A 72,089-nucleotide genomic window follows, 5' to 3' on the forward strand; every position below is an offset into this window, starting at 1 on the left:
TTTGAATAAACTTTAGTGTCATAAGAATCTATGTTTTGTTAAGTTCATTTTGGTGTATAAATGGTCACATAATGAATAAACTTGTTTCAATTATTTTATATTAAACATGTGACAGAATTTATTACCTGACTAAGTATTACTAAAAAATCTGTTTACCTAATCTTAGTCACATAAACAAAAATTACGCATTGTTTTTTATATTTATTACATTTATTAATTATAATATAATTGGGAATATATAAATTGGTATATATTAAATTACATCGTAAGTATTCATTTTCGGGACAAAACAAATAACTGGTAACCCCAATCCTTTTACTTATATATAGGTATAATCTATAGTACTCTCTATTTGTCCCTTACGGGTGAACGCGCATGTCATATCTATATAATTCTTCATCTGAGAGGGCGAGCGACCACTTCGATCATCGTTCGTAAGGTAATTTGTTACTCTGTGGCAGTTTTATGGAGTGAAGCGATTTTGATTTGTACCAACACTATTTTTGGATATCCGCACGAGCTGAGTGAGTTCAGCTGGACGGAGAGTTTGTCAAATGTTTGTGGCTAACAATGGAATTTGTGCGATTTTGATTTTTTTTTTGAGAATATACTTTTTAACACTGAACTCTTTGACATGACTTAGAATCGTATTTATTTTTATTAGCACCGTTAGAACTTACGAGAAATAAATTAATCCTAATACCCTTGGAGCTTTGGCCTGTTCCATATTAAAAAAAAATGTCATGACTACAAGAGTAAACGGGCCCGTACTCGAAAGCGTACCATAAGCGATGGATGTTGAAGCAACAGGCAATGTTTGCGCACGCATTAGCCGACTGCGATTGTCAACAGCGTAATGGCGGCAAACACCCGCCTCCCCCGAACCTCGCGTACCGCCTAGCGGCGCCCAATGGACGCTACCGTCTTGACAGATATTAACGCACCTTACCACCAAAAATGTAGCTTCATTGAGAAACTCATCTTTAATTAATAAATGTCTAGTCTGAATAAACGAATGAATTTACTACTCAGAGTTTTGAAGTTCAGAAACGATATTTACTAGGAGATAAACAAAATGACAAAACGAAAAAAAGAAAAAAAATACAGTCGAATTGATAACCTCCTTCTTTTTAAAGTCGGCTAAAAAAGCTAATGCCGACGAAGTCAATACCTTATTTGAAAACAGAAAGAAATAACGTGCATTAGAAAATGAGAAAATTATTATTAAAATCTTGGCTGTAAGGAATGAATAGTTTACGTTATCAGTTGAAAAAAAACAAGATGTCATTTGTTTTGTTTTTTTTTCTTGTGTGAGCGCCGCTGACATGGCACGTCACTTTCGGGCGACGTGTTTGGTTTGCTTTTCAAACGGCCGTGCTCAACAAACGCTACCGAAACCGAATTTATCGACAAATACGAGCTCGACGGTCGTTCGCCGCACTGTTTGGTTTGAGCGAAAACCGTGAAGATGATCATTATCTCTTGGTCCACCACCTTTAAAAATATTTTAAAGACGTTCTGTCAATTGCCTTTAGCTTTTTAGCTAGAAACTATTTTTTCGTGTCTTTTAAAATTTCCATTTTGCTCAAGATGTGTTTTTTATTCTGTAATTTTATTCTTAACTGCCAGTTACATTACTTACATATTAGCGAGGGAGAACTTAATGTATTTGACAGACGCAATTCTTTCCATATTATTACTAATGTTTTACTAATATTTTGCCGCCATGCTACGTGTACAAATGCTACTTATTGGTTAATCCGAGACACTGCAGTCTGTCGGTAGCCAAATATTGCAAAAACCATAACTTCGAGGATTTGGACAAACACGCAAATGCCATGTTTGTCAAACAAGCCAAACAAATTTCAATCTCTCCGACCCTTCGGGAAGCATAAAACCTTTATTGAATACCTTTTACTGCCCATAAGGTTCAATTTCCTTTCGCGTGATGGGATTATAAAACCCAGAGCAGTTATATAAACAGAGACTTCACAAATAACTCTAATTGAAAGGAAATAGTAACATAATTCATTGTTTGTAGATGTACTTAGTCCTCTGACATAGGAGTCTGGTTACACTGTGGTAAGTACAAATCGGCGTGAGTAGGTACAAATTTTTATTAACTAAGTGAACGATATAGAATGCGAGGCCTGAAAAGTAATAAAATACTTTAGTCGTTACTAGTGCAAACTAATTCATAGTTTTATCACAGGAAAGATTTGTTTAGAGAAACATTTACGAAAACGGGACCTAGTCTTTTCACTTTAAAAATTAATAAAAACTATGAATTTTTATTCGCTTATTTATTTCCAAATAAGATAAATGTAACCACTTATTTTCTACTTACAGAATTGAAGATGCGTTGTACAAACATGAGTCACGTTGATTTATAGTGAAAATTATAAACAAATGAGAGCTGACTTCAGTTAGAGATCAACTACGGGCAACTAGAGAGACTAGTCTCCTTATGGTCCCCGATCCTAACGATTATATGTAATAAATATACTAAAGTATGGAATGTCATACGGAGCCGGTCTGAGGTAATAGGTACCTACTATCATTAGCAGCGAACAACCAAATAGACCTTTAACAATGCCACTTTAGACAGTGTAATCAAAAGGATTAAGAAGATTGTTCGCGTATAATGAACGCAATATGTATTAAACGATTACTTTAAGTTTTGTCTAAAAGATAAGAAAATAGTAAAATATTTAATAATGGGTCTGGATTAAAATATTTATAAGACTAGGTAATAGGATCTTTCTAGAAATCGTTTTTTCTTCGCACACAAATTCGTGTAAAATAATTGTTCGTTGGACGAAAATTGTATTTAAAATTTATTTTAATTTAACAAGCTATCGATATAGTCTACCCTTTGAACTCTGATATAATTTCTATTAAATAACAAACCGTCCAAACAAAACTTCAACTTCGCATAGACGTTTGACCCAAATGCTTTTGCCTATTGAAAAAAAAACAGACCAATGGCGCCAACGAGACCGGAAGAGGAAAATCCTAGTTCAATTTATAAATCGATACCGCAATGATTGTTTATTATTAACTCGGTAATTTTACGGATATTAAGGTATATTTGTTAACCTTCGCAATTCAACCTTTAGCCGTTATATATTTTGAACAGTGGTAGAGCCCGCAGCAGAATTAGCTGCTATACGAATGCCCTGCTCACCCGATACAACGACGACATACAGAACACAGGCGTAAAGTGGGGGTAATTCCACATTTCTCTCCTTTCCTGTCCCCTTTCTCTTCGAGCCTTTTTAAAGGGATGGGAAAGTGACACACGGATCCATTATTTGCCGGGACAAATTATAAACGGACGATACGTACGATTTGCATATAATATGTACTTCGAGTGACACCGGGGCGGTTTGCTAGTGTGAAATAAATAAGCTGCGATCATTAACTCGTGCCGGTGGCTCGTGCGGTGACGTTCGAGTTTGGATAACCTCACTGATAAACCGCCAATTATCGACTCGGCGATACTATTTATTAGATGTCGCAGTTATACCTCAATATACACACATCAAAAAAGTCTAGACAACACATACTATTTCAAATTTTAAATCAATTATTATATCATTTCTTACCAAGTACTACGTGGTATTATCATACATATGTAAACTTTTTGATCTAGAAGACATACTGGCTGGTTGGAAAAAACAATCGAGTATCATTTGTTTTTTTCCACAAATTCAAAAGCGAATGCATTTGTTCGAATTTAACAGCGTTTTCTTTGCTTATTAAAATTTTGTATTTCTTAAGCGATTTAGCGCTGCAACGCGGTTGTCTCGTAACTTCTATCTATCATTTGGTTAACAGAACCAGTGAGTGTGAGAACCAGAAATTCATCTATACGTTTCTTCTGACGTAACAGCTCGAAGAACACTTTAACGTCGGCAATTAAACAATATTAGGCGACCACTATTTTTAAGACCTTTACCTATATATTTAAACATATGATGTTACGACACTTTCTCACTTTTGCTGATCCAATCAATTCTTCCGTAAAGTGATATCTCAAAGTAATTGCCTATCGACGTCATTAAAAACATCCTCATTTAACAATAACTGATATTAATAAATACCTGTTACATTATTGTGAACGTAATACCGCGTTAAACGTGAGCTGTGGTTATCGAAAGCTCAAAGGGCGTCAAGGGTTATCGATAACCGATAGCAGAACAACGCGCGTCACTATTATAATCATTAAAAAAATAAACAAACTTAAAATTAACTTAGACATTCATATTATGTGGTCGGTAATTTTTTTGTAGTACATCATGGCAAACGAGCAAGCGGCCATTTCTCGTATTTCTCGGCGTATTTCTCTATAATAGCGAAGCGGCCGCTATCCTTAGACATCTCCAACAAGTTGTCATTGCATTGGATACCTAATAGACCAAAACATGATATGCTTTTAACTGCTCCGTTGACAATTGGCATATTTTTTGACCTTAAGAATTAAAATAAAAAACGAAATACACACATAACTTTTATATGGCTGTTTTCGGAAGATCGCTTAATCTTACTAATAATATAAATACGAATGTTTAGATCTCAACGGATCTTGATGAAACTTGGCACAGATGTAGAACACAGTCTGGTAGAAAACATGGGCTACTTATTACGTTTTTTTTTTAAATTCCGCACGTATGGAGTCGCGGTCGACGCCTAGTGTTATCATAATAGACAAAAGGAATAACAAATAAATCAATTGATAAACCAAATAATTAAACGCATGACTTAGACATGAATGGATAGTGCGACGCCGCTTTTTAACCTTTTAAAGGTTATCGATTTTATCGACATTTATCTCTCTTATGGAATATTAGTGTCACCTCCCTAATACTGAAAAGAAATTTCTAATATCGATAAAAGTAAGCTTCTATTTCTATAACTTTAACTCGATTTAAATCAAATAAAGTCTTCAAATACATATTTGATTATTTGTTCTCCTTTACAGAAAACATACACATAGCAATCAAAATCTCGCACGTCGCGTCGTACGGTAAAGCATAAAGACTTTTCTTTCGGACTTAATGGAAAAACATTTAATTAAATACACATATACCGCTTTCTCTCAGTTCGCTCATAACAACAATGTACAAATCACGATTTGAAATTTGAAAGCATGAGCTTTCGTCGAAGTTAGTTAACAATACTCCGCATTTTTGTCAGTGGCATGCAAAAACCGCGTGATGCCAAATTAAAAAAAAAAAACAAAAAAATAAATACAGTCGAATTGATAACCTCCTTCTTTTTGAAGTCGGCTAAAAAACTATATTCCACAAACCTTTTACTTTGTCCGCATCAATTCGCGTTTTTTTGTATTTCGAACGTAAACATCGCCAGTCTCTCCTATAATGCAGCAAAAATAAACTCAATATCAAATTAAAGATAGGTAATTTATCATTTATTCTAACGTTAATAGCAAAAAGTGGTGCCGGAGGTCTAATTTTGTTCCTCTTTCCCGTCCCACCCTTTCCTTTTAAGGAAAAGATCGGAAGGGGCAGTGAATTTGACGGAGGATGGGTCGCATAGAAAATATTTTCTTCCTTATCGATTAAACGTAGGCAACGTAAAAGCAAGCATTCGCGATGTCTATGGACAGTGTTCGCTTCTCTATTTCGGTGAATCAGGCTGCCGCATGCTCGTTTGCCACTTTATAATATAAAATAAAAACTTGAGAGGTGTCAAGGGACACCCGGATGGAACGAAGTTCCTTTCAATTAATTAGTGAAGGAACCAATGTTTACTCTATGCATAAAAACCTAAGGCTTCACAAGAAGTACATTTTATTTCTATGAATTTTCGTTATATATTGTCACGTCGTTGCCAAGGTGAAGTAGCGCTCATTCGTCGTTAACATACTTACTATAGCAAAAAGTGTCGTGACAACTTTTCGTAAGAATTTTTTCCGTCTAGCTCCCTTTCACAACGCGCGATAAGGAACTTCGTTCCAAAAGCTGGTCCCGTTCAGCCACTCATGTCTAAATCTAATTCGGCGATTCATTCTTAGGTAGCAGATGATTGATGTACTAAGGACGATGTTTAATGTTGATGTTTTCCGTCGACCTACCTGGCAACTGTAATCCCATTAATCAAAGTATTATCAGCATCTTCTACATTAATTTATTACATGTTAATCGGCTTAATGCTCGTTGATTTTAGATTGAGTTAAAAACGTATATACCTACGCCAAGAAATAAAAGGACCGCGGTGAATGCAGAGAGAAATGTTTAATGATCTGTATGGTTTCTATTTAAAGCATATAAGTATTAATATTGGAAATCATCTGTTAAAAAAATCTTAAACCTTTCAGACTTACAGAACAGAGAAACAGATTTTACGCTGTTTCTGTTTTTAAAGGAAATTTGAGATCATATCATGATAGAGTTGTCTGGCCTCGGCGGTATTTCCAAACCAAAGTTCTTCTCAAGAAGCGAGAGTATCATATTCTCAAAGGCCGGCAAAGGTATTGCAGATGTCCATTGCTGTCGATAATCTTCTCGGTGGTTCCGCTACTCGTTTATCTTATCTATCACCTTATCTTATAAAAAAACCTGTGGGAGTCCGTCGTCAGTGAAAATCTAGCGATTGGGTAGTATGAAATGAGTGAAAGATTAGTGATTTAGTAGCAATGACCACAAAGAGAGTAGCGTGAACGTCACGTCATTATTTTTTGAAGATAACGGCACGACTGAAAGACAATTTCCCTTTATATTTCTTAAAGTCTAGGATGCGTGATACAATTGTGTGATGACTATAATTTTAAGTAAGAAAAGCGTCTGCAACTACCTTAGGTGAATTCACTAAACCATAAGCATGAATCTTCAGTTTGAGTCCCACTTTTTAATAAATTATCTCTAATAGGTTCTTTTACAAACTCATGCTTCTGAATTTGAAATCTATACAAAAACTAGCAATTTCCCGCAACTTTTCCTCGCTGTATTAAAAAAAAACTTGAGAGGTGTCAAGGGACACCCGGATGGAACGAAGTTCCTTTCAATTAATTAGTGAAGGAACCAATGTTTATTCTATGAATAAAAAACTTAAGTCTTCACAAGAAGTACATTTTATTTCTATGAATTTTCGTTATATATTGTCACGTCGTTGCCATGGTGAAGTAGCGCTCATTTGTCTGTAGCAAAAAGTGTCGTGACAACTTTTCGTAAGAATTTTTTCCGTCTAGTCCCCTTTCACAACGCGCGATAAGGAACTTCGTTCCAAAAAGTAGTAAAAATCTAGTTATAAATATAATCGGGGATAGTGCAGCTTCCCAATAGCAAAAGAATTTTTAAATATTTTAGGAACCTATTCAATGCAAACAAACCAACAGATAATCTTTCCTCTTTATAATATTAGTGTAGAAAAATGCCTCTATATTTTTAACACTACCGTATGACATGAAAATAAAACGCTGTCACAAAATATTTATCTAACTCACTAAATTCTAACAGGTTTTTTTTTTAATGAGAAGGGGGCAAACGAGCAGCGGGAACACCAAGACCATCTATGCCCATGAACATCTGAAATACCAGAGGAATCGCAGATGGGTTGCCGGCCTTTCAGATGGTGATACGCTCGCTTCTTGAAGGACCCTAAATCGTAGCGGTTTGGAAATACCACCGAGGACAGACCATTCCACAACGCAGCTGTTAAGGAACATTTATACAATTAGAATTTGATATGTTTATCAAAGAGATTGTTTCAGTACCTAACACAAATAATATAGACATGAAAAAATTACTCTCTTTTAAGCCTTTTCACCATGGTTTAGAGGTTGTTTATTAATGTAGGTAAATATGCATGCCGCAAATTTCAAATGATATTGAATGTTCCCGGGATAAAATGGGAAAAGTTAGAGTAAAATAAAAAGGAATAAAGCCTTCACCCTAAGGTCACACATACATAACTTAATAAGAGTAACTAATAATGTTTGCGCAATGGTTTCCAGCTAACGAGCCTCGGAATAATTAGGTTCATATCGAAATGTCACTTGCAAAATTGTTTGCTTCTTTTTACCGAAGTTGTTCAGAAGTTTTGTTACTGTTTGTTGTTAATGAATAAGCATCTGTAATGTCTAATTCATTAAGTTATGTTTAAGACTACGTACCGGCGTCCATAGTGTACCCAGCGGCGGCGGCGGCAGCATGCAGCGCGCCGTACTCTTTGCCGTCCATGGCGCCCAACATCGTATCACTCACAATCACAACACCATGCCTTGACGACGTGCCTAGAATCTCTCGCTCTTCGCGTCAGCGTCAGACGTGACACCAGCGTTAGCCCGCCACTTCAGCGTCAGCGCGTTACTTCCGGACGTCAGTCGCGTGTCGCGCGAGCGTGACATGTGGACGACCGACGTGCTCCGATGCGCGGGCGCAGCGTGTTCCGCCTCCATCCGCCATTGGTGCGCGTCGGCCAATAGCTGCGCTTCATTTCAAATGGGTACGCTTTTTATCACGCTTTCTATTTGAAGCGTGCTGATGAATCTTTGTACTTTGGTAAGGCAATTTTAACGTTCTCTCGTACTACTTAGAGTTGAAAATAGTTCGTTGTTTATGTTTTTGGTGTGTCTGTTTTCCCGTTCGGTCGGTTGCGCTCGGGCAGCGGCGGGACGAGCGCGGACGGCGATGTGTCGCACGCAACATGGTGCGTGGTGGGCCGGTGCGGTGCCTTGGCGCGGGGGTTACCTATAATTATTATATACTAGCTTTGTTACATTCGTGTATGCTAGTGTGAGTGAACCTTTAGAAATTTATGTATTCGATTTCGCCAACTGAAATGTAAATGATAAGTCAAAGTTAAGTTTGAGAGATTTTCCGATCCACAATATCTATTCCTACGGGTTTTACAATTTGAGATTTTTTAACAGTTTTAAGATTTTTATGTAAACTCTATTCATTTGGTACAAATTTATACGATTTCGGATTTTTTTAAAGGATTACACTCATGTACTAACGTAATATTTACGCATTCGTTATATACTTTACGTTAAAAACAATTAGGTACTTCAAAGAATTTCCTTAAAGACAGAAAGAATAGACATATTAGGATCCTAACAGGAGAAGGTTTATTGCACAAATTCATTCTTTTATCCTAAGATTCAATCCAAACCAGAAGAATTATTAACATAGTTATTAGTATAATTTTTGGAAAAACACTTTTCCTTGCATAACTAGTTAAAATATATCGTTTTAATAATTCTATCACTTCACTTTAGCACATTTTACACCAAATAAAAGAAAAATGAAACATCGTGCCTAATGGCCGCCATGAATAAAATTTGACGAACTTTTATAAATTAATCAATTCCGTCGTTAATCGAAACGCTTACATCGATAATTATTTATTCTATTTATAATTTCTCATTCATTTATTTATTAACTAGCTATCGCTCGTGACTCTATCCGCTTGGCATTAAAAAAAGTAATTAGTCTATGTGTTCTAAATCTAAGCTAAATTTCAGGGAAATTCATGTTGCCATTCTGGAGATACCTACTTAGTAACAAACATCCATCCATCTATTCTTTCGTATTTATATTGATAGATGTTTATTAGAAGATATCTCCGGGACGACTCAAAGGATCTTGATGTTTTTCACAGATGTAGAACATAGTCTGGCAGAACACATAGGCTACTTATAAAGTTTTTTTTTAATTCCGCGCAGACCGTGTCGAGGGCATCAGCTAGTATATATTAGTAAGCAGTTACTGTCTGAATATCTATAAAAAAATATATACCTACAGTTATTTACGGAAGCATGTATCTTTGTCGCGTCTCGCTTCATTTGTATCGACAAAATGTAACGATACAAGCGACAAAGCGTCCGCTCTACTTTTTGTTGAAACCACATATTTGTGGTAATTAACAGATATACGCCTTAAGCGGTGTCTTTTGAATTTTTTCTATATTAATGTGAAAGTTTTTTGAACAGCCGGAAATAATAAAATGTTAGCAGGCAAGTCTGAAACGCTGTATATTTGATTTTAGTTTGCCTACATTTTCTATATTACTCTGTGTATTATTAGTACCTACTTATGTACATTTTCTATGGCAGAATCAGAATTGTGATTTGGGATAGGTTCAAGGGTCTACCAAAGTGGTATCAAAATCTCATCAGTGGTTAAGGAACGAATAACGGACAAACAAAAAACAAACTTATTTATATACGAGGTAGGTATAAAATAAGTCCGTTGAAATTGCAAAAATCTACTTTGTCCCTCGTGCTTTTTCTTTGTTCTATGTTTCCTTTATAAACAAAGTAGAGAGTTTTAATTTGTTAAACAAATACCACAGTTCTACCACGTTGTCGAGAATTTGATCCTAGTTATAATGAACTAGCTATCGTCCGCAACTCTGTCCGCGCGGCATGAAAAAAAACTTTATAAGTATCCAATGTGTTATTTCAGATTATATTCTACAATATTGCCAAATATTGATCAAGATTTGTTTAGCCAATCCGTAGATACCTTCAAAGAAATATCCATCCATCCATCTATAGATTCGCTTTTTAGTAAGATATAAAAAAAACTAAAATTTTCCACCAGTTAAATACAATACGTATTGGAAGGTAAGTAAATAAAATATTAATAACAAGCTTGTTTGTAAAGAATCGTATCGCAGCGCATACGCGGCGGCGAGGCCCGGGTTCGATTCCTTAATAATTACCTATAAAACCCATTGTTCTATAGCAGAGCGCGTGGTTTATACCCAATTGTCCTACACTTGGATATTAATATTCATATAAAAACGTCACAAAAACCAAAACAATCAAATCAAAATTGTACTTAAACAAATTGTCTTATGGTCTATTTTCGTGTGAATTAAAGTTGGAGATATGTTAATATATCGTGGTTTCTAGATTGTTCGCCCCACGCAGTATTGTTTCGTATCAGATTATCTTTATAAACGCGCTTTATAGCTCTCGTTAATGCGCTATTTTTCAAGAAAACTCGAATATTTGCTCGCCATTGTGTCGGCCTTTATCGATCGCAAATCAATCGCACATAACCTAATGACTACTGACATTGAAATTTAACGTAATCAAACAAAAAAGTAACCACATGTTTTAAAGGTAGCGTTGCCAGGTGTCCGGATAAAGCCGGACATAGGTATGCTTTTTGATTGCGTGTCCGGCCAAAATAAACGGTTGTCCGACTTTTGTTAGGCTTTTTACATTTCACAAACGAGAGTGTACCTATTAATACTGAGACAAAATCCTAAATAATATAGGGTGTCCGAACTTTCTACCCAAATGTCCGGCAAACTGGCTGGTCTGTCCGGCTTATAGGTTTGGTGACCTGGCAACCCTATTTGAAGGTATACGTTACGATTATGTATACAGTAGCGGCGTTGGGGTAGACCGAGGGGGGGGGGGATCGTCAAGGGCGCGAGGCCACAGCTAATTTTTATAGTTTAATACAGTTTCTAATTTGATGATTTTGTAGCCGAAATCTAGATCGCATCTTGTATATTATTGGGTACCTTTTGCCACATTTTCGTTATATTCGTTCATTATTACAGAATAAGGATTCTACTACTTAAAGGTGGGTATAGACTAGAGCATTTACTTGTAACAAAACAACGAACCGCTATATGACATGTTGTGTATCACCCTTTCACGAACCAGACGTGCTTTGGAAACTATGCTTTTACTTGTATCATATCATTCGTTAAAACGTTACGTTACGTTAAAATGCTCTAGTGCATATTCACCTTTATGTTATTTTTTGTGAGACTGAGTATGAGACTTTCTTTCATAAAATTGTATACATTTTAAAAGTATGTACTAACGCAGCGATCGTTACGGGAAATAAACTCGTCCCAACCCTGTATACAACATTGTCAGATCAAAAGAAAGCTCACCCCTAACCCGCCCCTAAGAGTTTGCTAACTCGACACAAGCACGGCAATAAAAACCTCACGTACCGCCATTAATGCCTGTTTCACACGAGGGTAGATCAGAATCAGAGTTGAAGACAAGGGAGGTTTGCAGTGGGTTACTTATATAGGTATACAGTATACTACTTATACAGTATACTACTGTAGTTTGAACGCACCTGAAAAAAAAAACATTGAAGATATCGATAACTATGAAACTTGGTTATGTTACAAAGATAAAATGTAAAAAATAATATAGTAGATTGCTTAAGTGTGCTTACAAATAATAACAGTACAGACTCCGTAAACAAGTAATATTCCTTTCGCTAGTAACTAGTATCGAAAAACGTTTTAGAATAAATTCGTGATAAGCACGTCATATCAAAGTTTTTGTCAGTAGGTTTTTGACTTTTCAATCAGTAATATCTCTAATCGAATGTTCCATTTTCTGTCTATGTGTTGCACTGTCTAGTACCCTTCCTAAGTGTTCTGCTCCTGTGGGAAAGAGTAACTCTCAACATCTGATATTTAGGAGCCTCGTCCGCCCTCACTATAAATACTCTCCTCAAAACACGAGATCTTTCTGATCTCTGCGGCGGGCGACGCGCGCCATCGCCGACGATAATCGTACCGCCTACCACACTTGCAACCCACATCAATGCGAAGCAAAAATCAAGCTAAACACTTTACATTTAAGGTTTAAAATACTCTAACAAATCTAGTTTCCATCTCGTACATGTTAGTAATACAGACGAAGCTTTCTTAAAAGTTGTTGAAACTTCAACTTAAACGCCATGGAGTAAAGTTCAAATTATAATGATTACGATTAAGCTTTTCCCCTTTGGCTCTATTATTGCGTATTAGAAATTGAGTTCTATTTAATATGTATGAAGTTGGAGATTCTAATGAAGGTAAAGAAAGGGTAAATACTACAGAAGATGTGTAAAGTTGATGGTATCTTGTAATTTTAATTAGATGGTTTAATTAAGGAATAGCAGTTATCCGAAGCGATAATTAGATTTCGTCTTCCCGATCGCTCTTCACTGTTTTTAATTAAATGCAGTTCTAAATTAATTGATATATATTTCCATGAAATTAAATATGAATCATAAAATCCTTTTACACCAAGTAGGTAAAAATTGATTTTAATTTAGAAAATAAATATAAAACACCTACTATGCTGCTACCTTACTCTGCTACCTTTTTTTATAAAGGTTGGTAACAATAGAAGCAGCCGAATCAATGAGTGGAGAGGATGTTTAATTATTTTTTTCATTCTAAATATGAGCACGAAGTAGAGCAATAATAAAGATTCTGAAATATGTAAAATGATGAAAACAATTTATATAACCTAAAAAAAATAATCTTATGTATAATTTTATGTTATTTTCATACAAAAAATAATAAAATAGAAAACGTGCAACTAATATGATCCGTCACATCCTCCTACAAATAAGCGCCCTCACAGACAGGCCGACAAACGGCAGTGACAGCCCCCGGTGTCGGTATCAAAGGGACCGCCCCGAGCTTCCACCACTATAGTGATGTGAACTGAACTAAGTTATCATATCGATCAAACAATTTATCGATAATGTGGTCGATATGATATTTTTTTCAAGATCTAATGGATATAGTTGAGACATTGCGACTCCGATTCAGAGAAGTTTTTATTTTTTTTATTTTATTGTATTCGTTCGTGATTTCAATTGTCGTTGAAAAATTTCTTACGTCTTTTAACACATTTATTCACCCTTATTTCGCATTTACTTGTTACATTTTTAGTTTTTGCTGGTTCGATTTCGACTAACATGATGTATTCGTCATGCTTGTAACGAAAATCCAGTTTTAAAATGCCTTTCTGGCTATCTATCCTCAAATCCACGTTTGTTCCGGGTAATCTTCAAAACGGCTGGACCGATTTTGACGAGACTTAGAGGAAGATAGCTTAGATGTGCGGGAGTAACTTAGGCTAGTTCATTCTTTTTTGTTTTATTTATGATCGAATAAAGCTGAAAATTTTGACGTTAAGTGTTTACGCAAAAGCGTTTATTTTGTCGATAACATTTGAATTCAATTAGAGAACAGCACTATTAGTTTGACATACGTCAAGCTATAAAGGAACACATGGAACTTATTAGCTGACGAGGCGCCGGCTCACATTGTTGTCAGAAACGAAACACTCGCGAAACCCGATCCCACTGTCATATAATGTCAGTTTCGTTGGTAAATAATTTTCTTATTGGAAAAGCTACTTTGAGATAAACGTAATTATTTTTTTTTAATTTTTTAAACAAAACCGTAATCCAGACCTTGTTACTAGTATTAACTAAAGGTATCAAGTTTAATTTCACATTTTAGAGTATGAGCATTTGCTGAAAACGTTGGCAATTTCGACTGTTAAGTTTAAACTGCATATAAGTAGGGAAATTATATATTATCGAATCTATAATATATTTTATATTGATGTTAGATTAGGAAAATACACGAAACATAATTTATAACACTACTTGTTTCCTATTGGTTCATTTGCTGTGTCTATACCTCGTAAATCAGTCGGGTAGTGACACGCGCTTGGCAAAGCGATGACACCCATCTAATCTGAGTAACCAGGCCTTTAGTATTAAATTTATTTAAAACAGTGTCTCTAAATATCCTGATGGACGTTTTGGCAGTGCTATAGGTATAATGCCATCATTTGATAATTGACAGAATTCAACTGAATTATACTGCTTAATATATTAAAATAAAATGCAAATTAATAATCTGCAAATTGAAATCTACGTCGGTCAATTGCTGTTTCAACTACTTTAGAAAATCTGTCTTACAAAATATTATAAATGCTTGGATGTTTGGATATTTGTTACCCCTTATAACCCCACAATAGTTGATCGATGGAGGAAATTTGGGATACAGATTACAATCTGGAATATCACATAGGTTTTTGCTCAGCTCATTTATTTTAATAGCTAGATTTTGCTTGCGACTACGCATGCACAGAATTTAAAAAAAAACTTATTGAGTAGCCTATGTGTTTTTCCAGATTCCCTTCTACATCTGTGACAAATTTCATCAAGATCTGTTGAGTCGTCCCGGAGATACTTTCAAACAAACATCCATCCATCCATCTAAACTTTCGCATTTATAATATTAGTAAGAACACAGTAGTAGTATAAATGATAAACATAGATAATATAAAACGTCGGCTGGGTCAGATACCGCTGGAGAGACGCAGTTCAAGCAGTCGACTGGCAGGAGATGATGCAAGATAGGCGGCGCTGGCAATCTCTTGTGTACAACGGAGTAAGTAAAATAAAACGAAATATAACTATTCTCCAGAAGTAATATACCTAACCTAAGATTTTTTAACATTGTCGGATAATAAAATTCATCCGAGCAACGCGTAGTAAATACCAAATCTTACTAATATTATAAATGCGAATGTTTGGATGGATGGATGGATGGATGTTTGTTTGGAGATATATTAAAAACGCCTCAACGGATCTCGATGAAATTTGGCATAGATGTAGATCATAGAATGTAGAACACTTAGGTTATTTTCTAGGTTTTTTTGCGCGCGGATGGAGTCGCGGTCAACAGCTAGTCATTTATATCTGCAACGTTTCTAATAGATCAGTACAGAGTATAAATATTAACACCTCGTAAAATGTTAATCTTTGCGCGATTTAAATGAAATCGTCTGTCTCATACGAGCGTTGCGGTTTTGCGGCCAGTCTTCGTAAATTCTATTAGAGCGAAGCGATATTTATGTTTATGGTTTTACACTATATCAACAACTATTTGATATATTTTTAAGTGTTATAAAAATAATAAACTCAATGTCAACAAGCACATAAGGATAAAAATATCTAAAAATCCTATCCTAACCTTCGCAATAAAAAAAAAACAAAGGCTATCCTTTACGTGATTAGAAAGAAAAAATCCCAGATTAAAGTTGTCTAAATTACCTATTTAATTTGATCAATTCAAAATATACGGTATAAAAAGGTTGTTTCGAACGAAAGTGACAACCCAGATCGAAGTAGGTTCTTAAGCCAAACATTTTAATTTTTCGACCAAAAATTGCTAAATCAAAATTGCAATTTGTCCTTTAACCTAACATGAATCTTGTCAGATCTACAAATGTCTATCAAAATGACTACTCTGCTAGTACTAAAGCTACGAACACACTAGGGTGAACGCTCCAGCGACGCGTGGTCGTGCACAACGGCACCAACTCGAGCGATTCTTCGCAGAAACTATCCTTTCATCTGCACCAGAGTACTTGGAACTGGTGACCGATAATACCTTTGTTACTTTTATTTTGAAGATCAATGAACGAACGTTTGTTACGATGCAGTGCTTAACCACCTTTAATTTAACACATGATTTATGAAGCCTCAAAATACGTGTGTGGTAGTAAAGTATTTTCGAGCTTATACCTAAATTACTACCTAAATATATTTGGGTCCTATTAGGTCCTTCCTAATAGGACCTAAATGTATTTACCTAACCTAATAGTTGTATTAATAATACTTTTTCAATTCACGGCCACCTCTATTCTCAACTAAAGTTTTTCTGCCGTATTCACGAACTTATTTCGAAAACGACGAAATTTACAAAAATATTTCTTTAATTTCCGATCCAAAGTAAAGTGCTACAAACTAGATATATACCTTTCCAGATTTACCGTACACTCTAAACATGGTATATTTTAATCCAGATTACAGCTAAACCCCGAAAAAAGTCGAGAACGAAAAAGGTCTGTATCTAGATCTGAATTATAAAAAAAATAACAAAAGTTTGTAACTCAATTGATGTCTGTATAACTGGCGATAGCCATCTTGCTTTGATGTCACAAGATGGCGGCCTCGTTGGCGGGCAAATGGCGCAGGGCAGCGTCAGGTACGCTACATGTGGCGGTAACAAGGTGTATCTGCTCGCAATGGCCTGAGGCGATCCACGGCATGCGCTGCTATTTTGCACACTAATTGAACGCGTTGGTACTGGCGAGTAAGACGAATGTCGTGGTATCACGCTTCGTATACCTTTGATCACAGACATAAAATCTTATATTGTTGAGCTTAGAATGTCATTATACAAGTAATGATTGGACGAAATGGATTAACTATAAATAAACTGTGTGAGTTTAGCACGAATATTTGCGACAATCGCCTTCGTATCGTCATTGTTAACCTCAGTTATGTCAAAATGAGTCTGAGATTTTTGGTGTACTTTACTACCCGATAGGGGCATAAATTTTTAATACTTTTGACGATGACGATTGTCAAATGTTTTTGTTAGGCCCACTGGTTCGAAAATTTGATCTTCAGTAGTTTCTCTTTCCCCTTCTATCCTCTTCCCCTTCTCACGCTTTACATGTAAGGAAAGAGATGGATTTAGCAGGGGATAGGACGTATAGGGAGGGTAAATATCCTATTTTTGTACGTCCCAGAACAAGCCATACATTGAAGACGCATCCGCAACCTTCTAGCTTGTTGTTACATCTAATTTTCTTCCATCTAATCTACATCCAGCTTTTCAGCGCCATTTGCTTTTATCGTTTCATTTCAATCGCGTATTTTATCTGAAATTATTTCATTTTTCCTAAACATCGATTCGACAGGGTAGAGTTGAGAAACGCGTTCGGTTACGCTTAATAACGTCAACTTTTTTTTATGAGAATATAATTTTATAGCGTATTTATGTGACAGTTGTTTTATTTTTAAATTTCCACCATCTTAGTGTTAATGACACGAATACAATTAGGGCTGTGAATTATTTTGATCAAACATTTACAGTGAGATGTAAAATTCATTATTCAAAATTGCTTATTTGATTTAATTCTTCGTAATTTTAGCAATTCTTAAAAATGAATGTACAGTTCGTTGGCAAAACTATTTAAATAGACGCAGTGTTTGTAACAAAGCTCTTTAAAATGACAGAACCAAGGCTCGTTTTGGAGTTCAAAGATCATAACACTAATTTGGAAACCAAGGCTAGGTAATAACTTTGAGTCATCAAGGAGGGTCCCAAATTTTTCTTTGCCAGTGTCTTGACTTCATTGCTGGTGAAATTACATCTTAATTTTGGCTGTAGGTATATCATACCACTTACATCTGGTTGAATAGGTTAGCAACATAATTTTTAATAACTTTATGCCTATCAAGATGACTTGATAACCGGTAACCCTACTTAATACAGAAACGGTAACAGTTATTTGTAAAAGCATAAGCAATTAATCAGTATAAGAGTTTTATTAGAGGGGATCGCGCGTAAGCTCTGTTCCGCCAAATACGTCGCGCCGACTGAAATGCGCGCGCAGCAAACAAACAAAATGGCCGCTACATTTATCACTCGGTGTACGTTAAATAATTGTACCTTAATGTTTATTTTACTGAAGATTGTATACCTACAGAAATATAAAAAAAATAAAGGTAACTCATTAAAAAACGGAGCTAAAACTATGGTTAAATTACTGCTCTAGTCTGTAAAGTATGGATCTTCTTGTATAGAGCCTAAAACCTCAACTAGTCTAGTCTCTGTTTTTTAATGGTTTAAAGATTTTCCGATTTTACAATGCGTGATGCACATTAAAGCATACTTTCTTATAAAATTACATTAATAATTGTAGAATACAGAAATCTAACTTACATTCGACCCTCTACGCCGTAGACGTGACTATTTCAGAAATAAAAAAAATAGATGTAATAGGGCACGAAAATTATCAATTAGTACTATACTAATTAGGGTTAGTGCAGACAATAATTCCGCTTGTTGTGGTTTTTGTGACCTAAGATTAGAGAGAGTAAGCTATTTTCAAGGTATCTCCTGTAATCGAAAGTCCGCTTTAGTACAGTTTTCCTGCGGGAAGCTGTCTACATAGGGAGATCACGTGAAAACATCATAGTTGGTAAACAAGTTGGTAAAAGTTGTTCGCTTTCCTTTACGAATCTACAAAAAACTACGTAAGTAAGGTTAACAACAATTTATAATTAATACTAAACGAAAGGCAAGTATTTTAATTTATATCTAAATTTGTTCCCATTAGATTAATAGATGTAATTTGTGCTTTGGAGTTCCGGAGGAAACAATTGTGCAGCAAAGCCGATGCCGCGGACATCCATTACGGTAAGGAAGCGTGACCGCGCCACAGACAAAAATGTCTGACGGAATACAAACAGTGACGTGACAGCGGACAGTCGTCGATAAAACACATTTGTTACATAATTTTTTTTACATATCTGAGAATGTATTACATGTTTTTTTAACAAAATCCAAATTGCAATTAAAATAAGCAAATTTAATTTTAATAATTAACCCTTAATTTCCTATCATACATTTATTCGCATAACACAACCACTAAATTAGTGATTATATAAGTTAGGCAAGGGTTAAATTTGTAATGAATATTTATTCATTTGAAAAAGAGCTTAAATTATGTATCTAAGTTGTAATAGCACACGGATAAACGTTTTAAATTCATTTTATATTTTTAAATTAGTATGTTTTTTATATAAGTATTCACAAATACATCTGAGAACGCGAGCGAGTAGAAAATATTGGGACAAATATTATGGATTCCATTTTGTGATAATTATTGTAAGAATTTTCAATGCGTATATCCGAGCGCAGTACGTCAGCCATTTTTCATAGCACGCGTGAACGCTTGGCCGGCGGAACGGCGCGGGACGGATTTAGCCGCCAGCCGCCAGAGACCGCTACCGACAACCGACAAGGAGACACCGTGCATTTCAGCTAATTGCTTTTTTCATAGTCACCATACAGGCCCGCTATTATACACAGTTATTTTAATGGAACATACCGCCCGCTGAAATTATGATTTATTTTTATAACGAAAATTAATTACTTCACTTCATTTTGTTTATTATCTATTTTTGAGTTAAACTAATTAGTGATTATTTAGGGAGAATCAAATCAATATGCGCGATTTTATACTAATAAAATAAAAAATCTTTACCGAAAACTATAACAGGTTCAGGTTATCAGAGAGCTTTTTTGTAGGTCACGACTGCAATGGTTTTAATAATAAAATATGCTGACGAGAAAAATACACATTTCAGCGTGTATTCATTCATAATAAAATGCATTAATTTCAAGCACATAGTCACTTACAGAGCCTTTAAGTGAATATTGATGTTTAATGTCTGTGTAAGTGATAAATTAAACTTTAAAGCTTTAAACTAGTAAGATGGATTACAAATTAAACCAAAATTTTACTTTAAAATCCAAGACAAAAATTAAATGAACATCGCATTGTTGGACAGTATTTTCATAAAGAGAATAATAAAAAAACCGAGGCCCAGATAAGTATTAAATAATGTAGAAATAATATATTAAATAATGTACCTATGCAATTCATAATTTTATGTCATTGTTATGAATAGTTTTGCAACAACCAGAAAGTCTACCGATGAATATTACAGAATATGTGGTTTTTGCACTTTGTTTCAGGATTTAAGTCTTTTAGTGACATCTATTGGTGAATAGCGTTACTAGATTTGAAATTTAATTGTTACAAATATATTTTTTTAAAACATATTTAATAAAAAACAATCCTATATTTTTAATTAACCAAACAATAGTTACCTATTTTATATTATCTATATTTTTGGCAAGCATAGGCACAAAAAATCGAATCGGTACAAATACAATTTATTATCTATGCAATGTTGACTGACAGCTAACAAGCAAAGTACTTATAAAAAAAGTTGTAAATCTTAGCTGTGTTAATGCTCCGTGATATAAAATAAACTTAATTTAAGTATAATGGGGACAGAAATAGCAATATCATTTACGTCTTTACGTAATCAACTAGAAAATGAAAAGAGCAGTTTGTTTAAAATAGACGAAAACATTAAGAAAATTGTCCAAACCTCCGGACGGTTTCCCAACGATAGGTTAGTTTAACAACAAATTAATTTCGGTAACTATTGATTTAATTTGTTTCATATAACCATTTACTTGTAGGTTCAATCAATCTTCACATTATACAAGAGGTGGACAACAAACTGGGGGACGGAATTCTTACGTGGATTTCAAAAATCACAAGATAGACGATCAGTTAGGGAAACGTAAAACTGAAACTAAAACAGTTTTTAGCAGGTATGTTGGAAGTTAATAATCACCAATTACATTAGAATCTTTATTGACATATTTTGATATTCAGAAAGTTAGTTAATTTGAGGTTAGTTTTTTTTACCAATAAATCGATTCTTCGAAAGGTTTTAATCAGTGCATTTTTATTGCTTCTGACCGACCGAAAGTGAAATTGCTTGATATCTACAATAACATTGAATGGTTTTCATTAAAGATTGTCAGTAAGAGACCAAGATAGTGATGGTGATGATGACTTTCCGAGTGTCAAAAGAGCAAAAGTACCGTCAGCAGTATGTCGGGAGTTGCCAACCAGAGCAGCGGTACTACGAGCACAAGGTGATGATGAACAAGCAAGGACAAGGAATAGAAGAATATTTGGATCACTCCTTGGAACATTACAGAAGTTCAAACAAGAGGAAATTGTGTTACAAACTAAGGTATCCATTTGTAATAGCTATAAGTTTAAAAAGATACAAAAACACTTTAATAATTAAAAAAACAGAATCCCGACTATATGATGCTCTGGGGAATAATATGAATCAAATGAGTTGTCAAGTCATTTGTCAAAATTGGTTTTGTTTGGTTTTGTGTGACAGGTGGTCACAATGAAACTTACATACAAATACACATATGCACAAAAAATATAACTTACCTGAGATAATCAGGTCAAAATATTTATAATTCACTGAGAAAGGCCACTTATTGTAGCCAGAATGGGGGCTTTATTGATGTAACTTTAATCCATATAGTTGAAAACTTGCAGCAATATAAGATGTTTTGATATACTTACTTTCATTTCGTTAAAGTTATTCAAATACTATAGTCTTTTAATAAAATTTTCATCAACAGGAGGAAAAGAAAGCACAAGTTGAACGTAAAATAGAAGAACAGGCAAGATTACAAAAAGAAAAAGAACAGAAAGAAAGAAAAACATTATTTGCTGAAAGGGAAAACAAGAAAGCTACAATCAAAGCACTAGAGGTGAAGATGGCAAGAGTTGAAGAGTTTGAGAAATGGGAGAAGTCACAAAAGGATCTTGCAAATTTTATTCTAACAAAAACAAGACCACACATTTATTGGCTGCCCAAGAAGATGACAGAAAAGGCTATGGAAAAGTTGAATTCTAGTAGAAAATATCACGAAAGTAAGTTTATTCTAATATTTTTAATGTGAAATGAAGCAGTCTAGAGCAACATTTTCCACCATTCCACTTTTACCAGAGCTTATTTAGACTAAAAAGCACTATCTTTGATTTCCTTAGTCCTTAGTCTTTGATTTCATTAAATATACTAACACTAGCCCACAAAAAATTATATATACTTTATTCTAGATCTGCAATTAGGTAAGTATTTTTTATCTTACATTATCAGACTGTTACATCTTAAACAATATTGTAATATTCAAATGTAGTTTGTAGTAATAATTATTAAATTTACAGCAAAGTACGGTCCTATATACAGAAGTGAGTACTTTAAGCTTCTTACTCTATAAGTTGTTATGGCAGCTAAAAGTGGATCTAAATCTAATAGTCGAAATAAACTCTGGATAAAGACTAACTAACTAACTAATTTAACAATTGGTAGATGCTAGTAACAACCTTGGTTGCAAAAATGGGCCGGCTTGCCCCATGAAATACCATGACACACATAACAGACTTGAAGTTGATGCAATTCCGAGGTTCCTGGTATGATTGTTGTGCCAGGGTTCTAATTTTAGTCCTCTTTCCCTACCCACCTATTTAGTTTAAGGAATGGATGGAAAGGGGATGTGGATTTGACGGAGAATGGCATGCATAAGAAAAGGAAATATTCTCCTTCTGTGTGTCTCCTCCTCCGTTTAGTAAAGGTAGACAACGCATCTGCAGTTGCGAAAGTCGATGGGCAGCGGTCGCTTCGCTGTTTTGGCGACTCAGGAGACTGCTTTAAAAAATAGTTGTTAGGAATTTATGTATACATAGTGTGTATTCTAAAGTAAATTAGAAATAACCACTATAATTTTTCCAATAGAATGTATGATCAAGAAACGTCAAGAACTCCAAGAGGAATTGCAACGAATAGAGCAGAGATGTCTACGGCGTGGTCCAGCAACCAAAGAGAACAATCCATCAGTCCAAGGAACAGAAGACAGGAAGAAGGACAGAGAAAATAATGAAAAAATAGTGACTGTTAAGAATGAAGATGATACAGGCAGAAAGAGAAACAAATTCGCAATGGATGTAGATGAGAAAGACAGAGAAGATAGTGATGGTGAAGATAGAACTGAAGAGGTTAAAAAGGATAAAGCCGAGGAAGATATTGGTAAGCTTTTGTTTCTGCATAAAGTTGAATTAAATTGTTAATTATACCTCTTATTTATCTTATAAATGTAATGGTTTGGATGTATGGATGGATGAATGCATGTTTAGAAGATATCTGCTCAACGGATCTTGATGAAATTAGGCACAGATGTAGAATATAGTCTGAAAGAACACATATGCTATACTTATCAATTTTCTTTAATTCCTCGCGGATGAAGTCGCGGGCGACAGCTAGTATTGTTATAAATTAATTTCATGAATATCAATATATACTAAAAAAATAATTTAGTAGCCTCTATATTATTCTACAATGAAATTTCTGTTCCAAATTTCATCCAGATCTTACCATACATACAAACTTTTGCATTTAAATTAGTAAAATTATGTTTATGGTCTTAGTTTTATAAAAGTCCAATTTGAGATAAAACAATCTTAATTCTTAGCAAAAAAGTAAATTGTTAATACTTATCAATATTTACAGTAAAGGAAAACGATGATAACAAAATGGACACTACAGAACAGCAAGAAGTTATTACTGAAACGAAAGAAATTGAGACCGAAGTTAATGCACAGTTAGAAAGTACAAATGTAGAGACTCAAGAGACGGTAGTGCAAGTTACAGAACACAAAGAACCTATAGATACAGAACATTCCCAATAGTGCATGTAGTTAATTTGTTGACATACAAAAATGGTGAATCAAGTTGACAAGTATAATGTTTTCAAATAAAGATATAAGCAATATTTGAGTCCGTAAATGATTATTTTTATTTAAATTTTTTCTTTCAACACATTTATGGTGTCTTCTCATATGCCATAGACATTTTAATGTACTCTTTTGGACTTGACATTAATGGAATAGAATTCAAATGTACTCATCAGAAGAGCGTCGGCGGCTCAGGGGTTAAGCACTTGACTTGCAATCTCCAGGTCCTGGGTTCGAATCCCGCCATGTACCAATATTTTTCGATTCTCGATTTACATATGTACATTTATCTGACGTTCTTACGATGAAGGAAAACATCGTGATGCTGCACATATCTGAGAAGAAATTCAATGATATGTGTGAAGTCAACCCGCACTTGGCTGTGGTTGACTATGGCCTAGTCACCCCTAACTTAGGGTAAGCTCTGACCCCTTAGGGGAAGGTATAGTGAGCTGATGATGATGTATTCATCAGATGAGTCGGTGGCACAGAATGTGTTAATTCCTTTTTTTAAACATGGCAAATCATGTAATAGTATAATTAGTATACTGTTCTGCCACAATAAAAAAATGAAATACGACATATAAAAAAATTAAAAAAAATCAGTCGAATTGATATCCTCCTTCTTTTTGAAGTCTGCTAAAAATGAAAGATATTTTGTATTAAAAAGTTTATTAAAGCAGAAATAAATATACATTTACAAATCACAGATCCTCCATTTTGTAGTGTTGATATATTGCTGTAATTTATGATAAAGATGTACGAGTGAAAAAAAAAAAACATTTTTATTACCTCATTGTTTGCATTCCTATCCTTATAAAATAAACAATAAGAACCCTCAAATGCCTTCTCTGGAAGCTAATTATACAATTCTAAAAATTAAATTGATTAATTACTTGAAATAGATAAATTAAAGCAAAATCTGTGCATTAAGTTAGAAATGAGTACAAAGTTTCAAGCATATTTTGTCACAGATTACAATTAATGACCCTAAAAGCTCTACAGCTAAAGTAAAGTTAAATAGAAGCTGTATATTAAATTTAATATTATAAAAAGCTAAAAAACCCGACTGACAAACAAAACAATAAACTATGACACTCCGAGAAAGAATATAATGTCTCCTCATAACCATAAAGATTTTGTTTGATTCAGTTGTTTGGCCTCCAGGCAGAATGGATTTACATGCACAATGGAATTTACAAACTCTCCTATACATAAAAACATACATATACACCAAACACATTACCCTCCAGAGTCAGTCGGGTAAAAAGTGGACTAATTAGTCTAATGTAAAAATTCTGGAAGCAATATCATCAAGCATCCAATCCATTCCATCGAGAAGATTCTCTCCAGTGACAGCGGAGCAACGTACTATGCGCCAGTGATGCGTCTTGATGCTGTCCAAGTCTAATGCCTGTAAATACAATATATTTTTATATTATAAGGTGGCAAACGGCCACCTGGATTCGCCGCAATAGCGAGGCGACCGTTGCCCATAGACATCCGCAAATGCAGATGTGTTACATACCTTGAATCAACACACAGAAAAAGGATATTTCTCCTTCCTATGCGTTCTCTCTCCTGCCAAATCCTCTTCCCCTTCCCATCCTTTCCTAATAAGGTTGGGAAGGGAAAGAGGACTAAAATTAGGCCTCCAGTACCACACTCATTCGACGAAACGCGGATTTGCTTCCACTTCATGCCTGCCTTCAGGGAACAATAGAAGTAGAAACAATAGGAAAACAGTGACATGTTTTTTGTACACAAAAGTAATGTATCTGTAATCCTTGATCACATAACACAATCAATGACACAATGATTTTAACATACTAAAGTGACCTCGCAGAGTGAGTCAGCACTGGATGTGTTAGCTTTGAGTCTTACAAATAAATAATATTTTTTAATTTTCATAAAAAAATCTATTTTTGATAAAATATTGTTAGAACTGTTGAGGGTAGCCACACAAAAGGTTTTATAAGGAAGCATGCGCTGCTGCTCGAGGCAGTCTCTTTCCATCCGTCATTGCGAAACGTCTGACATTTTTGTTTACTTACGTTCGGTTTGAGTTTATACTACAGCGAGGATTATTATGAAGTAGAGTTAAATTCATTATTTCGCTGTTAGTTTAATTCTTTTAAAATACTTTTGCATCAAATATCTTACAATATAATGAATTATATTTTAGGCAAAGCAACGAAAAACTTTCCATAACTTTTTTTTTTTGTAAGTATATGCAATAAACTAAGGTATTAGGGATGATGCAGTAACCAACATACTTCTCGAATCTCCTGCAACGTCAATGCACCGGGTAGATCAGCTTTGTTAGCAAGTACCAGCAATGTGGCTCCTGCTAACCTCTCCTCTCTTAATAATGAATGCAGTTCTCTTGCGCAGTCTGCAAGTCTCCGTGCATCAGCACTGTCCACTACCCACGCAACACCATCTGTGCTCTCAAAGTAATTCTTCCAGTATGATCTGAAATATAGACATTTTAGTAAACAATTAGTCCAATATATTCTTTTTGGAACAAGATATTGCTTACAGTAATAAGCTAAGCTTTGAATTTCAATAATAAAGTAAGTTTTTGCAGCTGAAGAGCCATTTAAAACATATTGTAAACACTTGTTTTCCAAAGATAATATGAAAGACGACAATATTTTATTTAGTTTGTGGAAACATATAGAATTTTGCTATAATTAATCCAGTAAAGAACCTAAAAATCATTCATATACAAATTTACTATGAAGTTGTTATGTCGAAGAATATACTAGAAACTTCACTAAAAATCTTTACCTTAATGATTTCTGGCCACCAACATCCCAAATATTGAGTTTGTACCCTTTATGTTCTAGAGTTTTTATATTGAAGCCAAGAGTTGGTGATATTGTATCAATTGGTTCACCATTAAACCTCTTCAGAATTGTTGTTTTGCCAGCATTATCTAAACCTCTGTATTAATTGTTAAGAAATTTTCATAAAAACTTTTTATTTTCAAACCAACTTCGGTAACTTCATTTTCACTTATGGTAAAGAATATAACCTTAATGAAGTACGCTTCTGCATGAAATCTGAACTAAGTAATGAAATATACAACAAATTATTGCGATGGTACCTACCTATTAAGTTTTTTGAAATGCGGCACACACATGACAAACTATTAAGTTTTTTTTTAAAAGGATACAACATTAGGATCCTCATTTCTTTTTCCTTCTGTCGCAGTTTTTTCAAAATTGTCAAGAAACCCATTTTACGAATTTAATGTGATTGACAATAACAATAGATATGTTTTATTTCTTAACCATGTTTTGATGAATACTCAAAATTGTTATTTTTCTGACTTATGACACAATTGACACATTGAAAGACTGATTGACTTGTCAGTGTCAATTTGACTAAAAGGGCACAGATAGCGCACTCTAGTTACAGAGTATAAAATAAAATGAAAACTTGCAAAGTAGATAGTATTTTAGGATTACTCTTGATCGTATCTTTTATTGATTTAAGTTAAAGTCAGTTACTACTAAATTTTAATTCAAAAATTTAATTCAATTCTTAATGCTTATGCTATTAATGGGTAGAAAGAATAGTTACATTTCATGGTATTACGAATATTTTTAAACTTCGTATTAGTCTTTTATAGCTACAATATTAGTTAAAAATTGTATAATTTATAAATGTAATAAAAAAACAACTCAAAAAATTGTCACAGAACGTAACAAGATTAAAAAACCAAAAGCTACACTTTTCCCCGATCGAGTGGAATGGGAATCATTAAAAACCATAGAGAAGATATCCATCCATCCATGGCCGATCTCATCAGTGTCAACTTTATTTCTATTTCAATTCAATTATGAAGCACCTTCAATGATTTTAAGTGGGTTTATAGTGTGGAAGTGATCGTGTGGCGGCGCGGTCTTGGTGATACGGCTCTTTGGTCGGTAGCACCATGTTCAGCGGAACAGTGCGTGTAAAGGTGTGCGAGGCGACGGGCCTCCGACCGACCGACTTTCAGAAACGGCACAACATGACCTTCGGGAAACCTGGTTAGTCCATGCATAAATATAATGTACACCTAGAATACCAAATAACAACTATAACAATGAAAACAATTTTACTCCGTTATATGGCAAGCTTTTTGCGTAAGAATAAGGCGTAACATGTTTACCAAAATGGGTGTTGGTATTATTTGTAAATACACGATATCTTCGCAGACGATCAGCCGATAGACCCGTACGTCTCGATCGACGCCGACGAGCACCATCTAGACCGTTCAAGCACGAAACCCAAAACTTTTGACCCAGTTTGGAATGAAACATTTATACATGAAGTGCACAATGTAACTAGGTATGCTTAAAACTATATTTTAATAAAATTATGCTAAATTATTTTAGAGGATTAAAACTTTTGTTTACTGTTTTTAGTTTGGGTATCACAGTGTTTCATGATGCTGCAATACCTCCAGATGACTTTGTTGCAAATTGCACAATTCCTTTTGAAGATCTGATGCATAGAGACAAAGAGGCTACGGATTTTTGGGTAAGTCACATTTTATTTTCCTTTCATAAAGCAATCACTTATTATTTTCATGAAGTAAATTTATAAATTGCACTTTTTGACGTCTAAATCGGACTTTAAACTGTAAATAAATATTTTGTTTACATAATATCAGTTTTAAGATAAGATAAAATTACAACTACTGATAATTCAAAGAGTAATATTGTTAGTGATAGTAAATATTTATTTATCGACAAACAAAAAAACATTGTATGAAGTCAGTATTTAAAATACTTTGAAATTACCCATCATTTTGGTCTGGTTTTATAATACACTAGCTTTTACCCGCGACTCCGTCCGCGCGGAATAAAAAATAGAAAACGGGGTAAAAATTATCCTATGTCCGTTTCCTGGTTCTAAGCTACCTGCCCACCAATTTTCAGTCAAATCGATTCACCCGTTCTTGAGTTATAAATAGTGTAACTAACACGACTTTCTATTATATATATAGATTTAAAATAAGAATGTATTTTCAATACCTTGATTTGTTAATTATTCTAAGAAAAGTACAGAATAAAAACTTATTTGCATTGGTGTTATTTAAATTAAAAACAAATAATGTTTTAAAAACAGCCTCTGTGAATTAATGAATGAGTGTGGCAGTGACATTGTTACATTTTTAATTTAGGTCATTATGAAACATCTTAAAGATATGTGTTTTCTTTCTTTAAAAGATAACTTTGTCATTACACATTAGCCAGCGTGTTCCAACTGACATCCTGTTTATCGTGTAAAATTGTGACTCATATGAAATATTTGTTACATTTTCCTTTTATAATTTTAGACTCTTTTATATAGCTGTTAATTCTGTTAAGGTATGAATAGACTTTGACAAAATCCAATATTAATATCTGGACTATTTACAATTGTACAGATAAATTGAGAGATAAATTGAGACACTTGTGTTCATACAGTGACACTTCTTATACACTGAGTGTACCATGTTTAGTGTCTTAGTTGTAATTCTATCATTATAGGTCGTTCGGAAAGTTATTTCGTTTTTATTTCTATTTTCTATGTTTAATAATGCCTCTATCAGATTCCAACTGACCTTCCAGGACGTGGTGTATCTTCGTCGAAAATACACGAATCTTAAGTCGAGAAAAAACGAAATGACTATCCGATCTACCTAATACTTTTAATTGACTAATAATTTGTTTATTATTAAAAAATAAAGATTAGTACTATATATAACTTTTAGTGCTTTGAGATTTCACTAGATCACATTACAAAAATATTTACACTCTAACCTGGATAAGATAAATATAGTGGAGTATCGCTTTTCCAGGTTGGACTATATTAAAATTCTATTGTTATATCTAAATATCTATTTATTTTAACAAATATTTATTGAAACTATATTTTTCAGGTGGACTTAGAACCACAGGGCAAATTGCATCTGAAAATAGATCTGAAATGGAATTCTCAAGGTTAGTTATGATAGTTTTATTTTTAGATGTATAACATCTTGAACTTGGAGTGAGGTGACATATATTCCTATGTTCCATGTCACTAAACTCAGCAGGTGAATTGGTGATACTGAAAGTTTTATCTGTTAGTTTCTAAGTGTGGTAACTTATTGATATGTTTTCCCTATATTCTATTTATTTTTTAAAGTTAACTCCTGTTTGTTTTGCTACAGCAAGGATCATAACTAATTAATTGCTATGATGATTTCATAAGGTACATTGATTTGACATGAAGCGTAAATAGTATTGTTGATATGTATGTGTTATATTTATAGGGGGTGGTGGGTCAGAGGGTCGTTCGAATCGGGGGCGCGAGTTCAAAGAGGGTGCGGGGTTCGCGCGGCGACGGGGCGCTCTGCGTCGCCGCGTGCATCAAGTAAATGGACACAAGTTCATGGCGACATTCCTTCGTCAGCCGACTTTTTGTAGCCATTGTCGTGAGTTTATCTGGTAAGAGCAACTGTTAAGTAATTTTTTTTGTTATTTTGTAATTTTATTCACTAGTATTATTAATCCAGAACCCTATTTGACATGTTTCATCCTTACGTCTTCTTTTTCAATTTAATGGCTTTTCCTCCTTTTTTAGTTTATTAGTACTTTTATAACTTTAGTGTCATTGAATTAATCTTACTCTTACTAATATTAAAAATGCGAAAGTTTAAATGTCTCCAAAGTCCTTTTTATTCTGCCCAGACGACGTCGCGGGCAATATCTAGTTAATTATATATCTGGAAGTATGTAAAATGTTGCTTTAATAGTTATTCTTTTCCAGGGGTCTCGGCAAACAAGGTTATCAATGTCAAGGTGAGAAAATGCTTTATTATGTTTTGGAACAATAATAAAATTAGAGTAATTTGATTGTTTTTAATCTTCAAGTGTAAAATTTAGTAAAAATAATGTAAAATCAAAGAAGTAATCTTACTAATATTATAAATGCGAATGTTTAGATGGATGGATGTTTGGTAGAAGGTATCTCCAGAATGGCTCAACAGATCTTGATGAAATTTGGCATTGATGTAGAACATAGTCTGGAAGAAAACATAGACTAATTATTAAATTTATTTTTATTCCGCGACGACATAGTCGCGGTCGACAGCTTCTTTAAAATAAAACAACTTGTTTTTACATTTTTTCTTTCAGTGTGCACTTGCGTGGTACATAAACGATGTCACTCATCTGTAGTCACCAAGTGTCCCGGAATGAAGGAGGAGGTGAGTTGTTGAAACAATAAAATACAATTTAAACAAAGGTTTACTGTTGAATAGTACACTGCTGAAAAAATATTCACAAAAAAATATACTGTCAATACTTAAAATGTTATTAGTCATTAATTAAAAAAAAAAAAAACGATTTTTTTAATTTTTTTTATATTTTTTTAAAAATATGAATCCATAATCCTTAACCTTACATTCTGTATGTAATAACCCTTGTATCCATCAGCAACAAAGCGGAGTAACAGTCTCCAGTGGTCAGCGCTTCAATGTGAATGTACCACATCGGTTTGTGGTTCATTCATACAAACGGTTCACATTCTGTGACCATTGTGGATCTTTGCTGTACGGACTTATCAAGCAGGGATTGCAATGTGAAGGTAAGATTATAAAAAAATTATTAATAATAATAATTATTAGACATTAAAAATATTATCTATTTTAACAATAAGTTTTTTTTTTTTTGATAAATTTAGACAATGTTATTATTATTTTTTTTAAAAGAAAAAATGTTTTGAATTTTGCTTCAATGTTTCATATTTATTATATTATTCAAAAATCTAATTATAAATACATTAGTGTTTGAATTCATTTTTTTAAATCTAACAAAAGCCTATTGTTTTATTTAAATGAATTAATCTATCTATAATTATTTATTGTTTGATTTTGAATGTATGAGTCGGTTGATCGTTTTAGTTTTGTTAACATTAATAGTTTAAAAAAAAACAGTTTATGACCTTTCTTATTGATTATCTTTGAAATGTCACTCGGTATTTTTTTTAATCTAACCATATATTAACTATTTTCACAAAATAATTGACAATTAAAAAAGTAATAAATAGCTTTAGGGTCATCATTAGGTTACTATACGTCTCCATTGGAGGCTCAGAGCCTATACTAAGTTAAGGGTGTCTAGACCATAGTTAACTATGCTGACTCAGTGCGGGTTGACTTCACACATATCGTTGAATTTCTTCTCAGATATGTGCAGCATCACGATGTATTCCTTCATCGTAAGAACGTCAGATAAATGTACATATGGTAATCTTAAATGGAAAAACATATTGGTACATGGTAGGATTCAAACCCAGGACCTGCAGATTGCAAAATAATTGTTTAACCCCTGAGCCACCAATGAAATGTTAAGTTGATGTTTATTTACTTTAGCCATTGTATTAAAATGTAATTATATGTTAGTATGCTCGATGAATGTGCACAAACGCTGTCAGAAGAATGTTGCCAACAACTGCGGCATCAACACCAAGCAGATGGCAGAGATTCTTAACGAGATGGGCATCTCTCCGGACAAGAACCCACGTCCCAGACCATCCAAGGTATTGTATTTAATGTATAATATTTTTTTTTACTAACAGTCAACCTCTATATATAATCCAGAACCGTTTTTACTTACCCATTTTTTTATACCTCTTTGTATTCATGTATCTCTCTATGTATTTATTCTTTATCTCAATGTATTAACAATTGCTTTAAATAGTTAATTTAGCAAACACTTTGTGCTAGAAAAGGCGTGAATTTGAATAGAAATTTTACTAATATTATAAATGCGAATGTTTAGATGGATGGATGTTTGTTTGAAGGTATCTCTAGAACGGCACAATCTTGATGAAATTTGGCACATACATAGTCTGAAAGAACACAGGCTACTTATTTAGTTTTTTTTTTAATTACACGCGGACAGAGTCGCGGGCGACAGCTATTTTTTTGTATATATCAAAAGGCAAACATGCAAACGGCCCCCTGAAGTCGCTGAAATAGCGAAGCCATCGTTGCTCATCGACATTCGCAAATGCAGATGCGTTGCTTACCTTTAATCAACAGAGAAGGGGACGCACAGAGAGAGAATATTTCTCCTTTCTATGCATCACCTCTTCCATCAAATCCACTTCCCCCATCCTTATTAGGAGGAGAGGAAAGAGGACTAAATTTAGGCCTCCGGCACCACACTCATCAGATCAAACGCGGAATTACTTCCACTTCAAGCCTGTCTTCTGTGTGGTCGTGGTATTTCACTGAACGAGGCCCATTTGTGCACCCAACTAATATTATTGTTAAGGGATCTACCACTAGAGCTAGTTCTGGTATAAAAACAGATTATACTCCTTTTCTCAGTAGTAGAATATACAGATTTGTTATCGCCATATAGAAATAATGCAGTGGAATTAATTGTTTTATTATTTTATTTCAGTATTTGAACACAGCTTTGCTCGAAGGCCCACCGGAGTTGGCTTCTTCTGGTGATTCCGATAGCAAAGATCCAAATGACAAACATGATGAGAAAGGTTTGTTTATTTTTATGTTATGAAGTAATTAAAAAAAAAAATTTTTTGCATGTTTTGATTAATATATGTGTATTAATTATTTTTATTAATTATTTTCACATAAAATCACTAAAAATTTTAGTAATACATCCATATGTTTGATTTTTGTCAGTTGTAAATGGTTCATACACTCTTCAGTCGCAATAAAATATAATTATTGTGGGTTTTTACCGAAACAAGTATATTCCTTCGCCATATTGCGGAAAAATATGGAACTAATTTGTTTTGTGTACATTAGAAATTAATATAATAGAAAATCTGATTAAAGCACCCCCAAGCCAGGATTTTTATATTCTTGGTTGGGCTATTATCATCTATTTTTATTAAAATAATAAGGGCCTGTTTCATAATTTCTAAGTAAGTTCACAAGCTACTATGTACTTATATGTCGAATAAAGTTGTCATTGGTTTTTCTCCACTTCCAAATATGCTGTGAAACTCAAATTATTTGTTAGTTATTCAGCATTTTATTGTAGCCCGTGACAGCGTTCGCGTGGAATTGAAAAAAAAAATGGCCTATGTGTTCTTCCAGATTATATTCTACATTTGTGTAAAATTTCAGTGAGATTTGTTTAGCAGTTCTGGAGAGATACCTTATAAAAAACATCCATCCATCCATTTAAACATTGGCATTCATAATATAAGATTGTGAAACAGGTTCTAACTGTGGGTTTCTGAGACCAAAATCTCCGTCCGTTTTGTCAAAGATAATGACAGGGATGAAGATAAATATGTTTTATAAATTTTTTGTCAGAGATTTTGGTTTCAGAAACCAACGGTAAGAAAGATTTTTGTACGAGTGTAATAGCAATAGAACTATTTATGACGTCACTAATCAATCAAAAAAACTCTGTTTTTGTTTTTTTTTATCAATGGACGCTTTTTTTTTGTTATTTGATTAAGTTGCATGTGTATAGGTCACCAACACCCGGTGGCGTGGGGTCCTCACTGGGCTGAACTTCAAGATATATTCGGGATATACCAAGGTTTTTTTTTTGTTTGCTTACGTCTCATGAATGTTGCTTTGTCTGTTTTTTTTGTTCGCTTTGGGTTGACCGTCAAAAATTATGAATGTAATAATGTCTTTAAATTATGGGAATCTTAGAATAGTCAAACTCAAAATGTAATATGCAATCTAGAATAATTTTGTTTAATACTGTGATTGACTCACAGATTTATAAAAAAACTAAATAAGTAGCTTATGTTCTTCCAGACTATGTTCTACATCTGTAACAAATTTCATCTAGATCTGTTGAGCCGTTTCGGAGATACCTTCTAACAAACATCCATCCATCCATCAAAATTTTCAAATTTATGATATAGTAAAACTAGGTTTGTCCCGCGATTTCGTTCACACGGGATTAAAAAAAAACTAGTCTTACTAATATTATAAATGCGAATGTTTAGATGGATGGATGTTTGTTAGAAGGTATCTCCGGAACGGCTCAACGGATTTTGATGATATTTGACATAGATGTAGAACATAATTCTGGGAGAACACATAGGCTACTTATTAAGTTTTTTAATTCCGTGCGGACTGAGTCGCGGGCGACCGCTAGTAACAAATATATCCTATATCACTCTATGGTAATGTAGCTTTCTAATGGTGAAAGTATTTTTCAAATCGGTCCAGTAGTTTTTGAGTTTATCTGTTACATACAAAAATACAAATCTTCTTTACAATGTAGACTATTATTATTTGACGGTCAACCTTTTGTATGTACTTGTTTGTTTATTTATATGTTTGTGACGTACAGGCACAGATGACACAACAAATCTATTGGATAACTGTGTCATACAAGATAATGACACATCTTGGCGCTCGCATTGGGACGATCTTGAAGAAATATTCACTTTTTATGAAGGTTCCAAATTAGATTCGTTACATTTGGTGGTGGTGGGGCTTTTTGTTTATGGAACTTTGTCTAAGTAAATTATCTGTTGATTTTTTTGGGTTTTTAAGATTATACCTTAATCGGGTTATTAGGAAAAAAATCCCATTGGATCGATTGATCGGTAGATCAGCCCAACGGGAAACTTCCATTTTTTAATAGGTTAGATGTATTTAGACAATAAGAAAAAGAGTTTATAATAGTGTATTCAAGTAATGGGTTTTCTTTGAATATAGTGAGGTATGGGTTCAAATTAGCGTATCGATTTTAGTTACAAAACTCACTAAATTAAACTTAAAACCGTAATAAAAATTACGTTAAATAGCTGATATATATTAAAAACTGGCAATAATATAACTTATTGATATAATTTCATAAATGCATATCTAATAGATGTTATGTCCGACTCGAAGGACCAAGTTCCATATTAAAGTTATGGTGATGAGGTAGTAACTCGTGTGTGGTGATGAACTGTAGGTGGTGATGGTGAAGGTGCGGAGGGCTGCATGCACGGCAAGGTTTCCCTCGAGGACTTTCACTTCATTAAGGTGCTTGGCAAAGGATCCTTTGGCAAAGTTATGCTCGCTGAGAAGAAGGGCACAGATGAAGTGAGTCTTTTTTATCTTATTACTATGGAAAATCTATATATATAAAAGAAAGTCGTGTTAGTTACACTATTTATAACTCAAGAACGGCTGAATCGATTTGACTGAAAATTGGTGGGCAAGTAACTTAGAACCAGGAAACGGACATAGGATAATTTTTATCCCGTTTTCTATTTTTTATTCCGCGCGGACGGAGTCGCGGGTAAAAGCTAGTGTTTAATATTGATATTTTAGTTAAAAAAACATACTTTTTTTGGACAGCAAATTTATTTTTTACTAGCTTATACCCGCGACTCCGTCCGCGTGGAATAAAAAATAGAATACGGGGTAAAAATTATCCTATGTCCGTTTCCTGGTTCTAAGCTACCTGTCCACCAATTTTCAATCAAATCGATTCAGCCGTTTTTGAGTTATAAATAGTGTAACTAACACGACTTTCTTTTATATATATAGATTATTCAGAGACTGATATAGACGTAATTTTGATTAAGGTAATGTAATATCCGCCATATTTAGCTGTAAACCATAAAAATTACATCACAACAGACAAATTCTTGTACCTTTTTAATATTTTTCTCCAGGTATATGCTGTGAAGGTTCTAAAGAAAGATGCGATAATCCAAGATGACGACGTGGAGTGTACGCTGACGGAGCGGCGCGTGCTGGCGCTGGCGGCTCGTCATCCGTTCCTCACGGCGCTGCACTGCGCCTTTCAGACACGAGAGCGTCTGTTCTTCGTCATGGAGTACGTGGATGGAGGGGATCTCATGTTCCAGATACAACGGGCTAGGAAATTCGATGAGCCGAGGGCTAGGTGAGTTTCAAATTGAAAATGTGTGTTTTTGAAAAGTAAGGAGGTTCCCTTTTTAGTAAATACTAGCTGTCGCCCGCGGATCCGTCCGCGCGGAATTAAAAAAAAACATAATAAGAAGTCTATGTGTTCATCTAGATGGCTACATCTACATCGGGCTATGGTCTACATCAATGCCAAATTTCATCGAGATCTGTTGAACCGTTCTCGAGGTACCTTCAAACAAACATCCAAACATCCATCCATCCAAACATTTGCATTTATAATATTAGTAAGATTCATGGATTCTATCACCAAGGTCTTGTAGTTTGATTTTGAATACTCTATGGTACTGTTTCACATTATGTATTTTTTTTTTTGAATTTTTTTTAATATCCAAGTGCACATTGTTTATGATGAAGGAGAACATCGTGATAGAACCTGCACATCTATGAAGAGATATGTGTGAAGTCAACTCGCACTTGGCCAGCGTGGTTGACTATATCCAAGTCACCCCTAACTTAGGATAGGCTCTGAGCCCCTCAGTGGGGACGTATAGTGAGCTGATGATGATGATGACATTGTTTTATGTCAGATTCTACGCGGCGGAGGTGACACTGGCGCTGCAGTTCCTGCACTCGCACGGTGTCATCTACCGCGACCTCAAGCTGGACAACATCCTGCTCGACAGCGAGGGTCACTGCAAGCTCGCTGACTTCGGCATGTGCAAAGAGGGCATCATAGGTTGGTATATAGTGGTTTTGCATATGCAAAGAGGATCATATTTTTATATATGGTTGTTTTGCATGTGCAAAGAAGTTTTTTTTTTTTTATAATTGTGCAAAGATAAAGCTATATCGTGTACATAAAGTTAACCATCCATTAATTTTATTTGTTTTTTATTTCAGATGGTGCAACTACAACTACATTCTGTGGAACTCCAGATTACATCGCACCAGAGGTAAACATATAAAGTGCATTTTGTTTTTTTTCCAACAAATATCTAGCTAGAATCTAGCGCTTCATAATGTTTGCAATTTTTTGCAAATCAGTAGCTAAAAAAAATTAAAATTCTGATACTATTCTGTATGTATTTTGATATTATAAAAGCGACATTTTAGATTATGTATGGATGGATGTATGTTAGAAGGTATCTCCAGAATGACTAAACGGATCTCATATGAAGTTTGGCACATTTTTAAAACATAGTCTGGAAGAATGTATAGATATTTACTTAGTTTTTTTTTAATACAGCACAAACGGAGTCGCGAGCGACATCTAGTCTATATATATAAAAGAAAGTCGTGTTAGTTACACTATTTATAACTCAAGAACGGCTGAATCGATTTGACTGAAAATTGGTGGGCAGGTAGCTTAGAACCAGGAAACGGACATAGGATAATTTTTACCCCGTTTTCTATTTTTTATTCCGCGCGGACGGAGTCGCGGGTAAAAGCTAGTGTTACAATAAATCTGTCTATAGTTTAATAGATGAAATTTGTATGATTTACTTACAGATTCTTCAAGAATTGGAGTATGGTCCTTCAGTGGACTGGTGGGCGTTGGGTGTGCTGCTGTATGAGATGTTGGCAGGCCAGCCACCATTCGAGGCAGACAACGAGGATGATCTCTTCGAGAGCATCCTCCATGATGATGTACTCTACCCCGTCTGGCTGTCTAAAGATGCCGTCTCTATACTTAAAGGTATGTTATTATGTGTTTAAAGGTTCTAGTCTTTCTTTTCAGATTAATAATTATATTTACTAATGATTGGATGGATGGATGGATGTTTGTTAGAAGTTATCTTCATAATGACTCAACGGATCTCCATGAAATTTGGCATAGATGTGGAACATTGTCTATTAATGATGTTTTTTTTTTTTTAATACCGCCCGGACAGAGTCGCGGGCCACAGTTAGTTTTTAAATAATAATAAATTTTAGCTACTGTACTATTGATAATAGAGCGTCGGTGGCTCAGGGTTAAGCACTTGACTTGTAATCTGCAGGTCCTTGGTTCGAATCCCGCCATGTACCAATGTGTTTTTCGTTTTTCGATTTACATATGTACATTTATCCGACATTGTTACGATGAAGGAAAACATCGTGATGCTGCACATATCTGAGAAGTAATTCAATGATATGTGTGAAGTCAACCCGCACTGAGTTAGCGTGGTTGACTATGACCTAGTCACCCCTAAGGGTAGGCTCCAAGTCCCTCAGTGGGGACGTATAATGAGCTGATGATGACTATTAATACTACTATAATGTCGTAAAGTGAAAGTATTCCCGCGTTGCGGTTGATGACTAGGAAATAACTATTTTTGGAATATCTTATTTACTTCATATCCTACTAGCTTTTACCGCCGACTCCGTCCGCGCGGAATAAAAAAAAAATGCACGCAAGATAAAAAAGTTCCTATGTCCGTCTTCTAGTTCTAAGCTACCTCCTCATCAAGTTTCTGCTAAATAAGTTCGACCGATCTTGAGTTATAAATAGTGTAACTAACACGACTTTCTTTTAATATATATAGATGAATAATCTTATTTACTTATTACAATGCGTATGCGCAGGTTTTATGACGAAGAGTCCTGCTCGTCGGCTGGGTGTTGCTGGAGGTGCTGCAGGTATCCGAGCTCATGCATTCTTCCGCGATATGGACTGGGAAGCGCTTGCGCAGCGCCGTCTGCGTCCCCCATTTAGACCTAAAGTCGTACGTACAATCTATCCTTTATCTACCCTTACATAATCTTTCTGACTGAATAATTGTTTTTTTTTCGTTGATATGTATATTGACCGGTATACTTTATCCAAGATTAAGTCATTCGTTTATGATTGACAAGTTATTGAATTGTTTGATATTTATATACATTTGAATTCTTTTTTTTAATAATTATATTCTTAAAGTCTAATATGGCTATATTTGTGGTCTTAATGGTGGGTAGAAATGAAAGATTTCTCTTCACTTACTAATTTATTCACACTTTTTAAATTATCAATAAACACTTGTCGTTCACGTCTTCGTCTTTCTCAACTCACACTCACTCTCGCTCCCATTCATCCATCCACAGACCTACAAATAAGGAGAACAGTTAGGTTTTTTTATATACTTGACTTACATTTTAAATCTTTTATTCATTTTACCTTTTTATAGCATAAATCCGAAAAAAATATTGAAGAAGACAGCGCCGTCTATCTGTCAGTTCCGTTAGTAGAACTGTATTGATATCAATAATGTTTCTGTTTGCAGAAGAGCAAGCGCGAAGCTGCAAACTTCGATGCTGAGTTCACCAAAGAGGAGCCGGTGCTGACCCCTGTGCCTGCTGACGTGGTACGCGCCATCAACCAGGTCAGTGCATCGATACTAGTCTAGACTGGACTATCAAGTCCTGGTCCAGACTTTTCCACCACGTAGATAAGAGAAATATCCTCTTCTGTTTGTCCTCTTCTCTGTTTATTAAAGGTTTCCAACACATCTGCTATTGTAGAAGTATAGTCTTCTACCTATAGAGGCAGCGGTCACTTCGCTAATTTAGCGAATTCCGGTGATTAGTTGCTCGTTTGTCATTTGTCCATCAAAAGATTACTCTAAAAAAGTTGCGTTAGACATATTTTATGTTAATTAAAGGGGGGTTCTTTAGTGTTGGCTTAGTATGAGAAAGCTTAAAATTTTCTCTACTCTGACACGTTAAATCTTTAAATGTATTTTTGTTTTGCAGGAGGAGTTTAGAGGATTTTCATTCATCAACAAGGACTACAATCCGCAGCCCGCCTACGATAAGACTCCGGTCGCCTGAACGAGTCGGGCGCGGCGCGCCTGACACGGTCACCGCACCTGTGACGTCACCGCTAGCGATCGCGCCAGTGACGTCATCAGCGTTCGCATGTGTTACGCCGCACTCAGTAATCGCTCGAACTTCAGGAGCGACGTCACTAGCGATCGCACCAGTGACGTCATCAGCGTTCGAACGTGTGACGTCGCACTCAGTAATCGCTCGAACTTCAACAGTGACGTCACCGCTAGCGATCGCACCAGTGACGTCATCAGCGTTCGCATGTGTGACGTCGCACTCAGTTATCGCTCGAACGTCAGGAGTGACGTCATCAGAAGTCATCACCCTAGTGACGTCATAGTCCCCGTCAGTGCCATACTTTGCGGTCCCGCTGTCGTTCCGTCGACTGAGGTTTATTTTATCTTATATTTTTATTTTAAGTGCAATGCCAACAACTGTCTAGTCATGACAAGATAACCGTACGAACGGTCTTTTTTTTTAATTCGCGATACGTCATCGTTGATCGAAGTATTATTTTTTTTGTATGTTTATTTTTTTTAACATATTATCCTTGTATCTTTCTCTAGTATTTAGATTAGGGTAGGCTCGAATGTCATTAGTGTCACTTTGCTTCGGATTAGGGCTAGACCGAAGTTTCATTGAAAAAATAAACGACCTGTAACGTTTCGACCGCCATTTAGACTTAGGCCGAACAGTCTGGTTATATCTTAGCTATTCATAATAGAAAGTCTTCTAAAATATTTGCTGAAAACTGAAACGCGACCTACCTCAAGCGAAATTCAACACTACTCGTGAACTTCCTTTTTGACATCTGTCAAAATGACGTGAATGACATTGACATCTGTCATGTTAATTTTTTTATTGCTTGAAAAAGGCATTTGCTTAAAGACATCAGGCCATACAAAAGGAGAATCCAAACAGATATAACTTGAGCTTAGTTGAATTTAAAAAAATCGTTGTTAATACATAAATGCATAATTATTGCATTATTAAATTGAAGTATTTAAGCTTTGTTATATGGATTCTGTGCCTTTTTTTCTAATGACCTTAAGTCATTAAGCTATGTCTTTTTATTCAACTCTTAGACTAAAAAACACAAACATCAAAAATATATCCATAATATTGTTGAATAAATAAAATTATATACGTTAAAATTAATTGAGGTCTAGAAAATTCTCATCGTCTTAATTAATTGAAAGATGTTAAAAAGGTGACAGTTCACGCACAGAGCACTACCTCGTTACAGATTATAAATGATTTGGCCAAAAAAAAAAAATAACTAACTAACTATAATCTTTGATTTCTTATGAGATTCTGTCCACGAGAAATACTAGCCAGCAAAATGTACCAGACTTGTGATAGACGCTTTTATACATTTACAATATGAGTCAACACACAAATATAAAAAAAAAATTATATACGATATGTTGAAGGAATTATAAATGAATTTAGTATAAACACAAGAGTATATGTATGTTTGGGGGCTGAAGAAGTTCACTTTCACGCGGATTAAATTAAGAAAAAAGAAAAAAATATTAACCAAAAAAAAAAAATCGAGATCAAGCTTCTTGATAATATTTTCCCTTGAGATCCTTATAATGAATTAATATTTAAATTTGAAAAAGGTTAGAGCAATTATTGTTGTAAATATAAAAAAGGATGTAACAGATCCATGATGGATGCTGAGTTGTTGGATGACGTGGTGTTGCCAGTTTAATGGTGGCCGTTTATAATTTTTTCACATGGCAATCTTGTGAATAAGTTGGCAACACAGCGTTCAATGGAACGGTGGGCGGAATAAGTAAACCCCATTCGATAGTAGTATATTGTAATTCGTGTGCGTGTCATCGCGTGTTTGTCACAAAGGGGAGGGTTTATACCTCTATAGGGGGGGTGGAGTGGAAGGGTTGATTCACTGAGCATTCTTTACGATATGGTTTTACGTTACTTCAATAGTTTCGTAGTACATAGGAATAGGATATACGATATCGTAGCCGTGAAAGTTGTAGTTAGGTATTAATGTGCCCCGAGCAAATATTAGTACAATTCAAGACCAATATTAATTTTCGCCTTACGATTTTATGAAATAATAAAGATCTGTTTTTAGAATATAATAGAATCAGATATAGTTTGAAGAGTATTTGTTGCTTACAATTTACCGGATAGGGTATTTCTAATAGTGGAAATTCTTAAGGAATCTTTTAAAAGAGGATCTGTTTTTTTGTCTGTGGTTTTATTGACTGTTATATATCTCAGTAACATCTCGCTAGTGTCAAAATTTATTATATCTGTTGTTATATTGTCCATGTTGAGTTTATATGAAATTTTACAAGCAAAGTTGTTCTGTAAATTTTCAATACAACACTATACCATAGACTATATTTGTTTTAACGGTGTTGTAAATCGTATTCCTATTTAAATTCCGCTTTTTTGTCATTGATTTATTGATGGCAAGGTGCTTTTATATGTTATAAGAACGATGTGTTGCATGTTATGTAATAATGAGGGTTGCCAGTGTCAAAAAACATGTACAAAGATATGATGTCATCATTCGTCTCTTTGTAATGAAACGATAACATGTTTTTGTACATGTTTTCTTTAGTGAAAACTCAAGTTAATGGTGTTTATTTCGCCAATTAGTTAGTTGGTTCCTAGTTATACGTTTATCCCCGCTTCTAGTCTTGCGTTGTACGATAAAATAAGTATTTATTATTGCTAAGCATTTCGTGTCTTAAATACTCACTTTATAAGTTTTATTCCACGCTTGCATTCATTTGATGAATCTGTTTTAATCTGTGTCTGTCGTTTTGACAGCTGTCAACTTTACCGCGCAACGGAAGTGCCGTTCGACGAAATTATTTTGACAGCTGTCAGATGATATCAAAATTGCGTTCAATAACATCACGTTTAATAGTTTTAACGATTGTTTTTATTTTTTTATCGCTTTCTGTGTACTTTGAGTACAAATAATGTTGTGAATTATTTTTTATTTATTGTATAATAACAATCAAAATTGTTTTTGCTATGGGTTAATGTTTTGGCATTTTTAAAATGTTTTTTTTTTTGCTTTTTAATGTTTTTTTTATTATGAAATGTTATATTTATTTAGATATATTTTGTACATAATAGTAAACACGCACATAAAGGTATTTTTTGTCTCGTTCTGTCGATCACACGAATCTTTTTTGTCTGTCTTTTTTTATTTGGTACTAGTTTAATAATAATAACCAAAGTTTTAAATTAACTTTTATGTTGTAAGATTAAATTTTATAGTGTTTTTTAGATGATTTGCCTGATTTTTAATGTTATTTGAGTGTTTTGAGCTGTGACCGTTTGGTTGTCCGCCTTTGTTATGTGGGATTTTTTTTGGATGTGGCGTGATTTTTTTTTTTGGAGATTTTTGGCAAAATTAAAGTTGTCTAGATGTTGCTATGTTAAGGGTTGGTATGTATGGTGGATCAAGCACAAAATATAATGCTTTATGTAGATGTTCGTGTATAATAATATTTAAATAAATATATAAAAGTATGAATATATTGTCTTTGGTAGGTCAATCTTTAATATAGCTCTATTATTGTGTTATTTTTTTGCATGTTTTTTTTCTATTTTTTTACACTTTTTTTTCAATCTTAAATTCAATTATTTTTCCACACTACTTCATTTTTTTAAAGTTACAGTAGATGACACGATGTTTGTTCAGTTTTTTTTTACAATAAAAACTAATATTTTTTTCTTTGTTGACCTTAAGTAGGAGTTGATTTTAATGTATTTTATTATTGTTTAATATTATTACATAGTAAGCCAGTGAAAAAAAATTGTGAATCGAAACTATTTCTACGGCAGAAGAGTTTTCAAAAAATTTTATCAGAACAGTTTATGCAAAGAACAGTTAAAGCATAAAAATATGCTATTCTTTTTAAATTTTATTAAATTTCATGAATTGAATTTTTTTTTATGTTGTAATTTTTTTTTATATTTTTTGTAAATATTTAATTAATCGCTCTCTAAAATTTATACGGTTATGTATTTTATTAACAAAATATGATTGCGTATTAATTAAATAATAATTTAAACATCATTAAAAAATTCATATTTTTTTGTCAAAATGGGCACAAAATGTTTTTTATTTGAATGTTGCCTAATCAAGATTTGGAACATGTACAATCGTTAACATAATTACTATATAAATGTGCAATCATTAAAAAAATATTTTTTAACAATTTTATTTGTGATTGTACGTGTGTGGAATGCAGTTCAAAGTTTAGTTTGCTCCAATAAAATAATCTATTTGATTGTTACTTAAATTCTATACTTAATTATTTTTGCACAAACTTTATACCTGTTTTTGTTGATTAGCTTGAAATAGTTTTTTTATAGTCTGTTATTTGTGCCAAAGCCACAAAAATATTACTTTTGACGAGTCTAAAAATACTATTTGTTTTATTTAATGAAAATTTTTGACATCAGTCATCTTCCATTATCAATGACGATGCGTTTAGAAATATGTTAATTTATATTTAAAATACAGTAGAATCGATTTATAATGTCCTCGAAGAGAAATAAAAATACGCCATACTATCAAAGTCTTTTCTGCTGTAGCCGAATACTGACGAAGTTGTTTTATTATCGGTCACAATAACCGGTATAAAATTTATTAAAAAGCGGTAAGATGTTGGCGATTGGGCAATATATACGATATAAACGGATTCTACTGTAAGCTGTTTTGCTATTACTTTTTTTTTTGTGATTCATTATATACCATGTATTTTATTTACCTTTATAATGTTTTAAACCAATTGTCTCTTCCAATTTTATAATTTTATGAAATATTTTAAATTGTTAGCCATTTTTTATGTGAAACTTGTTTACCGTCTTGTATTTTTTTTATCAACCTTATAGAAAATATATTTAAATTTTAATCGAGTACAGTCGTGTCAAAACGTTATTGTTTATTTATCTAAATATATTAATATTTTTTTGTCACATAATAGCTTTTGTGTGTGACTGTAGAAACCGCATTTAGTAGCAACAATTACACATACTTAGCGCATAACTTAATTTGTTTATGAAAGAGTTTATACATGTTAATAATTGACGCAGGTCGTCTAAACGACGCTATACACGGACTGTTTCAAATGTTCGTATAGCTGTTAAGTATTTTTGAACTAAAAACAGCGGTTCGTGTACAGCAGATCGGCCATCTTCGAACACTAGCAGTCCATGTATGGCCATCCAAAGGGTTGTTTTTTTATGTTTATTGTAATCAGATTTAAGTCGATGGTTTTAAAACCGGTGTTGGAAATTGTTGAAATTTTTTTATCATTAAAAACTTATTAACTTTACCTTTTGTTGTAGAGGAAATAATGAATTACGTAAAATTTAACTATTCTTTAAATTATTGTTTTATTATTATTTATAAAAACTTGTCTTTAATTGAAATAAAATCTTGATTTTTTTTATGATTGAACATACAAATTGTCTACAACCAATGTCTAAAATTGTCTTAATATCTGGCTTAAATGTGTCTCATACAATAAAATAATTTAATATATTAACTCACGTGTTACGTTGTTTAATTTAGGATAATGCTATTCGCTTATAAGTATTAAATAAATGGGAACTCGAACGTCCTGTGTTACAAACGAAATTACATTTTTTTGTAATATTATTTAATATTGCGTCTCTAATGTTTGTCTATGTGAGCAAATTAACTGTGCACGTTATTTTGTACTCATTTATAATTAAAAAAAAAAAACGTTTACACGATGTATAATTTACGCTTTCCAGGTGGTTTGAAGCCAAAGAATAATGAATTTTTGTACAAAGCGGCTTTAAGCCTATTTTATGTTGTTTCTTAGTTAAATATTGTCTTGCCAGTGTTATAACTGTCATAATATAATAATCTTGATTTTGACAGCTGTCAATGTGACGTTTTAAAAGTGACTTGATGAGCGTGAGATACTGAATAAAATTTTTAAGTTGACAGCACTGGTCTTTATACATGGACAGGCTATTAGCCGTGGTATTTTGTGCCTATTTGATTTTTGCCATCTTCGCGTTGACGATAACGGTTAATAGCGGTGGTAATGATTCTTATTTGAGATTGAATTAACTGTCAAACATTAACTGTCGCGTTAAGTCGGAACGAAACAAAATTTGTCATTTCCAAGCCAAGATCAACGTGTTTATCGAGATCAGTGGTTACCAGAGTATCTTTGTTCCTTGGCTGTCAAAATGGGACTGTTATATTATGATGACGGTAAAAACATATATGCATTAGGTTACATGCTGGTGGGTTATAAAGTGTTGTTTATGATTGCTTACATGCGAGATATAATTTGTTACGAGTGTAATAGATAAAGTGGATATAATAAAGGGATCAGGGGAAATGTTGGAAATGCTCTATATTGACTTTTTGGGTGTAATTTGTTGGTCCTTCGAGTCGGACACCGGTAGTGCAACTTGTTGGTTTTTTAATCGTTAGTGTCGTACAAGTCCCATATTTCCTCAGTGTTTAGTTTTTACGTCGTGCAAAGTATACCTCGCATTATAATAACAGTATGTTTGCATTGTGTTGATTAATTGTAGCTAACACAGAGAAAATGAGAGTTGGGGGTGGTCACGTCGGCCAGTCTACGGAGGGTAACTCTATGGTCAATAGATGACGGTAATAGTTTTAAAAAGTTCCTCCGGGGCAAAGGTTACGTCCTGAGCCACCTCGTGACATCTATATTTGTTGTTTGTTCACTGATCACTACTAGGTCACATTTAGTTGGGTAAATTAATACATATAATATAGTTTTATGATGAAATAAAATATGTATATGTAAACCTACATGTCTATTAAATGAAAATAGATTATAATCTGTTTGTTTTATTTAATTCCTCTCTCTGTACTATGGCTAATTTTTGAAACATTAAAAATGAAACAAAATCGAGACGGTATTCTTCAATTTATTTGGTTTAAATCGTTATTGCAACACATAAGGGAGCGCTTGCCACCGGGATCCGTACCCAGTTTGCACAAAAATTACAATGTAAAATATTGTTAATACGACGAAATGTTAATAAAACATAATAAAAAAATGGTTATTGTGAGAAAACTATAAAAGATAGATATATGCTATCGCGGACATTTATTTAGGACATTTAAAGAGCTACAATTTTTCCATACATCATTTTTATGTAGGTCCTGTAGTTTAGACTACGTAAGCGCTGAAAGCAAAAATGTCCCTAATTTTCGCAACGCATTTTGAAGCTAGACTCAAAATCTTCTAGTTAACTATTCAGTAACTTCTAGTAACTCAGTCTTCTAGTTATTATAAAAAATAATCAAAAAAATGGGACCCATCTTTCACCTTCACCTTTAGATTAAAATAATTTTTATCAAAATCGGAGAACCAGTGGCGGAGCTTCGCGGTAACACACATAAAAAAAACAGTCGAATTGATAATTCTAATTCAACAAAATGGCCAGAACGGCCATTTGCACGACTAATGCTTTCTCCTTGTAAGGACCAAAATGTTCTCCATTCGGTCAGATAATGTCACCTCGCGACCCGCGCTAGCATACTCCGATATAGCTTCATTAGAGTCAGCGCTTAGTTAGCGTGAATTATGCTGAGACTTGACTTGTTTCAGTGTCCGTCGCGGCCGGTAATAAGATGCTAGATTACCCGCTCCTTATTGCCTCATTTATTTTTATTTATTTCCGAACACCAGCACACCACACCGCAGTGAAAATACATGCAAATTTGAATAAACAAAAACATTTATTAAATGAAAATGGGTTTCCCGACTAGCACCAGTGTTTTAGTTTTTTTAACATGGTTTTTAGTTAATCTTTACATTTTTGATTTGCTTAATTTCTTTTCAAAGATTACAAAAAAAAAAAAGTTAATTTCTGGCATGAAAAATGTACAAAACTAAACGTAATTGAAATAAAATAACCTATTGAAATTCGTTTATAGATTCAAAACCCTAGGGGATTTTTTTAAACATTTGCGTATAAAAGCTTCGCACTTGTTCGCTTACGCGGATCAATTACAATAATCCACGAAAATAAAGTTATTGTCGTCCGCCATTTTGTCGAGGGTATGTTTTTTTAGGGCGTGGGTTTTTTATGGTGTCAGCTGCACAAGTGGAGGCGCCATTGTATGCGACAATAATACCAGATTAATACCACAGATATAAATATACAGATGATACATTTTTATCCTACGAATTCAGTTTTATTTTTAATACTTTTTAATTTAAGTTAATTGTTTATTTTAAATTTTTATTTATACCAAAGTTTATATTACTGAGTAGAATAAATAAACAGGACATGAAATATCTAACTATAGATAAAGTGTAAAAGGATAGTGTTTATATTATCAAAGGCAATTTTAGGGTTTTTAAACACGTCTTTCGTACTAACAATATTATACAATTATTAAATACAAAGTAGTTTTTAAAACATCCTGTATCAGTGTTCCATAACGTATTAACACAAGGCCACGTTTTCATAGTATAAGGGTTATACTCCATCTAAACATGTGCGATCAATTTATGCTATACTTTTGGAGATCGCGTGTATTTTTTTATTCATTAGAAGCGATTATTCCATTTAGTTGTGCGTCGCGGCGTGAAATCGGATCGGTTAACGCTTCATTGCTGTGGAATAGGTTAAACACGGTGCGGTTAAGGCTGGCTACATACGAACGACTTTATCAATATTTGGTTAGATTAGAGATTGTCCTAAAATATAATTAAAGTGCATCTAATTAAAATTTGAGTTTAATACGTTGTATTAATTTAAAAAAATGTTTCAAAGGTTACTTTTTAATTCTTTTAATTTTTGACTGAAAACTTTGATTCTTTTGAGGCGTACGCGGATGTCAGCCGACGAAAAATACAAGTTTTTACGTTAGTCGCACGTGTGTAGTCTACAAGACAGATTGGCTACCGCCCTATCGATGTCAGTGAGAATTCAGTCGTGACTAATCGGCCAATTTGAGACACGACTTCTGTGTAGTTTTTTTTTAATTTCATTTTCTTTATTGTAAGCGAAATGTGATCTATAAATCGTTGGCTTGACCTTTTCTATTGTGACGTGCCCAAAGTACATCGATAGAAAATATTGCTTCATGCTGTTCTGCATAATAAAATGTTATCGAATTAAGTTATCATGAAAGTTTAGATTTTTCTTCTTTTCCACTTCTCTCAGAGTTTGATAACTGTCTATTTTATGTGTTCATTTAAATGGATAAAGTATGTTCTCTTATCTTACTAATATTATAAATGGGAATGTTTGGATGTATGTTTGTTAGAAGGTATCTCCAGAACAGATGCGTAAATCTCGCTTAAATTTGGAATAGATGTAGGACATAGTCTAGAACACATAGACTACTAATAAAGTTTTTTTTAGTTCCGCTGGACTCGCGGGCGATAGCTAGTCCTTCATATTCTTGTTTCCTTTGTGTATGAAATCGTAAACGTGGTGTATAAGAGAATACAAGCAATAGGAGGATCGCGTGTTGCATGCATCTATCTACCCGCGCTGACCGCATCTTGTTACAATGGTAACCAAAATTTATAGAGGCTCTTGGTTAGCTACGAGATCATGATTGCACAGGCACTGCAAACCCCAAGTGAGATTGCCCTCCATCTCTTTGCGTCCTGCCGATACTTTAAACTATGTCCTGACCAGTATCTTGTACGTAATTGCGAGCAGCCATAAAGTTTGGATGGCACTATAAGTACTGCACTGCAATAGCAACTGCAGAACGTCAGCATTTCCTGCCGTGATCTGATACTAACACCGGTGTTAACTATACGGAAATGTTTGCTGTTAGTTTTAAAATAATCTGTTTTAGTTTTTTTGATGTGAAACATCTATAGGATCACTTGTAAACCGAATTGTTGGCGTGGCGAGGCTTGCCGTGGCGACGGGTCGCCACGCTATACTGAGGTATACATTATTATTATTATTATTTCATTCATTTATTATTTCATTCATTCATTCGTTCATTCATTCATTCGTTCATTCATTCATTCGTTCATTCATTCATTCATTATTTCATTCATTCATTTGTTCATTCATTAATTCATTCAATCATTCATTCATTCATTCATTCATTTATTCAATCATTATTTATTTATTTATTTATTTAATTATAATATTTAATATTTTATGCATATTACTTGTACACACACGATGTTTCACATCTGCCAGGCGTCCCATGACGGCTCACATTTTTTTTTAACTGAGACTTTTTCCATAATTTGTTTAAATTTATGTCAATTCGGATTTGCTCTATTGTTCGATCACATGGCATCAGCTGAGCGTTTCAGTGAGTACGTGTAAACTCAAAAAGTTTAATTGCCATCCCTAACGACGCTCGTGACCTGATCGTTGGTGTAATGCTTTCAGCTTAAGGTTGTCAGCCGTATACCTATTTTTCAACATTTCTGATTATCTGATTTTAGTAAAAATCTTTCAGTGGACTTTATAGTTAAATATGTACATATAAAGTAAGAAAGAATGTTAGAAACATTTCATCTAAATTGTTTTATTCTGTCTACAATAAACTTATTTTCACACCATGCATATATTTCCTCCACCCCTTTCTTTATAAAATTAGCAAATCTTACTTCTTACTATTATAAATGCGAATGTTTAGATGGATGGATGTTTGTTTGAAGGCATCTCCGGAACAGCTGAACAGATTTTGATGAAATTTGGCACAGAACATAGTCTGGAAGAACGCGGACGGAGTCGCGGGCGACAGCTGGTAATTTATAAGTTTTCTATCTACCATCTTGTAATATACTTCATTTACTATTCTTTGTACAACCCTGTTAGTGCCTGTTGGCTTGTTAGCCGTCGGTTTGTCACTTCCGTATACAGCGGGACTGAATAGAGCCGAGTTAATTAGTCCAGTACCGCTGCAGGTCATGTCAGGCCCAGCCTAGCTTATACTATAAATAAATGTCTAGCTAGCCTAGTAGAAAAATCACGAAAGCTTTTTTCTTTCTACTTATCGATGGAGCGTTGCTTTTAAATATGCTAAGATAGCGTTAGATAATAATAAATGATGGTCTATGCTTTTAGTTTACACATCAAATTAAAATTTAATTGTCCCTCAATTTTAAATTAACTGTTACTTTATTCCAAAGTTTTGTTACATAAGTTAAACAAAACAAAACTTATTATAAGAACTTATTAAGTAGCAAGTATCAATTGTTTGTTGTTTTCATTTTTATAGAGGGTTAAAGCAATAGTTTTGTCATCAAGAAAAATCTATCACCAGTCACTCTCTCCTTATATCTTTTCTTCTTAGACCACTACACATTCACATTGTAGAGTTTCCTTACTGAAATAACAATGTGTTCAGCATAAAACAGTTTTAAAACAATATGTCCTTTTCCTCATGCGAGATTTATCTCGGTCATAAACCTAAATTAAATTCAAATTTCGTAGTAAATCAGAATTTACCTAGCGATATGTATTCAGTCAGTGTGCAGCCACGACAGATGGTATCTGCCTGTCTCGTTAGAGATGTGGCGTGATGCTGTGCTCTTAGCATGGAAATTGTGATTTATGTTAATAAAATCCGTTACGTAGTCTATGAAAAAAATAGAGTTTTATACTTCCCAACTTTTAATTTGGCACTTTGGGAATCAATGTACTATTTTAAAGTAAAAACTCAAGTTTTTACTCGACTTTCATATCCTTAGTGCGGACAGCTTAATACTACGATGATCTAACTTGAACCAAAGACTGATTAAAATTATTAACCGTTGATTTCTGACACTTCTTCTTCTTCTTGAAGTGCCTCTTCGACTAGCGAAGGTTGGCGATCAGTTTTCCATATTTTCTTTTGTCTCTTGCGAGGCGAAATAGTTGGGCGGCACTCGTAACCCCTGTCCACTCTCGGATGTTGCGCAGCCAGGATTTTTTTCTGCGACCAACACTCCTTTTACCGGGGACTTTTCCCATCAAGATGAGTTGGAGGAGTTCGTATCTGTCGTGCCTGAACACTGACACTTCTGACACTAAAATCTGTATAAAACATATATTCATCCCTTTCATTATTTGACAATGAGGATTTTGGTCTTAGAAAACCACGGTTAAATCTAACTGTTCTATTTCAAAAATTCTTGATTAGACGAAAGTCTTTCAATAGTTACGTATAATAGATGGTTAGATAGCATTGTTGATAGCTTGAGATAATAAAACGAAGATATTAAAAAAATATTAGATTAACCTAACTTTGTGCGTGGGTGGGTTACTTACGGTGCCTGTCTTGCAGTAATTGAATTTTTGTAATTGATATAGTATTTTGTAATTTACATAAACGTCGATGCCCGCGGGGAGCGACCTCTTACGTTAATTTATGTTAACAGTCAATATTTATTGAAAGTTGTATGGGACCAGGGAAATAATTTGTCTGTGCTTTTTTCAGTGACGAAACATTTGAATACCATATCATCGTCTTTAAACTTTACTTTAGTAAAATTTAGGTTACAATATTGTTAGGACTGTTGACGGTAGCCACACAAAAGGTTTTATAAGGTCGCATGCGCTGCTGCTCGAGGCAGTCTCTTTCCATCCGTCATTGCGGAACGTCTGACATTTTTGTTTATTTACGTTCGGTTTGAGTTTATAATACAGCGAGGATTATTATGAAGTAGAGTTAAATTCATTATTTCGCTGTTAGTTTAATTCTTTTAAAATACTTTTGCATCAAATATCTTACAATATATTTTTTGTGTTTTGTGTGTTTTAACTTTTAAAAGCTAAATTTCTTAGCGGTTTATTATTTTTCAACTTAAGTATAAAGTTAAATATCAAAATGAAAAAATAACTTCTCTTACAAACTCTAAAGTTTGACAAGCACTTACTTTGACTAAATTAATGAAAGAACCTTTCGAAGCTTGTACGTAATTTAGGAACTAATTGTAAGGCTGCGTGTTCACTGTGATATTCAAATGTAATGATAATGAGGCACGTTCACCATAATGCTCACTATATACGATAAGTTTTTGTATATGGGTCATTACTTTCAACATTTACTTAAATAAATCAATACAATATCTTAATGCATGATAATTAACTATGCGAGTGTCTAGTGTTTTTAATGGTTCTATAATGTTTTCTCAATTTTGTTATCTTATTTTATTTAATACATCGTTCATGGATTTCATTGGTAGGTCCTTTGTAATATACCGTTATAAATTTGTCGAAAAATATATACGAAATATATAGATGTTTCGTTCTTATTCTTAGATAAAATTGAGATAATAAGATTATTGTATTTCATTTTTTTTAATTTGAAACTCGTTACTCATAAGTTACTTTTAGTATGCGATCCTGTTGTTAGTTGATTTAGACCAGGGGTGTCAAACCTTCGGGTTAGGGGAAGTCCGCCACTCAGAATGAGTAGAAGAGGGCGCGTACGGGTTCCCGCGCGCAAAAAAAGGCTTACAGTAAGAGGAGGCTGAGCCAATCATCACCGGGACGTGTTGAAGAATACATTAGTGTCCCCTCGCCCCGGTGCATGGTGAGGTAGAGGGAACCAGAGGGGTTTAGTGGGTATGCTCCCTTTCTTCCTGTCCCACATACCCATGCGCCTTTCCCCAAGGCTCGTGGTATGCGTAACCGCATTCCCCTCTCTAAAAAAAAAGGGGTGTCAAACCTTTCCGTAACAACGTGTCATTTTTGTAAATAAATGTTTAATGAAGTCATAGAACTGCCATTAAATTTGACGTTTTGATTTTTAGGAACATTTCATAGCGTTGGAATCCCGTTCGTTTCTCATACAGTACTTCATTTTTTTTTGTATTATAATTTTGTAATTAGTAACGTGCCCAAAATATAGTATCTTGTGTCATTCATTCGTTATCCCTTAACTAGATTTCTCTAAAAGTAATGTGTATGAAGTTAGGTTATTTATAAGCTTACCAAATCCTACTCTAATCATTTCATCTTATTTTACCGTTACGGTGTCTTTTATCATAGTCTGATATCTGTAAAGATTACAAACATATCCGTAAGTATTTCTGAACTATAAAATAGTTACGTATAGATCAGAATCAAGAGCATTTCTAGAGACGCTTTTGAAAGATCAGGGAATTTTTATAGACTAAAATTCACAGAAAAAATCGTGATAAAGTAATAAAGAATGGAAAGTTTGAAATAACTGTTATAAATTGAATTAAACAAATTAAGCTCTCGTGGTTTTCAAACGTCATATAGAAAATTTGAACTTTTTAATAAAGTAGACTATAATTTTTTTTAAATAACTTTATGAGGAATTTCTCATTCACAATCATTTTCCTTAAGGTAATAATGTAATGTTTCTTTAAACGGAGGATTCAGCTGCACCGAGATAAAGCTTTCCTGACAGATTACCGATGCGACCTCTACCGGCTGCGGCTAGCAACGTTGACCAATAAATTGTTTTTCTATGGACATTTCAGAGGTTTGAGTAAATTTTTTTATAACATGCAACATAAAGAGTTACGATAAGAAATCACATAGATGATGTAATTCTTTTTTTTGACAAGTCAATTTATAAAAACTACATCGTTTTCGCTTCAGTCTTATCGGTTTTTCCTTGTCTCTCCAAGCACTTCTCAATGATAGTTGAGGATGTAAAGAAATTCTACCTTTGATAACAATGAACTACTGGTTATTTAATGCGAGCAGAGTTGCCAGGTCGCCAAACCTAATAGCCGGGACCAGCCAGTTTGGCCGGACATTTGGGTAGAAAGGCCGGACACGACCGTCAGTCGACTCTCATCGGCGGCGCTCGGTCACTCTCGTTTGCGAAATGTAAAAAGCCTAACACAAGGCGGACAACTCGGACACCGTTTATTTTGGCCGGACACGCAATCAAAAAACCTACCTATGTCCGGCATTATCCGTCTGGCAACGCTAAATGCTAGAATATCCTTTGCCGAATTTTCGCGAATTCATTTAAGGTTTCTTATTCGATTGTTACAACGATGTATTGATTATTTTTTTTTAGAAGAAAATAAGATTATCTCTATAATATTACGATGTGAATTTATACAACTATTTAATTTTATCATAGAATTAACCTGAATTGAACGACTGTAGTTATCCGTTGCCGCCCAGGTTTTAATGTTTATATGTCGTAAATTAAATAAAGATTCCGAAAGCCGACAAACATTTTAATTACTTCATTAGGATAGTGAACAGGGTTCTTTATCGTTAATAGTCCGGGTACAACGGAATTCATTAAAGTTAACTGTCCATTACTCTGATTATGTTATGTTATAGATGAATAATTATATTATGACAAAAACCGTAGTTATTATTATTATAGGCAAATCCATTTATCAATCCTAAAGATCGATCCGAAGATTATTTTAATACTTTTATATAAGAAGGATGTACATAAATAGCTCGTTTAACATGTTAATTTAAAATACTTGGGATGTGCAAAAATGGTTCAAGATCGATTATTGGGTATGAATATAAACCATTTTTTTATTCCAAGTATGATGAAGTTTTTTAAATTAAGAGCCATAAGAAGTTCGACGTACTCATTAATGTTCACTACGAGAGTCAATTAGTGTTAATTTACTATTAAATCTACACTAAGGAAGCCTCAGTATGACAGTTGAAATATATTTTTAATGCGTGTTTGCAGAGTAATGACTTGAGCCAGTACTATCCGATGTACTAGGATATTGCTTGTCTACACAATGGTCGTTCGCAATACTCTGGCAGCAAAATGAAAAAGTGGCGGCTCTCATAAATTACCAACGGTGGGGGAGAGGGGAGAGTGGGGTGAGTTGGTCCGAGAGCTGCGCCGTGACGCCTCATTGTGCCGGAGTCACGAAACTAGCGCAGGTCATGCCGGGCAGATGATTATAGTCTAAGAGACTGGTATACGAACACAAGCACGTTATAACTAATGATATTATATTTTAAAAAATACAGGAGAATAGATTAAGATATCAGTCAAAATATAATTTCATACGATAGTATCACTTTGGGTTCTTCAATAAAATAACATACACTTTTGTAAATAGCGATAAATAGATAAATAATAATAATTATACGAAATCAGGCAACACAATAGAAATATTTTACTTTCGATTCAAATTTCATCACATACTTAGTATTTACTAATCTATATATAAAAGAAAGTCGTGTTAGTTACACTATTTATAACTCAAGATCGGTCGATTTTGTGCATTTTTTTTATTCTGCGCGGACGGAGTCGCGGGTAAAAGCTAGTTACTAATATTCAGCATCAGGCAAGAAACATTAAATTTCTCTACGTCTATGAATGATTATAGTCTTTCTTCCTCTAGTTTCAAATTTCAACATCGGCAACGTAATTTTAAGCCGTCTCTTAGTCTATCCAACCGCACCCGTGCCGTTCGCTCTAGTGGCGTGCCCCGGCGTCGTTTGTCGGCCCCGATTTATTGTTCCCGATCAGCTGATAGCCCGCTATCCACTACTGTCGATCGCCGTACAGCCTCTCCACGTAATTGCTACACGTTACATGAGAAAGTTTCACACCTGCGCCGCTCAACTTTATGTAACTTACAAGTGCTAAGTTACATTAGATTATCTTTGAAAAAGGTTGCGTGATAACATGTGTTACAAGTTTAAAAATATAGACTACAAATTGAAGCCTTGTTATGTCATAGAAAATAAAAGAGAGGGCTATATTTATTAATACAAATGTAGCGGCAATGGAATTCTACGATTATATTAAACAAATATTCTTACATTCGTTAATAGCATAAGTATAAATAATTGTATTTGTTTTAATTATATAACAACTCAAACAAAAGAGAAACAGTAATCCACGATTTGTTATAAGCAGTAAGTCTAATTTGACTCACTCTTAGCCTTTGTTTGCTTAAAACGCTACTGAGTTAAAATGTTCCTAATGTCCACTCTATACCTGATTAATTTAAATCTCTTTGTTTCTTTTAGTTCTGATATTCTTTGACTGTTTTCTAAATTGTATTCTTTCGACCGCGGTGGGTCTCTTACGTCTTGTAGATTAAGTTATTGTTAAAAACATTAACTTGTACCTACATTAGCTTAGTATTTGGTCACGAATCACGATGTCCAGGTCAAAGACCTCGTTCCAACAATGACTACAATTAATTTAATATTTCAGTACCGACAGAGTCCAAGAGAGTCCGACTAGCACTTACAGTTATATTACAGCTTAAACAAATATCGTAGATAAGAACATCTTAGATCAGGGGTGGTTAGACTACGAGCTGCTATTAATTTTATTGCGGTTTATTAGTTCGTTATTTTTTTAATTATTATTAATTAAATTCACGCTGTTGCCAAGATGGTGTTAAATTTGTGGCTTTGATAGTGCATTTTCTTTTGTTTTTTTCATATCGAATAAATTAGCTTTTGATGAAACTAAAGTGATATTGTCAAAACATAGTTAAATTACAATATACTAGTTTAGTATCTTTCTAAAATTTGTTATGATTTCTCTCTTCTATCCGAAATTAGTGACTGTGTCAATTATACTCGTTTATACTTTATTTCAAGAGGTTCGTTATCAAGTACTTTTCAATATTACACCTAAAATTTTGTATCATTTAATTTTAAAAATGATTTTTTTTATTGTTGGTTTTTGTTATTTTGTTATAGTTGGTGCAATGCACAAGGATACGATAGTTTACTTCGTATGTTTGATATTACCAAAGCTGTCCTTTACCGATATGTTTGGCAAGCCCTGTCTTGAGCATAAAAGATTAGCGTCGTTCCCAGTAACATTGTGGTCGTGTAGCGTGGCGAGGTGGGCGGCTGGCAAGGCGGGGTCTTGGTCTACCTCCACCGCCATTGGCCGGCTTTATGACCACCCCTCTCCCAACAACCGTCGTGAAGGTAAACAATGGTAAACGTGACACCGGCCTGGCTTCTATGAGTTTTTGCTGCAGGTCGTAAGAAAGTGAGATTAATGCGCTTTTTGTTAAAGGATCTTTGGTTTATTACACAGCTTGGTTAGTAATGTAACAGAGCGTAGTTACCTATATTTTGATTTTAATAATTAAGATTATTAATAATATTTAGGCAATAATTCGTCTTATTGCCCTCGTATTGCCTTAAGACAACGTAGTGAAAAAGTCAACAAATACGCTACTTGTGTTAGGTAAACAGAATTCGTTCCAACAACTAAATACCAAATCGAGGAGTAATCTAGAAAATGCTTCCTAAGCCCCAGCTCATTACTAACTAGCCTATCTTAATGAGGGTCTCACGTTAAAGCGATAATGCTAAATTGGCACAATATTCAGTTCGTGACGCGGAGGTTGAGGGCTGGACGATAGCGATACATCGATATATCGAGTTAATTGCATCGATATATCGAGCACTCGATTCGATATATTCGAGCAATCGAATCGATTCCGGTCACAGCTCGACGGGCACGACGAACGTTCATTATCCGCTGAAGAAAAGCCTCAGATAACAACCCTGATTTGTACGACTCAAGTAAAGGCGTGACACGGGTACCGTGTTTGCCTTCCTTTATACTAATTGTATCTATTTGTTATCACTTCGTCCGTGTTTATGTTACGTATTGTCAGATAAAGTTTGCTGACAAGTTGGTTTGTGTTAGATTTTGTAAGAATTTAACTGTATTGTAGCAACACTGCTACTATGTAAGGGAAAATTTTCTTTTTAACAGTAATTTACATTACTCAAAATCTGGTAATACGTAAGTAAATATGTAATTTTCTACACACTACTAGATTATAAGGTCGCAAACGTACCAAAGCGGGAGTCTTCGATTTACTACGACATCGATTCTGAAAACCTTATGATTTTCAATTTTTTTTACGAATATATTAAATCGCTTTTAATTTGAACATATCAATAAACATAAAATTTTGTAATTATTTTATAAACTACATGTTCTAGGAATCTTGAAAGTAAGTAATTCCGCAACATAATTTCTTTCAACGAATTAAAACCACAAATAAGAAGGTCTCAATCGCAGATGTGACAAATTGATATGACCGTAAAGTATCGTGTGATCCCGCTCTTATACCAGCACGACCTGCATTAAAGCACGTTAATATTCCTCAAGAGTACGCCATCTCTGGCGGTCCCAGGTTCATTCCGAACACGTACGTAATTGTGACCGCATCAGTGAGCGTACTTTCTAAAACTTTAAAAAAATAACCGCTTTACATGAATACTGAATTTGCGCTTATCTATAGTAGAGCAAGTTTGTAGACATAACTATGAAAAACTTATTATTTCAAATATATTTAAGCTTAAACATATGTCAACCCTTTTACACGGTGCAATATGCTTATACGTTGGCTTTTGAAATGCAATCTTAACAAACAAATGACACACATTCCGAAAACAGTTTTGATGAAACAGATGATAGTCGTCCATAATATCTATCATCGGCGGTCAAAGGGTTAAATAAGCAGGAAATATAGTGATGCAATCTGCATTATAAACGTACTGGGCCAATGTAGTTGACTGAGGTCTAGTCACCCCTAACTTAGAGTAGGCTCTAATCTCTTGGTGTGGACAATACTTCAGCAGGGCAAAGATAGTGAAAAATAACAAATATGCATAGAAACTAGCCAAAGGAAAGGCGTAAGTTTCTGATAAATCTTACTCATAGTCGAGAATATCTTCGCTAACTGAAGTGAATGTTTTCATTAATACTTTATTAAATGTAATTTGAAATTGTCTTGAAAAAATGTTAAATAAATTATAAAGAACTTGTATCAATTGTTTTACTCCATTTAAGGCATGAAACAAACTGTGAGATAAATTGGATCGGATCATTACAATCATGGCCGTATCGGGAAAGAAATATGGCCGCCAGATTCAATCCGTCTATCGACGAGAGCGGACGTGAGCTTGTGCTCGATGAATTAAATTATTAGCTCAATTAATAATGATTTTCCGCTAACTTTAATTGGTCAGTTGCAGTCACGACTTGGTGGGTCTTAAAGTTGTAACGGCTAGCGATTACCAACCAACATGGGAGTAATAGTTTTTAAAAAAAAATCTTATTTTGTGATAGAACGTGCATCCTATTAATTTAAATGATCTTTGAGGAATCTTTAACCAAAGAATTGAAGCCAGTTTATTTCTTAACTAGCTGTCGCCCGCGACTCTGTCCGCGCGAAATTAAAAAAAAACGTAATAAGTAAAAACTAGCCTATGTGTTCCTTCCAGACTATGTTCTACATCTGTGCCAAAGTACATCAAGATCCGTTGAGCCATCTAAACATTGGCATTTATAATATTAGTAAGATGTTGTTGTACATTATTGGACACTTCAAATAAAAGAGAAATCTATGTGGTAATAATTTCGGTTAAACCGTTGTCTATCTGTAAAAACCATCTACTATCTACTACCTATATTTAGCGATAATTTCGCACATAAGTTCATCACTTGTGTTCGAAACCAACTCATCTGTTCCAAGTACTTTTCAACCCAACCTTATCGAAGACTCAACTGAGATGGATTACTTTCCTAACTTAGGTTGGGACCGCCCGCGGCTCACAGTGTGCACACAGCTTTATTGATCGACGCGTCTTTATAATTGAGTATGTTCGTTTCATTTAAATGCAATGTTCATTTACGTCCGTTTTATTTGGTACATTACAATTCTCGTGACCGTTTCATTCCGTTTAATATTTAATCTCACCGTTGTGTATTAAACAATTGTAATTATTGATAGAAATGTTGTTAATTATAATTAAATCGTGACTTTGTGTAATAATGTGCAAGTGTTTGTGTTGAGGAAAAAGTTGAAGGTGTAATAAGTTTTATTTTTTATCGTTTCCGTTTTATATTAATTAAAGACATGCGGAATATGTTAGTTGAATAGTTTTTTCTCATACCTACATATAAATAGTCTGAGTTAATTAATTATTTGAATTAATTCAATGCAAAAGTTTGAAGAGATAATGGTTTTGAAAATATTAGTTAATACATTTTTGGTAAAATTTACATACAACAATGTTATCCATTTTATTTTGCGTAACTTTATTTTAAGAGTTATTCAAAAAATTCTCGAATAGTGGATTCGAATTCACGACCTCATGTTTAGTAGATTGTGACATTTGTTTGCAGGGTCTGTTTCTTTGAACAGTGGAAGTGAATTGCCATAGAAACACTCGTAGAATTTATAAAAGAACGTTTATTATAATTTTACAAACTATTATATTTTTAAGCCGTGTACTTTTTTCGACACTCACACAAGAAAGAACCATAGATTAACAAAATTGTTTTTTTTTTTAAGAATTGAGTGTTGCCTTATTTTAACAACATTAACCATTAGGTAATTTTTATATATCACTTCATAAAAGACTGGTTATTTGTTCTAGATCGAATAGTACGATTTTATGTTAATTATGTTTGGACAGTGTTGATAAGCGGTACAGATATGTTTGTGTGGGTGTTTTGACAGCGCTTGCTAAATATTTGTGAGCTCAGAGAAAGCGCCCGCTGCGCCCATCTGAACATTGTGAATCGGTACTACTTTGATAAGTTAGGTTAGTGATACACTAGATAAACGTATCGGGTATGAAAAAACTTATTATAACTATTATTCTATTTAATCGATAGCAAATTTTAGTAATACTATAAATGCGAATGTTTGGATGTGTGTATCGATGTTTGTTAGAGCGTATCTCCAGAACGGCTACATGAATTTCGATGAAATTTGGGACATAGGACATAGTTTTGAAAGACACATCGGCTACTAATAATGTTTTTTTTTTTAATTCTTCGTGGACCGAGTTACCGGCGACAGGTAGTTCATCAAAATTGAAACGGCCACTTTTAAATGCGTATACTAGTTCAAATTTTGAGTTAAGTTTCGTTAATGTTATACTTTGTTTATCTTAGAAATTAAATGAAAAGTTTTAGACACTACTTACTTGTCCCCTAACAGATTACTGACATGTTTAAGGCTTTGGTATTTAAAAAATATATAACATCAACTAGTAAAATAGCGTGTACACTGGTCTACAACTGAAATTCTATCATTAGCAACATTACATAGTCTATTTATCCGGTCCGCACTAGAGATCTTTATCGCAAACCAAAACATCGTTGTTCGAACGGAGTCTGACAATGTACAACAATAAAGCATTAGTCTGTACTTTTAAATTCTTATCAGCGTACTGATCGCGAGGCCAAATTACAAAGAGGTCCGTGATGTGGTCGTAATTATCTGAACAGCAGTACAATGGTCAATCACAAGATGACCCGCGACCCTTCGTACTAAGAGAGACTATAAGTGGTAGTAGTTTTGCAATTACAGCAGACTGTAATCCTAAAACTACAGCCACTTACTTTTTAGCCGACTTAAAAAAAAAGGTTATCAATTCGATTGTATTTTTTTGTGTTGTTTTGTTGTGCCCGCGATTTCGTCCACGTGGAATTAAAAGAACACGTAATAAGTAGCCTATGTGTTCTTCCATACTATGCTCTACATCTATGCCAATTTTCATCAAGATCCGTTAAGCCGTTCCGGAGATACCTTCAAGCAAACATCCATCCAAACATTCGCATTTCTAATATTTGTAATATTTTCAAGGAATTGAACACAAAATACTGAAAAATTCCTTGTTATATTCATGACTTTTTGTAGCCATGTAATTGCAAAACAACATCCAGTTGCTTTTCTGTGTAAAGATTGTCTATCCCGACTTTCCACTGCCAAAACGCCAATAAAGCGAAACTTTCTACTTTTGCGTTTGTTATTTCTGATTATTCAATACAATATTAGGTCCAGGGTTACGTGCTTCCAGAGTTATATATAAACAAAACACGCACTAGATTCTAAATCATTCTAGCGCATATTTCCGGAGTGTTTGGTTATTAAAAAGTAATCGCTGGTTTCCAAGACCAAAACCCCTGTTTAAAACATATCGTCATCCCTAAAATCGTTGACAAAACAAAGATAACAATATTTTTTGTTGAATGATTTCGGTCTCAGAAACCTACTATAAATTAGAATCGTTAGTGTTGTAGAAAATTAAATCAACATTTTAAAACCTTTATCAATGATGTTAGGAAACAAAAAAATGTAATTGTTGTGCAACTGATGTAATCAGATGTTCGGAACACAGCTCTTATCGTTTGACGGACAGACAAACGGAGAGAATTAAAGTGCTTGTATTGCACAATGATGTGGGTAGTACAAATTCTTGTGACCGTAATTGTTTGTGAACGTACAACAAGCACACGGGTACACAGGTGTTATACTAAGTTGGTCAATAGAATTATAAAAACATTGAACTTTCTATATATACTGTAATATAGCTATGTATCTGTACTTGTTTTTTTTTTAATTTTCATAAAAAACCCTGTTTTAAAAGCTAACTGAATCGCATTGCAACAACATCAATTCTTACTGCGCTGGTGCAGTTACTTAGGTGCGGTCTTGGCCTCCGACATAACAGATCACCATCGCCGCCTGTTCTGCACTATGTCATGCCTCAGTTCTTAATATGACAAATTCCTCTCCAATCATGTCACATAGATTTGCATATTATACTCCAGTACAAAATATTTATGACCTATGACTTTAGAAGATCGTCTTCACCTCTATATTTTATGGTATTTAAGACGTAATGGATCTATATGGATTATATATATTAAATTGCAGCCAATTACCATTGCAGGTCTGTCACAAACAACAGAACACAGACAAAAAATAACAATCAAATATAAGTCTTGTAACTTTCACCTTTCATAATTCATCGTAGCGGCGGTTATTAAACGCGGCGTTTGTGCCGCTAAGTGGACGGGTGAGGCTGATTTATTGTGCTCTTTATCGTCAGATATCGAGCGAGAGCCGTTAACGTGTCACAATTGAATATTTCTTATAATTTAAGGTTCCGTTGCGACCTTAGGGTCACTTGGTACGACACCACACTATTGTATATTTAGTATATTATACATATAAAGTTTTTGAAGATTTTTTTATAAGAGAAGGGGGCAAAAGCGGCAGGAACACTGAAATTATCCTTGACGTCTATGGACATCCGCAACACTATGCTTTGCCGGCCTTTTGTACAAAAATAATTCGATATAGACAACACATCGTATCTAACCGATACGGATCTCATATCAGAGAAGAATAATCACAGAGCATTAAAAAAAGCTTCCTTATCGTATTGTAATATATACGCTAATCTTTGCTGCAATGAACGTAACATGTTTTCCAAAATTATACCACATACATTTATCTCCCCTAAAGTCTCCGTATACAGTTATTCGATGACCTAACAGTTGTTAGCATAGGTAAACAGCGATGTGCGGCAGTGAACAGTTATATTAATAAGCTCCCAGCACTTGTTGCCGATCAATTAACCGATATTGTCGAGTAATTAAGCTGGAGGCGGTTTTACATAAGAATACCACACTTCGTAGTCTTTGTGGACTTCTATTTCTTTAAGTTATCCTGGTACATTTAGACTAGACGATTTTTATTTTTCCTAAATCTGGTTTAATACAGTAAGAATTTACATGTCAAGTTGTAGAAGGATGTTCAGCCGTATAAAATTTTCATAAAATAAAATGTAACCTCGTTTTCAAGAACGAAAATACAAAAATAGATTAATTAATGAAATAATTATGTTCTAGTAGTTCTAAAGTAATTTAGTACTTGGTGGTTTAGCACCATATGGTGTGGCTAGCGTTCGATTGGCAGGTTAATGAAGTGGCCTCTAGTATCAGATAGGCGATTGTTTTACAGAGCGGTCCCATTCATTATATTGTTAAATTGCAAGTCAGTTCTATGCCCGTAGGCTACTGGATTGTATTGACTCCTTCACGTTAGTAAACCACTAAAAAGGTGTGTGAAAAATCATAAAATTTAATAAAATGGCCAAAGAATCGATTTTTGAATCAAATTTTTAAATTCCTTTATTCGAATTTTGAAATTCTTCGAATTCTAAATTTCAATTTAAAATGTTAAAATGTATTAACTTGTTAATTTTGGTACAATTAGGCCCTTCTTACACAACGAAACGTAAATTTTCCAAACCCGGCGATTTTTATCGCTAAGTTACTTATGCAATACAATGTTATATAGGTTGACATTTTGTAAATTCATATAAGCCGTGTAGTGGCTAGGCCTGTACTTACCTAATATACGACTTGCCTCGACGATTAGAATCGAAGATTTACCTTTCCCTGTGTACGAAGGGCTTTAGAATGATAATGGTATATTTCGATAAAATATTAAGTGAAGAGATGTTCTTAACGACATAATTTATATTTTGTGGTACGCAACAGCTGCTGGTATGTAAATAATGGTCGGTTTCCAAATTCTAATAATTTCTCTATAACAATTAGTTAGGTGTCCGCTTGTTTGTCCGTGTTGGCGGTGACGTATGGCTTGGCCGGAACGATAACGCCGTCGTATATCACGGTATTTGTCTACGGCACTTATCGACGTTTTATATACTGTTTTACGTCGATAAAGGTGGACATACACGGATTTGGAAAATAGCCATCGATAATGTGAGGAAATTGTTACATTACGAAAATTAATAAAAATAGAAGCGCGGAACGTTGACTTTTACTGCATGCTAAAGTAGGATTAAATCAACGAGGTATATGCTTTATTGTTACTGTAAAGAACACTTGAACGATCGACTAATTACTTTTTATTTCAATAGTGAAAAATAATGGCATATTTTTGCTAGATTATTTTATTTAGACAAAATGTGATTTAACGTGACATTGTTTAAATTACGCGGGAAATATTGAAAACCCAGATAAAGGTTTAGAATTATTGCTACAGAATTCTTCTAATATCAGCGGAGAATAGTGACTGGCAAGCTTTATAGGCACGCGTTCCAATCAACAGCAGATAGTTTATAAATAAACGATGTTTCGGTTTGTTTTAGTGGACCCACGTGTCCAGTAGGTGTCGCAACATAACCGTGGGATTACACTACCTTTCTTCCCGTTTTGTAATTGTACTTGAATTGTATTGTGACCGGTTGAGCTTTAAACTAATAAACTGATTTTGTAGACTGAGGTGTTATTTCGCATTCTTGTATTGAATGTAACTAAACAATTAGTTGGGTTTTATAGTTTTTTTTTTTTTTAAGAAAGAAAGCATCTTTATTGTATGAACAAGGTGGTGGAAGCCCACGGTATCTGTGCGTATCCATTTTGTAGCAACACCTCTACGGAGGACGATAACAGTGTGAAGTTCGGTGTTAACTTTCCAAATATTTTAATTGATAAATTTATTGATTTCTCTTAGTCATAATTCTTTGGATATTTCTTTATCAATGTTAAATTATTGCTTTGATTTATTTCTATATTCAACTTGGGAAGTGATGGTTGTAAATATTTTTTTCCTATTTCTTATTTTTAATAAAAGGTGTCAATGTGATATGTCCAGTATTTTAAACAAAGTATTTTTATTAATTGTTTTTTACTATTATGGATAAATGTATTAAAAGAAGGTATGTTGTATTTAATTACATAAAAACATAATGTTTATTAATCTCACACAGATTTCATTAATTTATTTCAATATATAATAAATTCTTTTAAGTCTTTAAATATGTGGGAGTGATTCTAAGAACTCATTGAGTGTTAAGTCCCGCAAAATGTTGCCCACGCCCACGCATTTTCTAAGTTTTGACACTGTTTACTGTCACCTCAAGTATTGTCAAGTGATTGAAGTTTAAATTGAAATGTTTTATTATACGCGGAGATGTTTAGAGGTTAAGTTCTTAGAACGACAATGTCTGTATATGTTTTTTTTCTGAATTTTCTAATATTCATTTAGGTAACTACTTAATTCGTCTTTAGTTTTTTTTTTATATTGAATAAGCAAGCGCTTGCCCACTATCCCACCTGATGTAAAGTTAGATGTGAGGTCTTGTAAAAAATATAAATAGATTACTTGTTTGTATGTTAATTACAATAATTAACAGAAATAAACATTAAATAAATTAATAAACATTAAACTTCACTAATTTTTCGATTACTACATTAATTCACAAATTACTTTTTTATCTGAACATCGTCTATTTTATTCATATGGCAACTCTTTGTCATAGATTAAAATAATAATCATAGATTAATTGTCCACAGATGCGTATTAGCGTAGCCAATAAAATATAAACATTTTTCAGTCCTGTTTATTGAGCCAGTGATATCTGCATTGAGAATCGTATTGTGTATTCTATGTTGATGTAAATCCGATGTATCAGGTAATCTGAGGCGACGGGTACACGGCGCTATCTGTGCGGTAGTGTATTGCGTGGCGATATCTCTACATCGCGGATGTGCGGTATCGCTTCGATTCGATATCCTGAACGCATGGTCGAATCGCTTCGTGATTCTTGTTGGTTAAATATTCAAAATGAAATTCATATGTTGTTTGTATGGTAAATTTTACATGGGATTTAATATATTAAATAACTAGCTGTCGCCCGCGACTCCATCCGCGCGGATTTTAAAAAAACCTTTGTTCACCTATGTGTTCTTCCAGACTATGCTCTACATCTATGCCAAATTTCATCATGATCACTTGAGCCGTTCCGTAGATACTTTCAAACAAACATACATCCATCCATACAAATATTCGCATTTATAATATTAGTAAGATAAGATTCACATCAGTGAAAGTTTGACATAGTAACAATTGAATATTGTGCAGGAATCGTTTAATTTTTTTTTTATAACAATCCATATAATTAATAAATTTGGTGTCTGCGAAAAAATATATTTGCGTTCCTTATAACGAGAATTTTTTTGTCTATCTGTATGCCTGGCCGCTAATTTGGATTTGTTACGGATGATCTCCGAAACAGCTGAAACCATATTGACGGGACTTTTACTGGTAGGTAGCCGATGTTTGCGGGACTAACTTAGGCTGTTTATTTATTCTACGCTGACTTAGTGTTCCGAATTTGGAAGCCGTCAGCTAACACTTTTCAGCCGTTTTTGCGATGCTATTGACCCACCTGGATCATATTTCCTTTAATTTTTATTAAATTTTTAATTAAAAATCTAAAAATAAAATAAGAGAATTAAATATAAGGTTAAGATTGTAAATAAATATACTGTTTTAGTATAAATCGATAAAAGTTGTGAAATTGCAATAATTCTTTGGTCCGTGGCGCGCGCATGACTCGCTTATGCACTGCGGAGGCCATTACATGATCCACAGCGAAGGATTAAGGTACAGTTCCACTAAGTGTAAAGAATAACAATAATCAGGAAGTAAAATATTTTGGTCAACACGTTCAGGAATTGAAAATGACTATGTTGGGCATTGTGTTATTTTTGAAATTATTTCAATAGTAATATTTTTCCGATATTTACAATATGTATACATGACATGACGATAAGTGTTACTTCAATATAATCGTGTCAGTGAAAGCGTACCTTACCTAATTCCGTCGCACATCGTCTGTAGTCGGCAGCTCGTAAATATTGCTCTTACAAGCAAGTACCAGCTGACCGAGTACTTCACACTGAAGCCGTTATAATATACTAATAAATTATATGTCAACATTGCGATATCTTTATAATATGAAATACAAATAACATTATGTTTGCTATATGACATATGAAATTAATAATTGTATAAGATCTCTATGAATATTATTGCGTTAATAGACAACTTTATTATTTTTAATGACGATCTTTTAAATGTTTTTTTTCGTTTATGGTTGTGTTGAGAAAAATATTATAATGAAACTATTCGAATTTCAAAGTGTTGTACTCACACTAACTTCAACTTTGACTAATGTGTATCGTGTGAAGATGCTCTTACAAGAATCCGTGATGCGGAGTCGTGCTGGGGCTGACTCCGCGTGTCGGTGTGATTGCGGCCGCGCCCGATAACCCTCCGCCTGCCGCTTTATCTGGCTGTAAGTCCATGTTGATATGTTGCTCTTCAGTACAGACAACCCTTGAAAAACTACTAATGTCAATCGCTAATGGAAAATGTATTTGCAACAGTTTTATGTTTAAGTGTCTCAACATTACAAATATGGTAACAAGAAAAGAAAATGGGTTTAATTTGACAATGTGTAGCATATATTCTCCGACTCTCAAAAACAGAGATATCGATATCCCCTTCCTATGCGTTCCCTTCTTTCTCAAATCCACTTCTGTTATAAAGTATGGAAGGAAGAGAACTAAAAACACTCCGGGACGCACACTGATCAGACGCAACTCCGCGTTTCTTCCATTTCACGTTTGTCTTTTGTATGGTCGTGGCATTTCGTTAGGCGAGCCAGCCCATTCATGCAACAGAAAAAATTGTGTGGCATTTTACAACTCTTATAACACTATCTCAAAGAACATAGGATTAGTAGCTTAATAGTTAAATACTTCATTACCATGTTCAACATCTGAAAACCTTGTAAGGCCAACTATAGACTTCAGATCTTTCTAGAATTCTAAAATCTCAGTTCATTGGTTTGATAGTCTGTGACTGAATGAATGTTATACAGACAGATGTACTCGGTTTAAATATTATCGATCCTTTGTGACGGATTTACATCGACGTTGACGCGACTAACTGGACGACTTACGGATTGTTTCTCAATATCATAAAATAGTTCTGCAGTACACGGACAGATTTATAATTTCCTGTAAAACTTATTTGTCAGTAGATTCGGATTTATTATTTTGCTTTCAGAATAATTGGTTTCGAAGAATGTTACGATGGAGATATCGTGTGTTAATCTTTTATTATTGACTAACTCTTGACTGCAACTTTGTCCGCGCAGAATTAAAACGAATCTAGTGAAAGTAATTCAAATTGGTTCTATAATTTCGAAGCCTATTCAAAGCTAACAAACAGATAAACAATCAAATCCTTCCTCTTTATAATATTAGTAAATAAAATGAAAACATTATTTAGACAAAAGAAATACGGTGATGTTTAAATTTCTCTGATCACTCCATCAGGGTTATGTGGCCGTGAAAGTTGATTTCTTTTAATTTTATTATATACACCAGAATTCTTCTGAACTTATTAAGTGTTAACAGTAATTTAAATCGGACATTTTGATTGAAGATACCAACGTCAAAGGTTCACTGACATCAAAAGACGCATAATTTTTCAACTTTTCATTGGACATATTGCATGTCCACAGATTATTTTTTATTCTTAATTTGATTGTGCGCAATTGACAGCAACATATTAAAGGGCCACCTGTTAATTTTAATCTGTGACCTCTGCCACCAGTGGCGCAGCTTATTAGGGGCTCTTTCGACCACGTCACGCGGACTCGTTTCGTGAAGATTAATCTTACAAGATTACCGCTTTTACACGTGTACTAGTTGTAATCTCATGAAAGAGAAGCTTGCTAGTGATGTTCCTGTGATTTTCGAATATTTTTTAAACTCGTTAAAATTGTTCAACCTTTTAAAGGTAACAAGTAAGATTCAAATTCAACTACCAAGATCCAAGTACGAGTTAATTTATAATTGAGGATAACATCAAGGATACAAAATATTTTGTGTAATACAGGATTTACAAAAAAAAAAACTCTTTTTGTAGAATTCACACATAGTTTGTTCTTTAAGACAAATAAAATAATTTCAGTATAATTTGTGCATATAGAGTTCAAGCATTGGCTTTCTAAAAGTTAATCTTACCATAATGCGAAAGTTTATATGGATGGATGTTTATTACAAGGTTTGCATTGCGACTGAACGACTGCATTTATCTGGATGAAATTTGCATGGATGTAGTCTGGAAGAACACATAGGCTACCTATTTAGTTTTTAATTCCGCGCGGACGGAGTTGCGAGCGACAGCTAGTTTTATAATAAAACCATATCTTCTTTGCTTACCCCGACAATCCATTAACGTTAACCTTTTGATAAACATTAACAGGTGATTGATAAATAATTCAATGTTAAAATTAGCTACCGCTACAGCGATAAGAGAGAGATAAAATCAAACATCGAAAGTTACGCAGCTAATAAACGACACCTAATAAAAATAGCTTTTAAAAATTAGCATAGCGGTTAATTTATAACGTCTAAAGCCTGTAGCACACTGAAAGCGAAACGAAGCGTAATGCGAAAGACATGGAAAAGATTTTGAAAATAGAACGCAGAATTTATTCAGAGTCGTCAGATTCGTGTTGTACAAAATCAAACAAAATCCTTGCCGGCCCTAAAGTTATATTAACATTCAATCATTAGAATTAACAATAACTATTGATATGTAACGAGCTTGTCATCTATGTTTTTTCTTACACATTTTGACGATTTTACTAGTATCCACCTAGCAGGAGTCTAATTTTATTTCTCCTTCCCTTCCCGCCCTTTTTTTTAAAGGGAAGGATGGGAAGAGGAAGAGGATTTGATGAAGGAGGGTATACTTAGGAAGAGGAAAAGTTATCTTTCTGCAC

General features: G+C 34.0%; 4 protein-coding genes across 6 annotated transcripts in view; 2 read left to right on the plus strand and 2 right to left on the minus strand.

Moving 5' to 3' along the window:
- Nucleotides 1-8,420, minus strand: part of LOC106708762 (paired box protein Pax-1) — an 18,202-nt gene extending 9,782 nt beyond the window's left edge. Inside the window, exon 1 of the mRNA XM_014500314.2 lies at nt 8,138-8,420. Coding sequence (XP_014355800.1) covers nt 8,138-8,216 — 79 coding nt within the window. The 5' untranslated portion in view covers nt 8,217-8,420. The remainder of the gene's footprint in view (nt 1-8,137) is intronic.
- A 12,211-nt stretch (nt 8,421-20,631) lies between these two features.
- LOC106708713 (pinin) lies at nt 20,632-24,103 on the plus strand. Its single transcript, XM_014500258.2, has 6 exons — nt 20,632-20,822; nt 20,893-21,027; nt 21,236-21,458; nt 21,871-22,165; nt 23,028-23,318; nt 23,799-24,103. Exons 1-6 carry the CDS (start codon nt 20,692-20,694, stop codon nt 23,975-23,977), a joined length of 1,254 nt encoding a protein of 417 aa, XP_014355744.2. The 5' UTR covers nt 20,632-20,691; the 3' UTR covers nt 23,978-24,103.
- Nucleotides 24,104-25,007: 904 nt separating this feature from the next.
- LOC106708754 (ADP-ribosylation factor-like protein 2) lies at nt 25,008-27,390 on the minus strand. Its single transcript, XM_045681903.1, has 4 exons — nt 27,204-27,390; nt 26,816-26,971; nt 26,299-26,497; nt 25,008-25,436 (listed from the first exon to the last, which is right to left on the minus strand). The coding sequence occupies exons 1-4, from the start codon at nt 27,266-27,268 to the stop codon at nt 25,302-25,304; spliced, it is 555 nt and encodes a 184-aa protein (XP_045537859.1). The 5' UTR covers nt 27,269-27,390; the 3' UTR covers nt 25,008-25,301.
- Nucleotides 27,391-27,820: 430 nt separating this feature from the next.
- On the plus strand, nt 27,821-41,636 carry LOC106708627 (protein kinase C). 3 transcript variants are annotated; one of them, XM_045682030.1, is made up of 20 exons: nt 27,821-28,065; nt 28,234-28,366; nt 28,444-28,558; nt 29,946-30,006; nt 30,321-30,495; nt 30,818-30,849; nt 31,186-31,256; nt 31,486-31,636; nt 32,454-32,590; nt 33,463-33,556; nt 34,513-34,581; nt 35,353-35,460; nt 35,965-36,095; nt 36,674-36,906; nt 37,478-37,626; nt 37,791-37,843; nt 38,400-38,586; nt 39,456-39,595; nt 40,133-40,231; nt 40,602-41,636. In XM_045682030.1, the coding sequence occupies exons 1-20, from the start codon at nt 27,969-27,971 to the stop codon at nt 40,677-40,679; spliced, it is 2,313 nt and encodes a 770-aa protein (XP_045537986.1). In that variant the 5' UTR covers nt 27,821-27,968; the 3' UTR covers nt 40,680-41,636. The 3 variants fall into 3 exon arrangements, with proteins under 3 accessions (XP_045537986.1, XP_045537987.1, XP_045537988.1); XM_045682031.1 differs by lacking the exon at nt 35,353-35,460; XM_045682032.1 differs by lacking the exons at nt 34,513-34,581; nt 35,353-35,460.
- Nucleotides 41,637-72,089: the final 30,453 nt, after the last annotated feature.

Source organism: Papilio machaon, chromosome 17, assembly GCF_912999745.1.
Source record: "Papilio machaon chromosome 17, ilPapMach1.1, whole genome shotgun sequence".
NCBI lineage: Eukaryota > Metazoa > Arthropoda > Insecta > Lepidoptera > Papilionidae > Papilio > Papilio machaon.

Bases quoted from the DNA above. Each gene is read 5' to 3' on its own strand.
- LOC106708713 (XM_014500258.2), top strand. From the start codon at position 20,692: ATGGGGACAGAAATAGCAATATCATTTACGTCTTTACGTAATCAACTA. The intron at 22,166-23,027 runs GTAAGTTTATTC...TTTTTCCAATAG, and splicing joins TAGTAGAAAATATCACGAAA to AATGTATGATCAAGAAACGT. The intron at 23,319-23,798 runs GTAAGCTTTTGT...CAATATTTACAG, and splicing joins TAAAGCCGAGGAAGATATTG to TAAAGGAAAACGATGATAAC.
- LOC106708754 (XM_045681903.1), bottom strand. From the start codon at position 27,268: ATGGGTTTCTTGACAATTTTGAAAAAACTGCGACAGAAGGAAAAAGAA. The intron at 26,972-27,203 runs GTATCCTTTTAA...CAATTAATACAG, and splicing joins GAAATGAGGATCCTAATGTT to AGGTTTAGATAATGCTGGCA. The intron at 26,498-26,815 runs GTAAAGATTTTT...TCTATATTTCAG, and splicing joins GGTGGCCAGAAATCATTAAG to ATCATACTGGAAGAATTACT.
- LOC106708627 (XM_045682030.1), top strand. From the start codon at position 27,969: ATGTTCAGCGGAACAGTGCGTGTAAAGGTGTGCGAGGCGACGGGCCTC. The intron at 32,591-33,462 runs GTATTGTATTTA...ATTTTATTTCAG, and splicing joins CACGTCCCAGACCATCCAAG to TATTTGAACACAGCTTTGCT. The intron at 35,461-35,964 runs GTTCCAAATTAG...GATGAACTGTAG, and splicing joins AATATTCACTTTTTATGAAG to GTGGTGATGGTGAAGGTGCG.